General features: G+C 50.7%; 3 protein-coding genes across 3 annotated transcripts; 1 reads left to right on the forward strand and 2 right to left on the reverse strand.

Moving 5' to 3' along the window:
* Positions 1-9,330: 9,330 nt before the first annotated feature.
* On the reverse strand, positions 9,331-30,211 carry CHMP4B (charged multivesicular body protein 4B). The gene is made up of 5 exons (XM_010397168.3): positions 29,886-30,211; positions 14,361-14,538; positions 13,539-13,653; positions 12,881-13,007; positions 9,331-10,150 (listed from the first exon to the last, which is right to left on the reverse strand). The coding sequence occupies exons 1-5, from the start codon at positions 30,079-30,081 to the stop codon at positions 10,083-10,085; spliced, it is 684 nt and encodes a 227-aa protein (XP_010395470.3). The 5' UTR covers positions 30,082-30,211; the 3' UTR covers positions 9,331-10,082.
* A 4,596-nt stretch (positions 30,212-34,807) lies between these two features.
* On the reverse strand, positions 34,808-54,103 carry ZNF341 (zinc finger protein 341). The gene is given in 17 exon segments (XM_039563677.1): positions 34,808-35,896; positions 37,105-37,175; positions 37,974-38,085; positions 38,899-39,031; positions 39,702-39,798; positions 41,048-41,256; positions 42,178-42,371; positions 43,272-43,462; positions 44,479-44,563; positions 45,088-45,283; positions 46,388-46,521; positions 46,524-46,547; positions 46,550-46,619; positions 47,534-47,686; positions 48,759-48,946; positions 50,019-50,129; positions 54,000-54,103. Coding segments are annotated over 17 exon segments (2,511 nt in total). The 5' UTR covers positions 54,031-54,103; the 3' UTR covers positions 34,808-35,384.
* A 375-nt stretch (positions 54,104-54,478) lies between these two features.
* PXMP4 (peroxisomal membrane protein 4) lies at positions 54,479-60,468 on the forward strand. The gene is made up of 4 exons (XM_039563427.1): positions 54,479-54,642; positions 54,976-55,038; positions 55,600-55,798; positions 56,708-60,468. The coding sequence occupies exons 1-4, from the start codon at positions 54,512-54,514 to the stop codon at positions 56,969-56,971; spliced, it is 657 nt and encodes a 218-aa protein (XP_039419361.1). The 5' UTR covers positions 54,479-54,511; the 3' UTR covers positions 56,972-60,468.
* The last annotated feature ends 480 nt before the right edge of the window (positions 60,469-60,948 follow it).

Below are 60,948 nucleotides of genomic sequence, written 5' to 3' on the forward strand. Positions count from 1 at the left end.
GATGCCAGGTCCTGGTTCCATTCCCTCCTTCAGTTGTTGCTGGTCTGGACACCCCAGGACTCCACCAGCAGTGTCCCAGGCTTTCCACAGGTGCCACCAAGCCGCCGGGAGCTCAGCTGAGTGACAGTGCCACGGGGAGTTGGCTTTTGGCCAGAAGGAAGGAGATGCTTCTCATTTTGTGTCCTTGCAGCACAGACAGCCCAGAGAAGGCTGCGATTGCAAGGCTCAGCTTAATGCAGCTGGGTAAGAGTCCTATCAAAAACAGCAGCTAATTAGTTAAGTAATACCCAGGGTTATTAATGCTGCAGTTCTGCCATCACCCATGTATTTATAATAATAGTGTTCCCACTGTAATAGCATTAATCATAATGGATTTACTAAGAAATTAAGGGGGAAGGGATATTATCTCCCTCAGGAACAGCACTTGATAGCAGCCCTGCTTAGTGTGTGGATTTGGATTGGTTTAATTCTCAGTGTCTCGCTCGTTAATTTGCTCTTCCAACGGCCCCTCACAATCACCTCTCTGGGAGTGCAACCACACGAGGATGGAGGCAGGACAAGCACAGCCAGGTGAGGGGGGGTTCAGGCAGAGCAGCCCCAGGGAATCCTGGCAGAGGGTCAGCACAGCCACCAGGGTTTCTCATGGGGTGGGAGGGCATGGTCCTCTCCTGCCTTGGTGGGCAGTGTCCACTTCTGGCCATCATCCTCTTCTCCAGCCAGTTGGCTTATTCTCAGCTCCATGCTTAAAAGACTCTTTTAGTTTTACCTGGGGAGCAAGGAATATTCAGCATCTCTTCCCAACATTTATAACAAGCACTGAAAGGTTTTATTGAAACTTGTTTTCCCATAAACCTTTCTCCTCATCAGGCTTCTGGTTCAGGACACTTGGACTGACGGTAGCTTGTCCGAGCCAGGGAATGCAGTGAGACACCCACAAGGTCCACCACCTTCACCATGATCAGTGCATCAAGCTTTCACCAGCAGCTCCTGTCTGATAAAAATGAAAGCTTGATGTATCTCCTAAAAGTTAGATGTTCTGAATAAAATTAAATCCTGATGAAAATTAAAGCTTGATAAAAATTAAAGCCTGAAGTCCAAAGTGTTCCAATGATTTTTACCAGGAGTTCAGCTTTCCTTGATTAGTTTATGGCTGTGCATAAAGACAGAGAGGTTTTAACACAACTTGCATTAAACCCCTCTGATGCCTTGCTCGGGAGAGCAGAGATGCCCTGGAAGCCGTTCACCTGCCAGCAGGAAAACAAGCTGGAGAAAAAATGCTTCCAAACCTCAGAAACCACCGGAGCCCTCAGGGATGGTGTCCCCAGCATGGGCAGCTGGCTGTCCCCAGTGCTGGCCTCCAAGGAAATATGGGGATTCCACAGCTGGGAAGTACTTGGACTTATTGTCCCTGTCCTTTGAATCACCTAAAAGACCTGAGGACACCTGGTTCATTTTTTAACCCCAAATTCTTGATACACAAATAAACACATTTTCCCCTTTTCTTTGCCCATTTAATATTTTTTCTTTTCCTTTACTAGTTAAGGAGAGGGCTGGGCTGAGGTTCCTGCATGCCGAGGGACACTCCCATGCCCAGCCCGCAGCCACAGAGGCCGCAGTGAGGCCTCCCCGGGGCCTTCTCTCTCCCGGCTGAGCAACCCCAGCTGTCTCAGCCTTTCCTCAGAGCAGAGGGGCTCCAGCCCTCGCAGCATCTCCGGGGCCTCCTCTGCACTCCCTGCAGCAGCTCCAGGTGCTTCCTGTGCTCAGGACCCCAGAGCTGGGGACAGGGATGAGCCCTGGAGGGGCTGCAGCTTCACGGGCAACAGCAGGGAATTTTGTGTTATCCCCGGGGAGGAGCTAAACGCGCTCTGGTGCAGAGGGATAAAATCAAAGGAATGAAGCCTGCGCCGGGCAGACTCCTGCTGCCAGCGGCCGTTCCTTGTGGAGTCTGCAGGGATCCATCAGGAGCAGATCCCGGGGGTCCCCTTGCCCCGGCCCCCAGCCCGGAGCGGCTGCGAGGGGCGGCAGGGCCGGGCCGTGGGTCCATGCCCAGCTCAGCTCGGAGCTCCCCGTGCTCCCCCAAGCACAGGCTCCAAAGCAAACCCTGCCCGTGGGGACACAGCGTCCGTGCCCCGCCGGCTCCCTGCAGCTGAGGCCGGGCCTGCAGCACCCTGAGGTGCCCGCGGAGCCAGGACTGTCCCCAGGGCTTCCTGGAGCCCGAGCCAAGGCAGAGGCCCTGAGCTGAGGCCGGCCCTGGCCCCTCGGGGTGCCCGGGAGCAGGGGGTGCCCGCAGTCCCTCGGTAGCGCCGGGGACACCCAGGGAGGAGCCGCGGGTGAGGCTCTGTAGGACCGCGCAGGCTCGGCCCTGCTCCCTCAGGGGCTCCCATGGGACAGGGCCTGCTGGGATTTGCCCCTGCAATTAAAATACCAAGCGTGTGCAGAGCAACTGCAGGGAGCCAGTTCATCCCCACAATGTCACCAAGCCCCAGAGCCCCAGCAAGGACAGCCCCCAGCTCCTCGCTGGCCGCACAGAAGTGACGGGGACCCTGTCAGTGCACGTCCAGGAGAAGCTGCAGATCTCCCTCTGTCTTTATCCCGATGCTCCCATCACTCTCCCTGAGCTGGAATTGCGGTTTGACAGATGGGTAAAACAAAAGCACCCCAAACTTTCCAAGCAATAACATGAGCCGTGGTGCTGAGGAAGAGCTGATTTAGGACCTCCTGGCCTTGCTGAGGGATGGTTTGGCAGGGGAGAATAACGTCAGGTGAGGGATGGAAGAGGTGGGTGAGGGAAGATTTGTCACATTCTCTTATAGCAAACATGCTATGCCCTGGAGGATTTTGCAGTGGGATCAGGACACTGGAGTCCCTTGGCACAGGGGGATGCCCCCAGAGCCACCCAGCCCTGACAGCCATGGTCTGCAGGTGGGAAGAGCATCCCTGGTCCCCAAAAGGCCTCCCAGCAAACCACACACACACACAGCCCCTCTGCCCTCTGTGCTGTTGCTCTTCCAATTTAACTTTGTGCTCGTGTCCCTTGGCTCCTGGCCAGGGGATATGGATGGTAGCAAGCTCCCTGCAAACAAAAGGAACTTCTCAAGGACTGTACTGGTGGGATTATATGAGATTTGTCAATATTTGCTCCTGCTCAGGACTGAGGTGAAACTGAACTGAATGAGGCTGAAAAATAATGTCAGTTATTGGATTGGGAAGTGCTGTGACAGCCCATGGAGGTGGCTACTGAGGCATCACCAGCTGTTCAACTAAAAATGCTGGGTTTTTTTCCCTTTTCCTCCCTCTTCTTTGTATTTTAACTTTGTGTTTTAACTTATGTGCCAGGCAGAGCTGCTCCATGTTGCAATAAATAAGGGTGTTTTGTGTTTTATCTCCATGTCATTACTGGTCAGGTGGAGCAGAGACCAAACCCTCCCTGGCACGGGTGAGGACAGGAGCCAGGAGAGGCTGTGCCTGATCCCAGGGACTCTGGCACCTGGAATCACGGAATCCCTTAGGCTGGAAAAGACCCCCAAGATCATCGAATCCAACCATTAACCCGGCACTGCCAAACCCAGCACTAAGCAAAAAGCTCAGGCCGTGATCCGTGTGAGCTGTCCCAACACTCAGCATCTTCCAGGATCTGGCGCACCCTGGTCTGGGATACCCCAACCCCGCTGAGAGGAAGGCAGCTCCCAGTGTCACCTCCAGCCCTCCCTGCCGGGACAGGGACGTGCTGGGCAGGTCCCCTCCTGCCGGGGCTGAGGCACTTTTTGGGGGCTGCGATGCCAGCATCTGTCGCCTTCCTCCTCCCACACCGGCGCTGGTTCAACACCCTGAGCGGCGCAGGGAGGGAAACCCATCCCGGCATTGCCCTCTGCTGGCAAATCCCTCTCGGATAAGCCTTTACTCGGCTGCGTTCTCCCAAAATATCCTGCGGAGCAGCTGCGCTGTCTCTGGATGCTCATCTAGGCACCCACAGCATCTCCAAATCCCGGTGGCACCGGCGGCCTCGGCCGGAGGGATTGGGCGAGGAGGACCTTCCTTGAGATTTGGTGCAGGCTCTGGGTGCCCAGGAAAGCAGCTGAGTGCCTGGAAACAGGGGCTGGACCCGGGCTTTCCCTTGGGGGAAGAGGGGGCTGAAAGTTAAAGTGGTGACAAATGTTTTTCATTAAAAGCCAGCAGCCAGTGACCCCATCACAGCAGGGAAATATTGGTCTGGAATTTACAGGAGTTTAACGGGGTTCAGGAGAGAGGCACAGAAAGTGTTTTGTTGGGAGATGGTTTTCCAGAGAAGGGGGATGCTGGGTGATGAGCCACTGCTACTTTTGGGTGTGGGACGATCTTGTCACAGTGCCCTCGGCAGCGTCACCTGTGCCCCATCACCTTCTGCCCCCCGGGTGAAGGTCGGGGGCTGGCAGAGCACCCCGGGGCAAGTGGCTTTGTGCGCAGGAGATGGGGTTAGTGGCCCCCGAATCTCAGGGGAAGAGCCAGGAAGGGTGGGCAGGAGCCGCTGCCATGCTGCCAGCTGTGCCAGCTGTGCCGGCACCCCCACAGCAGGGAGACATCCCGGTGTCCCACGTCTGTCTGTCCAGAAAGGCAGTTTTGCCTCCAAGTGTTCGAGTGGGAAATTGCAGGGACCGTCCCGTGCTCCGGCATGGCTTGGAAAGGTGTTCGTGTGTCCCTGCAGCGGCTGAGCCGGCTCGGAGAGGGGGAAGACTGGGGAGGAATTGCTCCCTGTGAGGGTGGGCGGGCCCTGGCACAGGGTGCTCAGAGAAGCCGTGGCTGCCCCTGGATCCCTGGCAGCGCCCAAGGCCAGGCTGGACGGGACTTGGAGCAGCCTGGGGTAGTGGAAGGTGTCCCTGCCCATGGCAGGGGGTGGATGGGATGGGCTTTAAGGCCCCTTCCAACCCTGAGGATTCTGCAAGCACAGCAGAGATGATGGGCCAAGGCAGGACAAGCTTTTAGGCTGTGTCTCTGCAAGGCAGCCCAGCCTAAACCCCACTGGTGCCTGGGACATTTGGGATCCTGAAGCCACGGCACTGCCGACTCAGCACCCTAGAAAGCTCTAGAAGCCTCAGTTCTACCTAATCCCCAAAGCCATTTGGAGAACTCGCTGTGGATGGGGAAGATCTGCCCAAGCCCTGCACACATCATGTGCCTGTTCCCTGCTGAGCAAATCCCTCTGCAGAACCTCCTCCCATCACCCACGGGGAGCCGGTTATGGAGGAGGATGGAATTCAAGTGCAGGTGAACAGTTCAGCAAAGGGCAGGAGCACCCCAAGGACAGCAGGAGGGTGACATGAGCCAGCCCCAGCCAGGTCCATCCCTCCTTCACTCCCAAGGGACAGCCAGCGAGAGAAGCTCTCGGCCACAGCTCTGAGGTGACACATAGGAGAAGGTCACCAGGCTCCCACAGCGCAGACAAGGACAGGGAAACCTCTGATGATGATGCCCTAAAATGTGGCCTCAAAATCCTGAGCTGAGCAGACTGGGAGATGCCCAGCAGAGCTAAAGGCCTGGAGGCAGAGGAGGGAAGGACGGATGGGGCTGGGCTGCTGAGAGCCACAAGATTTGGAAAGCATCACTTTGATTTAATGGACCTTGATGTTTGAAAATGAAGTTGAGAGCTCTTTTCTTTGCCACAGGGTTGAGCAGCGAGCAGGATTTAGAAGGGCAAGAGCTTTCCAGATGAGCAGTGCAATTTTGTCATAAGAACCAAAATAATGATAAAAATAACAAGCAGGGGAGAGGGGGAGTGTTGGGCTCACATACAAGTGTTAACTCTCAGCAGGGCCCTAATAAAGGGATTCACCTGTTCTATCAATTAGTGGTGTTACACCTCTGGAGTGGGAATAAACTCATCCTTACAGGTTAATTCCATAAACACGCTGCGTTCAGGGCCTTCAATGCACTTTTAATGAAAGGAATGAGATTTAAACACACTTCTGCAAAGGGATTACAGAGTGGCCTCTGGTGTTGGCATCTGTGGGGCTGGAGCCACATTGCCATAATAACCCAACAGGCTGGGACACGCTGGGGGCACCCCCAGAGTGGGCAGTGCATCCCAGGGGAGCTGTGGAGGGATGGAACCACCCTGGGAGGACCCACAGCCAGGCAGCCCTGGTGCAGCCAAAGGGGTCCCCAGCCCTCCCTGCTGTTTGGATGCCCTGAGCTGTCAAACACTCACCTGGCACCAGCCACCCAGAGCGACAGCGGTGTCCCCAGGAGCCCGGGATGTGGCACTGGGGTTGTGCCTGGGGATGGAGGAGCTGCAGCATCACGGGAGTGCCCACTGGGATTCTGTGGTGGGGTTTAGCAGAGGGGCCAGGTCCGAGGTACGGAGAGGAGGAAGAGAGAAGCATGAGCAGCTTAGCCCAGGCTGTGACCTCCAGGCCACCAGTTCTGTCCCTCAAGCTCCCTCCAGAGCAAGCAAGGCTGGGGCTCCCAGCTGCAGCCTGGGGCACAGCACAGCCCACAGCACCCACACCAGCACCGTGGCACCCATCAGCCCTGCAGGACAGCCCAGCACTGAGACACCTGCAGGACTCCAGAGCCTGAGGGTCCAGTTAGGGCTGGGAAAACTGGGGGCAGGTGCAGCCAGACAGTGACTTGGGTGAGACAAGGTGGGGGCAGAGCCAGGGAGCTGCGATGTGCTGCTGTGAGAGCTGCAGCAGGGCTGGTTTGGCAGTGAAACAAGGTCAGCTGGTCCCAGAGCATGACCAGGTCCCCAAGAGTGAGGTGTCACACGAAGGGGGGATGTGGCACAGGGGGAAGGCACCTGATTTATGGCACTGACAGCCATGACCTCTCGCTCCTAAGGAAGTGTCATGTCCTGTGTGGCGCCGGGGGACACTTCCCTGCAGGCAGAGCACACAAGGACCTGATGGCATTTTTTGGAGAAGTTGTGCTTTCCTTCGAATGCTTCAAGTACCAAATGGTAGATGACAGATTTTAGTGAGGACATTCCCCTCAGTGCATCCTGAGAGGCCCCCTGGCATGCCCCTGTACCCACCTGGTTCCATGTGAGGCCAAAAGCTCTCCAGAGAGCTCTCAGCACCAAGCACCTCCTCAGAACCCACTACTAACCCAAACATGCAGTTAACAACTCACCAGTGAAGCAACTGGAGAGCAATTTGCCTCCCCAGTGGCTGATGGAGCCCCCCATTCCCTGCATCTTTAACATTGCCCTGAAGTTAAATGTCTGTGTCTTAGAACAGTCCCAGAAGAGCATCTCTTGGAGAGAAGAGCAGGAAAGGCACCCAGGAGAGCCATTTATACACCTGGAAAGGTAAAGATCCAGCTGGAGATAATCTGAGAGAGAGCAGCACTGGGCAGAGCTGTGGATTTCCATCATTCGTCGAGGGAACAGTCCCCCAGCACAACATGAGGGCTCTCCAGCCCCAGGAGTGATGTCTGCTCAGGTTTGTTTATCCTCAGTTTATCCACCTCACCTCAGCCTCTCTGGCCCAGCTTGTCCAAGTGCTCTGTGAGTGTTCACCCTGTTCCAAAGGTACAAACACAGATCCTCGGTGTCAGTGGACTTTGAGCCTTGAGCAGCCACCAAGGAGGGATCTCCTTCCTGATTCCCCTGACTCCAACGTGCAGCACAAATACAAAATGCTTCCCTGCCCCTCCCAGCGTTGTGCTTCCCTTGGATCCGAGTACAAATACCATGTCCTGGCTCCTCCACCTGCACAACAGCCGCTCCCTCTGTGCTCAAAGTATTCCAAGGGGGAAGCAGGGATGAGGCCCTTCAGCCCAGTCTGTGTTTTTATACAATCCCAGAATGGGTTGGGTTGGGAGGGATCTTGAAGCCCATCCAGTGCCACCCCTGCCATGGGCAGGGACACCTTCCACTGTCCCAGGCTGCTCCAAGCTCCATCCAGCCTGGCCTTGGGCACTTCCAGAGATCCAGGAGCAGCCACAACTTTTCACCCTGCTTTAAATGAATCACTCTCACACACACACATACAACACAGACAATGCTTTCCACCTTTCTCAGAGGAAAGAAACAAGGATTATCCATAAACTGAAAACACCTGGATCCCAGATTTTGCCTCCTTTAACAGCTCCACGAGAAAACACCATCACAGCTGCAACTTGAGTTGTCTGATGAGGGCAAGTTAAATGAGAAGAGTTTCCCAGCAGGAACTGGAGTGGCTTTCCCAGGGAAGGGAAACCCTGGGCCCCTGAGCAGCAGCTCCTGGAACTGCTGGCAGGCACAGCTGCTTCCTCCTGCACTGCCCTGTGGTGCTCTGGACAGGGAAGTTCTGCCCTCACCACCAGTCGGAGCGAGGCAGCAAAATGTTTACTGCAAACATTTCAGCTGTTGACTGGTGTTAAGCAACAGCTAAGGAACTCAGTGATACCCAAAGCAGAAAGGTGATCAGTCCTCAGACATTGATAAACTGAAGGCTTAAGGCACCAGCCCATCCTTGATTAAGAGGATGAAGGAAGAAGAGGTTCCAAGGGCTGAGGCTGTCGTTGCTGTCTGGCTCAGTAACCAGGAAGCACAGCACACGCTCGCTGCTGTGATTCCCCTGCTGTGCAGAGCAGGCTCTGTGCTCAGGTACAGGAGTGAACAGCAAGGCCCAGCTATCCCAGGGACCAGCTGCACTGCCAGGTGCTGCCTCTGCCGCTCCCGCTTGCTGAGCTCCCACATCAGGAGCCTGAACAGCATTAACGGTTCTGATAGGATTGGGTCTTCCCCTCCCAGCTCCACCTGAATGCTCCTGTTGGGACCCTTCACTGCATTTGAGATGCTCCCCTGTAATTCCTGGAATAAAATACAGCTGCTTTAATAACATCTGTTAGCACAGTGCACAGCAGAGATCATTGCCATGATGAAAAAGAAAGCCAGGGCCCCAGCTCTGTCCCTAAACCTGTTGTATCAAACTTAATTCAGCTGATTTCTCCTTAGTGTGGGGGATTTTACACAGAACAGAATCCCAGGATCACTGAGGTTGGAAAAGACCTCCAAGGTCCAGCCTGTGACTGATGTCCACCTTGTCACCAGCCCAGAGCACTGAGTGCCATGTCCAGTTGTTCCTTGAATATCTCCAGGGATGGGGATTCCAACACTTTGCTGAGCAGCCCCTGACAATGCCTGACAACGGCTTCAGTGAAGAAATTCCTCCTGATGTCCAACCTGAACCTCCCCTGGCACAGCTTGAGGTTCTTTCCTCTTGTCCTGTGCCTTGTTCCCTGGGAGCAGAGCTCAACCAAAGCTCAGCAGGCTTTAAAGCGGATGTCCCTCATGTAGAAAGAAGCCAAACTACAGCTAAACCACAGCCAGATCACTTTAAACAGGATAGAATTGACAGCAGCAGCCACAGGTGAAAATTAATCGAGATATTTAATACAGTGCAATCCATAGTAGTTTCTTAATTAAAATAATTGTGTGCATGTATCTGAATGGGTTATCAATTATCACAAAAAAGCAATAAACATTGTAGTGCTATGTAGAAAAATGTACAACTGAACTTGAAACCATCCCTACTTTCAAGAGAGTGTGGATCAACTGCAATCATTCTCACCAATTAAAATGGGCACAGTGACTACGTCGTTGCGGTGACAGACACAGGGCTGGCCACACAGCAGTCAAGGGATATAAATAGAACTGGCAAAGAACTAAAAACCTAAAGCATTCTTGCACCTAAAACACAATAAAGAAGCCGACGGTGGCTTACGACTTTTCCTGGATTTTAAATGCCTTACAAGACTCCTAGACACACTTAAACTGACTTAAAATTACAGAGTGTTTTTTTCAGCTTATTTCAATTCAATATATGGCCCAAATTGAAGATGAAGATCCAGCAGTGGCAGGAGCACAGTCCAAAAGCTGAGTGTTGGATTTTGCACATACCTTTTCTACAGAAATTCAACCGTATTGACAGCAGGCAATTCTCCCTGCTCCCCCTTCTCTCCTCTGGGCAGACCATGCTATGCAGAAAACAGCAATGCAGTTCCCACTGCTCTGGGTTAAAATTAAAGATAAAGACATTTTGCTTATGCTTTCTCCCCAACAAAACACATTTGCACCCAGAATAGGTAACCAAAGTCTTTTTTCCAGCCAGGTGCTGCTGTGGTTACATGGTTCCTGCCCAAGCTTCCAGCTCTTTCATGTCATCATCCTCTTCTTCCTCTTTCTTCTTGGCTGCAAAAGCACAAAAGAGAACAAGTGAGTGGGAATCTTGACAGAAGGCAGTGGCCTCTGTGCCACTGACCAACCAGTAAATGAAGCACCTAAGGCCAGCTGTGGACAGAAAATAAACAAAACCTTTTTGACCTGAAGTAAAAGGTGCTTTGCTGAAAGAGCAAAACTTCCTGATGTTCCCACTTTGAGGGGAAAAAGACAACAGCTCACATAGTTGAGGAAGGCAGTGGGCATGGAAGTTAAGGTGGGATATTTTTCCATAATTTCCAAGCCTCTAAGCCCCTCTGAGAGGGATGCAGCTTCTTACAGAAACTCATCTGATGTCTCCAGTGTTAATCTCTTCCCCATCAAAAGTAAATTCCTTATTCCATCACTGAGTACTGCAAATGCAAGAAATGAGGTGTTTGGGTCAGGCAGGTACAGAATTTGGAGGGGCTGAAGAGCCCTGGGAACATCCCACTCTCCTTCTGCTGTGCTCCCTGGCAGCTGGGTGGATGTGGATGGCAGGGAGCAGCCTGGACGCTGCCTTCTCCTCATTCCTGGTTGTTCCAGGGCAGAAAATTCTGCTCTTTGTCATAACATGACAAGTCCAGTTTCCATGAACTCAACAAAAAAATGTTTGAACCCACAAATAGCTGCAATAATTTTGGAAAATGCCAAAAAAAAAAAAAAAAAAAAGAGTCAAACAATTCCTGGTCCAAGTGGTTTGTGTCATTCCAAATGAAACGTTTACGTGAGGAGAACTGAGTCAGCTCCAAGCTCCAGACCCCACATTTGTACAAGGCCAGAACGTGGTTTTCTATATTAAGCTCCTCCAGCCTCCATTAATCAAAAACAGCTCCTGCCTGAATTTCTCCTGACACCACCAGCAACAAAATTCCTCATTCAGACTGATTAAAGCCAAAATCCAGACAGATCCTGAGAACCGGAAAAGCAGGAAAGCTCATGGTCATTTTCCCTTCAATGGATGGAAAAGGAGCTAACAGAGTCAGCTCTACCTCAAAAGACACATTATTATTCCCAAAAGGACAATTACACATGAACCTGAACCATCAGGGACAGCATTCCCTTTGGAAATCTGACCCATGGTAATCACGAGCAAACTTTTAATCCCAGTTTTAAGTCAATTTTAAGTGAAAAACAATTTAGGTTAAAAAAATAAACCCACACAAAATCCCCACCCAACGTCACTCCAGAATCCCAGTTTTTCCCAAGTGCCAGCCTTGGAGGCAGCTTTATTGAAGCAAAAAGTAGCCTGCCACTTAAATACATTAATGGAATTAATGGAATTCTCATTTCCATCCAAAAGCAGCTTAGCATAAATCCTGTGAAACACTGAGCTTTATGCTCATAGTTTTTACTATCAAAATTGTGCACAAGTTTTTATGACTTCAGGAAGTTTCTGTAAGTTTTATGCTGTGTAGCTCCTTCAATCTGTCCACAATTACACCACCTCTTACTTGTGTGCAGTCACAAAATGCAGAGAGTAGATTTGGGTCCAAGACATTGTGTTTGAAATCTATTTAGACAACAAACCTCATTAAATCAGCCAGGGAATAAAAAGGCAATGCACTGGTTCATTTAATCTATTTTTCCTGAATCAGATAAAGGCTCAGACTTCACGTATTCTGACAGAGCTTTCTCCCCTCTCCCCAACTCTGGTCAGCAGTTCTGCCTCACAGAACACAACTAGCAACACACAAAGTCAGTGGTGTCAGAATAAAAGCAGTGTAACACACAAGGAGCAGTGGCACAAAGCAGAACCTCGGTGGCCGGCAGTGCCTGCTGCTTCCCACGTCCATCCAAGCCAGGAAAGGCAGCAGGATAATTATAGATACACTGACCACTTGGGATTATTTTCATCCACTGTTTTTTTGGTCTTGTTTTCTCTAAGTAAAAGGACATGGACTAGAGCTGCAAAGTTGACAGCTTATTCATCGTTTTCAGGCAGATTCAGCAAAATGGGCTGGTAAAGCTTCATACCCTCCCATCAGTGCTGCCAGGAGTGTCCCAACTCAGCTGAATTCCATGGGGAATGTTCATACAAGAGGGATCAGTTCAGATTTAAGAGCAGCTTTGAACCATCTGTGTAAATACAAACATTTCTTGTCCATCCTCCATGTAAAATCCTCAAGCTAGCTGTAATTCCCTGGATATGTGTGCTCTAGGACTGGGATGACCTTCGCTTTGGGTACTGCAGAGGAGGCCACAGACTTCCCAAAGAGGGGACCCCAAGGAAGATCCTCCCAAAGGCCAGAAAAGCAGGGATCAAATTAAAACCCAAAGCAGCAGCAAGGATCCATGGGGGAATCTGAACCTGCCTGGCACTGGATGACCCCAGAGGTCTTTTCCAGCTTTAAGAATTTTATGAGATAATTTACTCTGTCCTCCCTTTTACAGCCTCAGGGTGTCTGTCAAGATTTCTTCCTTGTTGGCCCAGCAGCATCTGGAAAAAGGCTCCCTTCTCCCACACCTCCACTGCACCCTGAGCATCAACCAGGCTGCAGAGAACCTGGATGAGCTGGAGCAGCAAACAACTGCTCCTGTGACGGGGAATGATTTTTGTGCTTCTTGTGAAAGGCAGGTGCCCCTCACAGAGAAATGGTGCTGGGTGTGATTTGGGATCCAGGAAGCAATTCCTGCAGCCAGATCTCCCAGATCCGAGGAGCTGGCAGATAAATAAGCACACTTTAAATGATCCAGGATGTTTCAGTAAAGGTTGATCCATACCTGGCTTGGAGGGTATTGATATTGAGGGCACATTTGGTAGTGGTACTGTCTCCGGACCACTGATTTCCAGCAAGTTTTTGTCTAGTTCTTCTTGTTCTAGTTCCTCTAGTTCTGCCATGAGTTCATCCTAGGTTTTCAAGGAGAAAAAAGAAAAAAGAAGGAACTTTAAGTCATATTTATTAACAAGCAGATTTAGCTGATCATATTATTATGGAAAATAGCACAAATGAACAGGATCAGAGCAAAGGGAGGAGATGAGGAGTCTGATTCTGATGTGATTCCTGTACTTGATCTCTTGGAGGGTGAGGAGGGTGGGGAAAGCAGAGGACACAAGGAGAGATCCAAGTCCAAATATTCTCAGGTCAGGCCATCCAGACCATTCTGAGCATAAAGTCCAGGTCACAGCCACCAACAGTTCCAGGAGAGATTTCACACCCCAGTACTGCACCCAGGCACACACAGCATGCAGAGCTCCAGAGAAACATCTCCTAGGAGTCACAGTTCCTGGAGGGATTCAAAAGCCATGCAGATGTGGTGCTCAGGGTTAGTGATGGGGCTGGCAGTGCTGGCTTAGTGGTTGGATTCCCTGATCCCAAGGCTTCCCAAGCCAAAGGATTCCACGACTCACTGACAAAAACACAAGCAAACAAAGCCATACCTCATCAAATTCCTCCCCAAATCCTACTGGCTTGGAGATGGCTGTAGAGATCTCATCTGCCAGCTCTTGCTGTTCTGCGATGTCCTGCATTAATTCATCTACTTTATCAATGTCCCTAGAAAAGAAAGGAAAGAATTCGGTACCAGCAGGCACGTTCCCAATCCACGCTGTATTTCCTGGGTTCTGTAGAAATGCCACACCATGGTGATATTTCCAAAGCCCTTTCCCAAAACACACTTTGCATGCAAGTCTGGATTTTATCCCCCTGCTCTCAACACAATTGTAGATGTATTTTTAACTTTTCCCTGCAAGCTTAGCTCCCAGCAGTTATACGGACACCAAGGAGAGGTTTTGTTCTGCACCACTGATATTAATAATAATCTGCTCTCTTCCCTGATTCAGCATTATTACATCCACAATATTTGCTTCTGGAGCAAGCACAACATTCCCATAATGCAGTTTTACCTTTAATTATTGCTACATACACCAACTCCACTGCACAGAAAAAAGTTTTAAGTCTCCCCTTGAGGCTTAAAATTCTTGCTGCTACGAGATGGATCTGTAACTGCTGCAGGCTCCCATTTTCTTTAGACCACACTGGTGCTACCCAGCTTTTGGATAAACACAGAAAATAAAACAGTAGTAAACTGAGGAAGCATCAATATTTGTGAATTTTGTTCAATTTTAGTTCAAGTTCGAGCCTTTCAAAAGAAGGTTTTGCTACTCCCGCTCCACCTTTGGTTTGAAACACCTGGCATTCAGCAGACCTAACAAACACCAAACTACAGATCCCATGGAAAGATGCAGGAGGGAATAACTTACATGTTGTCATGAGCAGCTTTCATAGCCTTAGCGGCAAAACCCATGTTCTTAAGCACTTCAGTGTTGGTGTTGGCATTCTCCAGGGCTTCCCTCTGGAATTCAATTGTTGATAACGTGCCATCGATCTGTGCCAGCTGCTTCTCGTACCTCTTCTTGCGCTTCAGGGCCTGCAGGGCAGCTGCGCAGCAAAGGAAAGGGTAGGACTGATGAGATTTATGCCCAAAACAGCCGTTCACCAATTTGCACCAAGTGCCACTCAGCCCAGAGAAGTATTTAGCATGTTCTAGTGTTTGTTGCCCATTCTTCCCAGATCAACTATGTTGCCCCACCCTTGCATTTGCCTCCTTCAACATCCAAGCTCACCCACTTAAAAACACCCTCGTTCACCCTCATCCCATCAAGGAAGGCAGCATTGCTGGTGCAGCTCCTGCCAGATGAGGTCTTTGTGCTGCTGCAGGTCGCCCCTCCTGCTGAATGCCTGGGAGAAGCAACTTGTTCAAATCCCACGAGAAATGTTCCCTCAGCTTTGCACTTAATGCTGGGAAATACACATTCTAGAAATGACTGTATTTATGTATATTTTGTATTACTCCTCCTAGAAGGTGCTGTCCACACAACAGCCTGAGCTGAGAGAAGCCCTCACTGAAGGTGGTTTGAGCAATTTGCTGCTTGTGAGCACTTGTAGAACTCAGGCATTCTGCAGGAGGAGCCCACCCAGGACAGCTCCCACCTGTGGGATGAGTGTGGGAGGACTGGTCCAACCTGCTCTACCCCTCCCCACCCACACAGGGGAGCACCCAGCAGCTGACAACAGCCCACAGCCAGCTCTTCCCAAGACACCTGGACAGAAATCATGGGCATGGCCATTCCTGAAACACTGACAGGGAACACCAACTACATTTACACGTAGCTGTATGAGACGTGCTCGATGCCACATCCCTGGAAGTGTCCAAGGCCAGGACAGGGTTTGGAGCAACAAACACCAAGTGTCACATGGAGTAAGATGCGAGTACAGCTTCCCTTTGTGGCACTGCCACTTCCCCTCCTGCTCTGGACTGACCTGTCCTCTCCATGACAGCCCTGGCCATATCATACCCCGTGTACTTTAAAACCTCACCTCGGCCCCAAGCTGCTGCTCCAACAGCCTCACCCTCAGCTCCTGAACCCAGCCACACACAGACTTCATTTCTTCAGTGCTCTGATCTCTGGGAGTCTCACAGCAGAAACCACTTCATGTGACACAGGATCAGCTCTGCTAAAAACCAGTCTTGGCCCACCCAAAAGCCCAGTCACGCACACCAGGAACGGCGGCAAATAAAAGCTTTAAATCTTTAAATCTCTAAGAGATGTTATTTCCAAGCAGAATTTTTTGAGGAGAGCAGAAAACAAGGAGTAGGAACTCCTGACAAGAGACAGGTTCCCTTATCTCCCCTTCTAGAGGGCTGATAACTCAGTGATGTGATCAATATGTTTCTGCAGCACACATGGAATCACTGCTCTCCTAAAAGCTGATCAAGCCCACAGGCACCCCGGGTGTTTTGGCAGGTGCCATCCTGAGATGTTGTCAGTCCTGCAAGATGAAGTCCTGCTACCTGAAAGTCCTAAACAGAGCTTCAGCTCTGCAACTGGTTATAAATATGCTATATTTGGCTAATTTCAAATTAACTAACGTGTTAGAGAATAAAAAAGCACTTTTTTTATGGGAAGGCCCAGCTAAGGATGCCAAGCACACAGAGTAGCTCAGGATGATTTAACAGAAGCCAGCAAAAACACCTCAACTATTCCAACAGAAGCCCAGGACCCAAACAAGCCTCTGCACTGACTTTCACTCCAGTTGCCAGTAAATCTCCCTGGTTTTGGGGCCAGTCCAACATCCACTTGTTTGACAGGAGTGAGAACAGAGGGTTTTCAAAGGACAGTGTTTGCTCTGCAGAATGAGGCACGACACAAATATCCCAAACATTCCAGCTTTATGCCAGATGATAAAGTGATGAGCAACACATTACTGGGATATTTCAGCTGGTTCATTCTGCACTAATGGGTTAATTAGGATATACGAAGTTTTCTTACTCAGAAAGATAAAAACTGTTAATAGAGTGTTTATAGAGTGACAGATGCTGGGGAAATGCCCAACAACAAGGGGACACCCTTTATTTAGAATTTTGTGCCTCGTGGAGATTTACTGGCAAAACCAGAGATTTTATAGCATTATAAAACATTATATAAAGCCAAGTCAAGTGCTACAATTTATGTACAGCTCCCCACTACAGCTTTCTCTGAGAACAATTACAGTTTGTCTACATTTCATGCTCATGTACTTTAAAACAAGCTGCTCAGACACCAAACATTGCAAGAATCATCGTGAACGATCAGAAGTTCTCATCAGGATTGTTAGGTAACCCTGTCCCTCCCATTCCCACCCACACCACTTCTGTACCAGAACTGCACTGCCCTTAAACTTCACATGGATTTGGGGTATTTTCTGCAAACATTTCCTACCCCTTAAGACCAAGGAAGATACTTATTTTCCTCTCTCCTTCCTAAAGCCAAAGCAAGGACAAAGATCAGGAACCTATTGAAATCTTATGAACTGCCAGAGTAACACATTTTTATTAAGTTTTTATTAAAGTCAAAGCTATAAAAACTTAATCTGAAGGGAATTATCTCGGCTCTTTTCCTCCAAAAAAAAAAAAAATCTTTTTCCAGAATTTTAAAATAAATAAGAACCAGAGACAGTGGGGTACAGATGTCCTGTGGCATTGTGCACATGCAAGAATCGAGTGTGTCTGAGATCAGAGCAGCACAGGGCCTCTCTCTGCCCTGCTCAAAGGCTGCTATCACATCAAACAGCCATGGAAGAGGCTCTCCTCAGCACCCACACCCTGAATTTTGCCTTTACTGCTTCCAAGACAGTAATCACATTAATTACAATGCAATTCATACCCAGCTTTAATTGCTGCGGAACTGCTTCAGCAGGACCTGTGACCATACGCCGAGTTTAAAGCATTTATCCTCTGGCCAGCCAGAGCCCACCCATGCCCTAGAACGTGTTGCTAGAGAGATCCCCAGCACATTTTTCTAGAAACAGCTGATCTCAGCTTTCCAGCAGTGGGACAAACTCCTTATCTCAGAGCCAAAAGCCACGCACGATTTCCAGGTGGCTGGGTCAGCCTCTCACAGCAGCTGCTGCACAGGGCCTGATATCCAGAGGTTCAACTGCAGAAGGGGCTGAATTTACTCTGGAATATCCCTATTATAAAAAAAACCCCAGCAGTACCAGTTCACATCACCAGCTGCTTCAAGAGGGGATTTAACATTTCATACAACCCTCAACGACAGCAAAAATAGTTGATCATTCCACGGGCAGTTTTCACAATACAACAGCAAGAACCTGCCAATAAAGGGTGTTTTAGACAACTTTTACAACCCCCACCGTCTCCTTAACAGGCCCAGTGGGTGTTTTAATTCGTAAGTCCAATGTGCAGCATGAATTGCAAGCACTTAAAAGACCCTCTAAAGAAACAAACAGCAGATAACAAACCTTAGCTGCATTTTATTTGAATTGTAATAAAGCTTTCAGAGAATACACATGACTGAGGGAAAAGCAGTTATATATACTTATTATTATTGTTGTTGTTACTATTATATTAAAGGTAATACATTTAAAACTACCTGGGTGACTCCTGACCTCCATGAGAAGACAGTGAGTAGGCTCAAAATGCCCTCCTCCATGTGACATTTTGATACATTAATTGTCTTTATTATCAGCTATGAGGGGGATGTTGGAGGCAATTTTTGTTCATGAAGATTGCCCCACAGAGCTCTGACCAGTTAAATGGCTATCAATGGTTTATTACCTCTTTTCCATTGGCAAAGCAATGTCAAATTTCTCTCTGTTAATGAGCACCAGACTGTGATCTCTGCAGTTCCTTTTTACAGAGAAATTCTCACAAAGAAAACACCAGATTCCAGGGAGGGATAAAACTGCAGCTGAGTCCAGTGAGATCTGGGCTGGCTGCTTCAGTTTCCTGAATGTAAAACATGCCTAAAACTACATTCAAAGGACATTTTTCACACGTTTTAACACATAAAAAGCTATTCCTTCTTCTGTATTTTGTTTTGGTTTGGGGTTTTGGGGGGGGATGATTTGTCATTGGTTGTTGGTTGGGTTTTTTATTTCCAGTCTTTGAACTGCAAAATTCTATTTTAATTTTCTATTTATTTGAATTTCTGGGGTAACCCTTACTGCTAGAAATTCCAGCAGAAGTTCTACACTTTCTGTTTGACCATGGTGATTCCCAAGAATCCCAGGGTTTCACTGGGATACCACCACAGCACAACCCAGCCCTCCAACAGAAGTGAGAAGCAGGAACTCATGTGACGGTTTCCAGTCGCTACTCCTGACTAATGAACACCCAGAAATGGAAAGAGCAGAGTCATTCAGCCAGCCTCTCCTCCTCAGTCAGCAGATCAGTCAGACAAACATGACTGCTCACTCAGATAATTTCACTTTGTCCTCCAGAAATGCCATCTGTAGAATTTGATGTATTTTGAATTATTTTAACCTGTGTATAGGCAAATTATTATTATTAAATGAGCTGTTGTAAGTCTAATATTTTTTTTTTTTGCAATATTTACAGCAGTTTGTTAGTCAAATGAGATGAATGTTCACTGTGATAAGCAGCTGGCAGGATAATAAAAATACAATTTTACTACCTGGTACTGCATTCAGAGAGGAAAAATTGACTATGAATGTCAGTGGTTTTTGTTAAAAATCAACAGCCCTGCTGCAAATAAATATTCCTTACACACTGGTAGGACAGGCAGTGTTCCTGGGATATTTATGCACACGGCAATTCTGTGGAATTAATGCTTTTAAATATCATTAGTAGGAAAGTTTAGATCAGCAGATAAAAACCTGGAAGAACAAGGCTTTGCTCTCTGCATAATTGGAACTTCAAGTTTTGCTGGCAAAAACACATTTCAGCTTGAGAGGACCAAAGAGCACTGGGAATAAACTCAGAGGTTTCACTGAATTCAGAAATACACCTGACCAAGGTCAAAGTGTTGGTGATGCCAGAGGATTTGTCCCCACATAGTGCTGGTGTCTCCTGCCTCTGCAAAATCCTCCCAAAACTCACAGACACCTCAAACAGAGAGGCTTCTCCTCCAGAGGAAGACTCTGGAGTTAATAGCTTCTGATTACTCCAGCTGAGGGGAAAAGTAACTTACTCTCACATCTAATTCTTGCTTTCTCTCTGGCAGAAATGGCAGCAGCAGAGATGCCAGTGCACAGGGCCAGCAGCAATATTAATATGGCATGAGAAAGCTCCAGAGCAGCCTCAGAAAATAACGTGCACCAAATGTCAGCCACGCCAAAATAATAAAGAGTGCAAGAGCTGCAGAGGAGCTTCCCAAGCTGGGGTGCCTTGGCCCCTCGAGCTGCAAGCCCAGGCACTAAATAGGATTGAGATAATCAACTTAATAGTGGAAGAGCATTTTGCACGTTACCCTGTGCATCCAGCTATCATCTGCTCCACGGACAGAAGCGTCATTATTTTTTGCTGCTTCTGAAAATACCATTCCATCTTCCTGGCACTTGCCTCAGCAGCAAATTTAATCAGGAACAACATCCTCGCTGTCCTTGGAACGGGATGAACAAGGGGCATTGGGAGGTGGAAGGAGTAATTGCCTGCCTTGCCTGCAGTGGGGAGCTTTATCTTAGGCAGCAACTCCTCATCTCTCATTCTACTGAGAGCCAGAAAACTGCCCTCAAGATCTCCAAAAAAAACCCTAAGAAGGGAATTTAAAGCAATTGACAAATTATCCCCCAATGCTACGAGCAGATAAAAAGGTGGATATAAACCCCACTACAGACTGACCAAACTTTGAGTTTTGCCTTGAGTAAGAATCTTTCTGCAGAGGTTTGATAGCTCCAGGAACTGTTAAACCAGGATTGTCCGTGCTGGTTCAATACAAAGGCATCCCGGCCACACCAAGGAATGCTCATCCCAGGCCAGGTGAGCCTCAGAACACAAAAAGTCAGGTGTGATTTTAAGCATCATGATCGCCAAGTGGTTGGGACACAGAGGTACCAAAGCTTGGTTATAAATAAATCCTCACTGATTCCAACACTGATCCTGTGCACAGCAGCAGGAGTTCCTCTCCCGTGAGGATCACCTCCGGAGAGCTCTGCTGTCTCAGGGATGTTTTCAGGTCTAAAAGTCACTTCATGTCTGAAGTCATGATCACACATTTCTCCCCATACCAGGGCCTCTCTCCAGTGCCTGCAGCAGCCTCCTGTGCCTTTCTTTTGGGAAATGTGCACTTCTAGCAGGGAATTGTGGGCAGAGTTCAGGCTTGGTCCTCCCCTTGTCTTTCTATGCCTGTTTATTCACTCTCTAATACAGTTTCCAAACCCTACCCTCCAAGGAAGGCAACTATTCCCAGCTCAGAGATTGTGACTGACTAAAACTACTTCAATAAAGCACCCAAACCCAGGCCAAGAATGCAAGAAGGTTTCTGCCTAATCTTTTAAAATACAAGATTACAACTGCCTCTTGAGCACAGCACTGCCAGCACATTCAGTCTATTGTGCAAGAGAGGAAACAAAACAATAAATGCTCCTGCTCTAAAAATCTATGAATGTACAAAAGAGAAAAAACAAGAGATAAAGAAAAAAGCATCTGTAGAGCAGCAGTCAGGGCTGTGAGACAGCAACATGCAAACACAGGAGGAACCATCACCTTCACACCACCCCTGGCTCTGCTCAGAGCATCAGCCTCTGCACCAGGGATTGCAGATGTTGTCCCACATCACAGCTCAGAGGGGGTTCCTTCAGCCTTGGAAGGTGATTCCTCTGTCCCTTGAATGTCAAGGCAACACTGCTCTGGTCAATAACCCTCTGTAAAATAATCTCCAGGCAACTCTGGGACAGTTTTGTTGAAAAAAAGGGAAAAAAAATGTCATCTACAGTGAGCCTTGAAGTTCAAATGAGAAAACCAGAAAAGAAATCCCAGTTACAGAGACAGCTTTGTTCCACCCAGGAGCTGGAATGAGTCTAAGAAATGCTGGTTCAGCCAAAACCATCCAGGCCTGAAGCTTCAAACCATTACTTGAAATCTGATCCACCCTCTGGAAGCAGAGCTTGCACTGCACTTCCCAGTTTTCACTGCCTCACTCCTTGGGCTCCTGCATGCCTTTGGATGACAGCAGGGGACTGCAAGGCATCAGCAAAGCTGATCGACCCAAAACACATTTCTTCTTTCCAAATTAAATTAGGTATTTTCCAAGGCTGCCTGAGTAAATTATCCTCTCTTACCCCTTCCAACTGCCACTAACTTTGCTGGTTAAAAATCTGCACCTTCTTTGATGCACACATAAAATTCTGATGTGAAATGAGATAATTATTCAATAGTCAATCAAAGTTTAAACTTTTAGGATGAGAATTGCATGCTCCCTAAGGTGTCCCTGAGATTCTCACAGTCTGCAAATACTCTTCCTGGGTTTTCTTCTTCATTTTGTGGTTGCTGAAGGTAGTTTGTTAAATAGAATTCCAGTGAAAACTCAGAATCTTCCTTTGAATCTCTGCCAGAAATGCATCAGGTTCGGCTTTGCAGGAATAGAAGTAGCTCTTAAGTATCTCAAAATGCTGTTTTCTCATAGGAAAAAAAACAACCAACCAACCCAGTTCCCTAAGCTGAACAGTGTTTTTGTAATTAATTCTCAAAACTCAGAAGATCCTACCCTGAAGTGGCACATTTCAAGACCATTTCTTCCTGGGGAATTAAAAGAGTGGCTGCCTGGGAATCCAGCAGGCATTTTCCAGCCTTGAACCATTATTATTAGAGCATTGCCAAGTCCAAGAATTTCACTGACATTGTCATAATATTTAGCATTCTCTTAACAGCCTAACTTCCCCAGATGAGATATTTTGGGATGTGAAAAATTACTTTTTTCGTGAATGCTGAGATTCCAACACTGACGACTACGGGGAAAAGCTGAGAACACAAACCTTTAGAAAGCCAAAAGTTATAAGGCAAGTAAGACAAACCATATTTATTTTTAAGAAGTTTGTACTTCTTGACTCAACCTCCAAACACTCCAGTGGCAATGCTGCAGTACTTCTCTCGAGGTGAACTGCAGTTTTTAATGGCAATCCCATGCTCTGAGGCCAGGATCAGCTCCAGAGCCAGCAATAAACTCTGTTCCTGCTGATGGGGCTGCCAGGGAAGCACTCACAAAAAAGCCTTTCTGCCTCTCACTGTCCTCCCAGGACAGGGCACGTGCAGAGCCCACCATGGAGAGCCTGCCAAGGCATTTTAAGGAGGTACCACCCTCACTGGAGATGCAGTGACTGGGCACAGTTCCCAGGCAGCCCACTATGAAGTTTGCTTTGTATTACCTTGTTTTATTTCATAACCAATCAAAATCACCTCCAAATTTTTGAATACCACTGATGTTCCTGCCACTCTGGCATTTCTCTTTTCAGTTCAACCCCTGAGCAACCCCTGTGCACTCACCTGAAGTAAACACAGAGTCCCTAAATCTGGATGAAATCCTGCCAAGCCACGAGGAGCATACACAATGTGGATGTTTGGTAACACTTACACTCCACCACAGGAGTGAAACAGCCCTGGCTTGCTGCACACGTGGATCACCATGCACATCTCATTATCACACAGAATTACAGAATAAACTAGGTTGGAAAAGACCTTTGAGATCATTGAGTCCAGTAAACGCAAGAGAGATGGGGATACTGGTTATCCGGAAAACTCCAAACTGCCATCAGTCCAGAGCTGCAAGACAACAGCTGCCCACATAATTATCCTATAATTGTGTTAGCTCCTGGAAACTGGCTATTGACAAGGCTTCATCTCAGCAGTGAACCCAGGGGAAGCCACAGCAGAGCTTTTCCAACTGGGCTTCCAACTGGAAGGACATCATGGACAGAACTGTCACTGCCTTTGCCACAGCCTAGCACTGAGCTTCACCCAGGGGAAACTTCTGCTCTTCTGTGTCCCACCAGTGCTGGGTCACTGTGGCCACTCCACTGCCCTTGGTAGTGGCCACGAGGAAGGTTCCCATGGAATTACAGTGGTTTGGGTTGAGAGGGACCTTAAAGATCAGCCAGTGCCATGGGCAGGGACACCTTCCACTATCCAAGGCTGCTCCAAGCCCCATCCTGGCCTTGGACACTGCCAGGGATCCAGGGGCAGCCACAGCTTCTCTGGGCACCCTGTGCCAGGGCCTCCCCACCCTCCCAGGGAAAAATTTTTTCCCAATATCCCACTCCGTCACAGTGAAGCCATTCCCCCTTACTCTGTCATCCTGACCCTTGTCCCAAGTCCCTCTCCAGCTCTCCTGGAGCCCCTTTAGGCACTGGAAGGGGCTCTAAGGTCTCCTCAGAGCCCTCACATCTCCAGGTGAACACCCTCAGCTCTCCCAGCCTGGCTCCAGAGCAGAGGGGCTCCAGTCCTTCCTTCAGGAACTGTATCCCTGCTCCTGCTCAAAGACTCACAGGGATGACTCAGAGCAGAACAAATCTCCTTATCACCAACTCTGCTGTGGCCTTGGGCTGTCTCAGGGTAAGGCAAAAGTCTGTCAACATCGATGCCTGCCCTACTTAGGATTCTCCAACTGCATCCTGTTTGTTTCAGGTACTTTGTGCCAGGAGGTCCAGTTTGCTGGACACCTGGCAGCAAACTTGATGGAAAGTCAGGGATGAGAGCTGCTCCAGCTTTTAGTTTTGCAAAAATCAACCATTTTTAAGCGGTGTGAGTAAATGACAAGATTTTACTTTAAACCCCACTCACACCCACACTTTGCTGGCTGCGAAAGTCAGGGCACATCCTGCTGCTCACACCACAGCCCAAAGTCTCTGGGACAAGCATCACATACTGCCCCAAAAACAAGAAAGGGCAATGCAGTTTTGGGTTTTTGGGAGCAAGAAGGGTTGACAGAGGGACCTGAATGATACAAGTGCAAAGGCCAGCAATGTCCCAGTCCAGATAAACACTCCACAACTCTGCACAAGTCTAAGTAAAAAGAGGGTTAAACCAAACTGACAATTTGCATCACCTGAAAATTATAATTTTTAAACTAGCCTAAGAGCCCTGGAGCAGGATTCAGTAATTAGGCCTGGAGTTTAATGAGATACTAGACTCCAACATCTAATACATTTTGAGAGAAAAAGTGATAAACACGAAGTCAGTGGCTGCAAACTTGCCAAGCTTCCCTCCTGACAGAGAACAGGAACAGAGGAAGGATATATTGCATCAAATACAGTTACCAAAGCTGGCAATATCTGGCAGAACCACAGGGGTTTGGGTTTTGTTTATGTCACTTTTAAAAGCAGTTTTTAAAAAGGTGTTTGTGAATCCTGCCAGTGCTCCCAAACCATTTTATACCAGAGAGTCTTGTCTCCGAAAGGCTCTGCTGATCATAGGTAGGGTAGAATCCAAAGGAGAAGTTTCCTCTAGTTTTTTAAGATCTAATTTAAAAGAGCAATTATCACTTCTCCCAAAGCAGGTGGTGAATGCCCATCAACCTCAGGGGAAGATGAAGGACTTGAGCCTGCACTGCCATCAACATTCCTACACTGAAGCCCTGGGTTATGGATAAGCACCTGGAACTCAAACATCAATTTTGCATTACACTGTGACTTAAAACACAGAGAAGGCAGGCTGAGGGCCTAAAGATGGGCTGGAAATGCTGCAGGATTCCTGCTTCCCCTCCAAAGGCATCTGACGATTCATGGAAACAAAAGCAGGGTCTCATGATTGGATTCTGGGAGCAGAATCACTTCTCTTGCCGAGAGCCAAGCAGGATCTTTAAACCACGCTCACAAGCAATGTCTGAGGCCCCGCACACACAGTCACAGGCCCTTTGAGGCCATGCCCATGCCCAGAGCTGAGGCTGCGGCTTTCCCCTCCCTCAGTGCCAGATCCTTGCCACACTTGGAAGCACTCAGCGTCCTAAACAAAACCATCACAGCCATCCTGCAGGCACTGCTGCCGTGATTTAATTAATGATCCCTGCGTCCCTTGCTGGGAGAGCCCACGTCACCCTCAGATGCTATCACAGTTAGGGCCTCTGAGCAGGGACTGCTGCCAGGAGAGGCAGAACTGCCCTCCCTCCTCCTTCCCGTCACATTCCTGCCTCCCTCCCCCAGCCAGCTCCAGTATTTGTGTGGTTAAGTGTGGAAAACAACTTTTCCTTCCTTTTTTTTTTTTAGGAGTTGGGTTTTGTCTGGCTCAGCAAACTAATCCAAGTCATGCCCTGCCCACACAAACACCAAGAGCAGCACAGAGGAACAGGCAGGACCAGGCAGGGCTGCTCCTGGAGCAGCCTCACTCAGCCAGTCCCAGCTGGACATTCCAAGCAGGTTCACTGACAGGGGCAGTTCTGACACCAGAATCCTCCAGCTGCAGGGAAATCAGATCAACAGACTGATGGGACAGCTTAAAAAAGGTAAAGGGATGTAACCAGATAATTTCCATTACACACCATCACCAGAGGCAGCACTGAGAGCCCCAAGTGGGCTTAAAGTCAGGACTTCAGCCTATGCCCAACCTCCTGGTTTGTTTAGTTTTAGTGCCGGGTGGAGAAGAGGAGTGTTCTCTTTCCAGGAAAAGCCTGAATTATACAGCAGGAATCCAGGAGTGGGTTTGCATCTATTTTGTGTTCTCAGTGCTGGAAAAAAAAACCCCAACACTGTATTTATGTACAGTGAAAATAGAAACTTTGACATCAGAAAAGAAAAACCACTTGCTAACAGAAACCAGAGTGGAGGGAAAATCCATGAAATGTCCACTCTCCTGCTAAAGTCTGATTATATTTTGGACAATATTGGCTTTTCACCCATCTATTAACACCGTGGTGTTAATTAATAGAAAGGTCAGATCAGTGGCAGGCAGGCTCATAACTGCATCTGCTCACCCTGGATCTGAGCTCAAGCGAGCTGCTTTTAACACTGGCACTCTAAAGCAGCACTGAGTTTCTCTCCCTGCTGTAATCTTCATACTGAGACATCACTTGAGCTTTGGGTTCCAGGAGAAACAGACCCTGGCATTGTTATACCCAAGGTAGTCAGAGCTCAAGGAATTAACCCCTTGGTCCTCTGTGTGCCTGTGCTATTCCTCTGGCAGCTCAGCTTTGCGTGATCAGGCACAGCCACAGAAAAGCACAAACACCAGAGCAGCAGCGATTAGGATCAGCTTAAACTGCTCTGAAGCTGAACACTGAACCCTAGAGCTCCAGAACCCTTGGAATAGATGGAGCAGCTTAGTTTGTACCACGAGGTTTGAGCGCTGAGAAAACATCCCAGATGAAACAACGCCACGGACAAACTGGAGCGGAATAAAAGGAGGCAGCAGCAGCACGGGGCTCCCAGACAGGCTCACAGCTGCACTCTGCTTATGTTAGAGCAAAGTTTATTTTCAGGGCAGATGTAAAATGCAGTGAGACACTGGCTGATCAGTGCTCAAATCAGTCGGTACTGCTGCTGCTCCTGTAAATTCACTGAGAGGAATAAATCCACTACTCGTGAGGTAGAGCAAAAGTGCGGGAGAGCCTCTCAGAGGGGTGGGGTTTTCAAAAGATTGAACATTTCCATGAGAACACAAAACGAAGCACAAGCATAACCCAAGTTCCTCCCAGAAGAGGGAAGAGTAACTCGCCTGTTTTCAAAAAACCCTCCTACTGATGATTAATCTTGATAGCTTTTCATCCCATGGACAAAACATGGCAAGCACATTAAAGCCGTCACTGCTGGTCTCCCCAGCACACTCAGAACTTTTCATGCAAGTTGAAAGCCTCCCGTGCCAAGAAACAACACAGACTGAGGAAATTTCTACTACAAAGCTCCTTATTATAACCTCAGAATTTCCTGAGTTGTCTGGTTACACAGCCTGGATACCCTAAATGCAGATCACGAAAATACACATCTAAAATGAGTTGATAAATTAACAAACCCCTGCATATGCCTGGGGCAGGCATGGGAACCAGAAGCCTCTAAGTTTCTTAGATTTAAGCTTTCCTTAGACTCCAGAAGTGCTGCAGGAATGAGTGAATGAGCCTTTGGAAAGCAGCTCACTTGGCACCTGAACAATCACTCAGTGTGCTGGGGAGCAGAGAATGTTTCCTCAAGTGTGCCAGACACCCGTCTTCCCTCTGGGACAACAAAAACGCCATTCCAAGTTTTCCCAAGGTGGCTTTAAGCTTCCAGGTAAGTTCCCTGCCCCACTGTATCATCTTCTTTTGGCTGTCCCGCAGCAGCTTCCAGGAGCATCAGTAGCACTGCCCAGCTGAGATCACAAATGTGCACCATCCACAGGAGATCCTCAAGGAACAGGGACACGCAGCATCTCCAGAGGGAAGTGATTACATCTTGGAGAACTAAGCCTAGGGATTCTTCATATTTAATTTTTTAAAGGTTGATCCAACACTTAAACAAAATAATCTCTAGCTAATTATCTTTTGTTCAGGTTTACTTGAAAGCATTCCAACTATATCAAAGTATTTCCGTTAAAATGACAGACTTTCACATCTAAAACCAATACATTTTTATTTTCAGTTAAAATATGGATTTAAGTGACCTTGCATCAAAATCGCATAGATTATGGATTATAAACCAGCCTGAAGTCAGACAGGGAAAAATCCAGTAACTGCCTATAAAAAAATGCAATTTGTAGGAGCTCAGCTGATGACTGACAACTTGAACTCAGGAAAACTGAGTGTGTCCTGAAGGGAATTCACTTCCCAGCAAGGCACAGACAATCAGCTGCCTTAACTCACAGCCCAGTAAGAACAGTTGGCCTCTCAGCCCCAGAAATGGAAAAAGAGAAATCCATCCCTACCCTCCTCCTATTCACAGCTCCTTAATTACTCCTCAGGATCCTGTGCTGCTGCAAGCCCTCAATTAGTCTGACCCAGAATCCTGCCGGTGAATGGGCAGGTTTTTCTCCTTCCTCCACCTCCAAGGAAATTTAATCCCTCCCCTACCCGAGGTTCTGAAGGGCAGCAGAGAGGGAGGGAGGAAGGGAGGGATGGATGGCATTACAGTGGAGCGAGACAAAGACCTGAACAGAAAGTTTAGAAGTTTGAGAGGCTCGGTGTAACCCAGAAGATGAAGAAACTGCAGAGACATATTTTAGTTCTCCTCTCGAGCTCATTACCAAACTAGGCCAAAAACCACAGCACAGACTCACTTACTAGAACTGTTGCAATGTATTTGATTTAGAACTGACTTGGTTAAGCACGAAGTCAGGCTCTGCTGAGGTCCTCTGACACATCCTTGAGCCCTTGTACACTGGCTCCATCCACGTCACACAGGGAAGTTCTAGAGTGTGGAAGGAGGCTTAAAGTGCTGACTGAAGTAGTGACATGAAACTCCTAAGGGTAATTACTGCCAATTAACCCTTGCTAGACGTGTGCTTGCAGCTCCCTGTGCTACAGGCAAAGCCACTCCTGCTCCTGCACAGAGAGGGCGACATCCGCACAGAAATCAGGATGTGCTTTCCTGAAAACTTTTGGTGACCATGCTAAAACACACAAGAAGTTTGTTTCCAGAGCACTGGAATACATAACCTGACAAGTGCTTTATCTCCAGACACACAGACACATCAAGCACTGCCTGGAAAACACAGCCAGACCTGCCCAGGGAAGCCAAGTTCCACCTGGGAAACACCAATTCCATTCATAAGCTTTAGGAGTGTGTGTGGAAGAGCCTCTTGGAGGGGACTGAGGAGTGGGAATAAACCCCAGAACAAATACTGTTTCTAAAAGAATGAATATTTCCTTGAGAACACAAAACGAAGCATAAGTACAACCCAAGCTCTTCCCAGAAGAGGGAATATTAACTTGCCTGTTTTCAAGAAACCCTTTTCATGCTGGCCAATTTTCTCCCTGGAAGTTCTTCATCCCACGGACAACAAACACCACACACATCAAAGCTGTAACTCCTGCTCTCCCCGACACGCTCAGAACTTTTGGTAAGAGCTAACAAAAATAAACATATCTAACTAAACCCTTACATTAAGCAGGGTTCTGGTAAAGAGTTTTGTTGGTTGGAATTAAAAACCACCACCAGAGCAAATCAAGGCCTGATTCCACGGTGCTGCCCTGCTTTTCCAGCTGCACCCAGTGCCGGGATATTTTCTTGACCTCTCCCCAAAGTGAGATGGGCAGGGGACGGGAAGGGAACACCACGGAGAGGAGCCGAGCGCTATCGCGACATCGGAATCACGAGGCAGTGACGCGACACCCACACGGGGCTCTCCCCACGAGGGAAGGGGAAGTGTCCCTCCCTTCCAGAGTGAGGAAACACGGCTGGGGCGTAAATCCCGCCGGGAAGGGCGCTGAGGCATAAAATAATGGCAATAGGTACAACTGAAAGGCACCAAAGTATAAACTAAAGGCTCCGGGTGTAAAATAAAGCCGCACAGACGAGTCCGCGCCGCCCAGGGCGCTCCCGACCTGTTGCCCGGGTTCGGGGCGGCGCGGCCCGGCCCCCGCCCCGCTCACCGCGCTTGTTTTTGGTGCCGTGCTTGCGGGCGGCCGCCAGCTCCTGCTCGATCTTCTTTTCCAGGAACTCCTGCTTCTTGCTGAGCATCTCCTCCGTGTCGCGGAGCCGCTGGATCGCCTCCTGCGGGGACGGGCCCTTCCCGCCGCCCTTCCCGCCGGCGCCCGTCCCGAACAGCTTCCCCAAGAGCCCCGACATGGCTGCGCGGGGCCGGGGCCGGGCCGAGGCCGTGCAGCTGCGGTGCCTGCTCCCTCGCTCCGCTCCCCGCACACACCGACCCGAGGCCCGAGGCCGCCGCCGCCGCCACCCGACTCCGCCCGCCCGCCTCGCCCCGCCGCCCCGCTCCGCCTACAACTCCCGTCGTGCCTTGCGCCGCCGCGCCGCGCGCGCCGGAGGGCTCCGTGCGCGGGGGCTGCTGGGAGATGGAGGCACGGCCGCAGGGAGGCGCGGGGCACGCCGGGAAGGAGGTGTCTCCCGAGCGGAACCCGGCAGTGGCGCTGGGGCGCGCTGACGTCACGGGGCCCGGCCGACGTCACGGAGCGGTTTGACGTCACGGGGCGGGTGTCGGGCAGGGAAGGAGGGGCTGGGGCTGGGGCTGGGGCTGGGGGGACAGGGCCGGGAAAGGTCCGGGAGGAGCGGCTGCTGCCTGGGCCCTACCCCAGGATGCTCCCCGGACTCCCGCACACCGTGCGAGAGGAGGAAGGTGGGGCTGACACCGTGGCTCAGGCGGGCAGGGGTCGGGCAGGGGGCCCGGGGGTGAAGGGTCACAGAGTCATTAAGGTTGGAAAAGACCGCCAGGGTCATTGAGGGGTTAACCTGTGACTGATCCCCATCGTGTCACTCAACCCAGAGCAGTGAGTGCCCCGTCGTCCTTCCTTGGACACTCCAGGGATGGGGACCCTGGGCAGCCCCTGCGAAGGCCTGACCATCCTTTCTGGGGAGAAATTTTCCCAAATACCCACCCTGAGCCTCCCCTGGCCCAGCCTGAGGCCGTTCCCTCTCCTCCCGTCCCTGTTCCCTGGCAGCAGAGCCCGACCCCCCCGGCTGCCCCCTCCTGTCAGGGACTTGTGCAGAGCCACAAGGTCCCCCCTGAGCCTCCTTTGCTCCAGGCTGAGCCCCTTTCCAGCTCCCTCAGCCTCTCCTGGGGCTCCTTTCCCAGCTCTGTTCCCTTCTCTGGACACACCTGAAGTGGCCAAGAAGTGACCACGGGAGCCTGCCCAGGACCAGAGCTGGGCACGGAGCCTGGAGCGGGCTGGGTGTGAATCCCAGCCAGTCGCCTCCTCCTCCAGCACCCATCCCCGCTGCTGGGGTGACCCCCCTTTATGTACCCCTCAAGCCTGCTCCAGGCTCCTGTTGAGATAACGTGTTGGAGAATTTATTCTTTTAACCTTCCCTTTCTAACTTGCCAACTGTACAAAAGTGAGTTTTTAAACCCATGGTTGTTTAATTGGTGGTGACTCGCTGTGAACTCATTTCCTGGACTTTTGAGTCACATGCTCAGAGCTGTGGGGGCAGCATGGACATAATTCCATGCTGTGATCCATAATTTCACAGTACCTACGTACAAAATTCCATGAGGAAATGGAGTCTGTACCTCAGCCTGGTGCCAGCCTTTCCTGGATACTTTGGACTTCTGTTTCTTTGTGCTTGGCCTCAACCACCTGTAAAAGGGATAAACCCCCATCTCTAGTCACAGCAGGGTTGTGACAACATTAATGAACAACACACTTGGACAATAATAATGTTTGTCACTGGAAATCACCCAAGAAAATTAATCACTGCTTTGGAGCAGAGCTGGGATATCACACACCACATGGAAAAGAGGAAAAATGACCCAAATAAATGCTTGTTGGATAACAGAGCATTTTTGTGCCTTGAGTAAGAGGGAAAAGCACTGCTCTGGGAAACACAAAGAACATCCCACGTAGCAGGTGGGAGTTCAGCAACAGAGCCCTGTAATGGCTCCTGCCTTGTTCCATCTCCCTAACATGCAGATAGGTGGGAAAGGCAAATACACAGGAAAAATCCACTGAGGCTGATGGAAACACTGCCAGGGCCGGAAAGCTCCCAGCTGACAGCACAGGGGGCTGAGGAGAACAGGAGGAACGAGAGCTTTTACCTGCCCTTCCTCCCACACAAGTGTCTGCTGTCACCAAGCACCACAGAGCTTTGTTCTGATCCAGTTCTCCCAGGGCATGGCTCTGGCTCTGGGCTTCTCCTGGGAACTTCAGAAAATGCCAAGATGCTCCCGGAGGTGGGTTTGTAAAGAACACAGCTGTGCCCAGGACACAGGATGGAACCGGTCCTGGGAGAAAATCAGTGCCCTGGGCACCTTCAATCTACCCCGGCCAGTGGGCAGGGCTCTGCTGCGGTAACAGAAACAACAAATTTGGGCAGAAATCTTCCCTGCAGGAAATGGAAGAGTTTGAAGACATCTGAGTTTGCAGGAGCTGAAGCAGCTGGACAAGAGCGGGGCAGGGAGGACGATCACTCAAGGTTTCCTCTAAGAGAAGAGTCATTTTGCTCAAGATAAAACTTGTTTTGGTTCAACACCACCCCATATGCAAACACCTATCAAGCATCCAGGGTGGCACCTCTGAGCCCTCCTGTCCCAGTTATGTTCAGGAAAGTCCTCAGCCTTGTATCCCTCAACAGTCACACACAAGGCAGCTGTGTGGCTCTGCTCCCACTCCCTGAATTACACCCAGTGTAGCCAGTGGAAGCTGGGTTCCAGCATCCTGCTGAGCTGGGGGAAAGCAGGATTTGGGAAGGGCAGGCCATGTCTCCAGACGGTGCTTCTGAGCTGAAGGAGCTGCACCCACACATCATCAACCCCAAAATAGACCCGACTGCAGAGACCACATAATGACACATACAGTGTGGTACAGAGGGGAGAAAAAGAGGAAAAGTATATTTAGCCAACTATTTCCTGATTCTGTTCCCCTCCTGGGAGAGCAGAGTAAAATAAACACTGTGGGTAAATAAACTCTGCCCTTCAAAGCAGACAAGAGCTTGCACAGAAGCACAGACACACCTAAGGAGGAAGGACCACCTGGATGTCCCCGGCCCAGTCAGCTCATCCCAAGCACATCTGCTCAGGGCAGGATGCTCTGTCCAAATTGGTACTGAGATCTCAGGACATCTCTGCAGCCTCCTTCCTTATACTGAGTTAGAATCATGGAATCAGAGAGTGGCTTGGGTTGGAAGGGACAACAAAAATCATCTTGTTCCACCCCTCTGCCATGGGCAGAGACACCTTCCACTAGCCCAGCTTGCTCCAAACCCCATCCAACCTGGCCTTGGGCACTGCCAGGGATCCAGGGGCAGCCACAGCTTCTCTGGGCACCCTGTGCCAGGGCCTCAGCACTGTCACAGGGAAGGATTTCTTCCTAATATCACATTTAAATTTTCCATCACCTTGAGGCCATTCCCCCTTGTCCTGTCACTCCAGGCCCTTGTGAAAAGTCCCTCTCCAGCCTTCTCGTAAGCCCCTTTAAGTACTGGAAGTTGCCATGTTCCAACATGTCCCTGTCACCTCTCTTCCCATCCCTGTGCACCTCTGGAGCCTGGCTCCAGCTTCTCTATCCCCTCCTATGAGGCAGGGGCAAGACCTCTCCTTAACCTTGTGTAAACTCTCAACAACCCCTTCTCCCAGCCTCCCCTGGAAGCCCTGAGCTCCCATTTCCTCCCACCTACCAACAGCTGGAGGTGAAGAAACATCACAAAAAATCTGAAATGAACAAGTTAGTTAGCAAGTGAGTGAGCAAAGTGAACTGGTGGCAGGACCCATCCTGACTGGAATTGCGGGACTGTGTCCCAGGAGTGACAGTGTAACCCATCATTAGATGGCACAGTCTGGGAGCACAGGGTACAGCCCTCTGCAAGCTGCTATACTTAAGATTTTAAGGAAGGAGACAAGAACACAGTGAGCTCAAACAACGGGCTGGATCAGACCAGTCAGACCAGTAATACTGGGCTGACTGCTGCAGTGGCCAGGAACAGCCACAGAGTCCCAGACACAGCCAGGATTTCCATACCCAGGAGTGACTGAACCCTGAAGCACCTCTGGATAAACAGGTTGGGAATGCAGCACTTTGCATCCACAGACACCTTTAGCAGCTCACAAACTCACAGGGAAGTCACAAACTCACCAGGGAAAGCTCAGCTTGGCTTGCCCTACACTTGGAGAAGGGGAAAGCATGGGACAGCAGAGCATGAGGACACATCCCAGGAAGGCCTGGAGGCAGCAGGGATGTGCAGGTCTGGGTGCAGATCCTTCCCCAAAAGCCAGTGGATCCTGTGGCAGTGGAAAACCAGAGGCTGAGGGCAGTACAGGAAGGAAGGAGCCTGGCAGGGCACTGGAGCAGGCAGCAGCACTCCAGCCTGCTCCCTGACCTATCCAGCTCCAGAGCTGCCCAGGCACCTCCCTCACCAACACTGCACCATTTCAGTTCCTGGGTTTGGTGCTCCTCTGCTGGCTTTGGGATTTCTTCTTGGGAAATCAGAGAAGCCAAGAGGACAACAAATGTCCCAGTCACACCAGCCTTCCTTGCTGCTGAACCACACCAACTCCCCACTGGAACTACTGACAAGAACTGAACTGAGGGGATGTAGAGGCTGGGAAGCAGCTGCCAGAGCTTCTCTGCAGCACCTGGCCCAGAGCTGACACTGCAACATTGCCTCCTGCATGCATCACAGCTTTCCTGTGTGACCCTGGACAGGTCACCTCACCCAGCCCTCAGTGCCCTCACTGAACACAGGGGTCACATTTAACTGTTCACAGGGATTGACTCATTGATGTCTAAGGCACTCAGAGATCCCTGAATCTGGGGAAAAACCATGAACAAACACTGTGGAGAGAACAGCACCCAGAGAGAAGAGCCAACACACACACACACACGTTCCCACACACTGACTCCACACGTGAGGTCCAGGGTGTTTATAATGTTGTAGTACAGACACGGTGATCTTTCTACTGAGAGAGACAGAGAGAAGATACCAGACATAAGTCAATCAGGGTATTTCTGAACAGTGTTCCCAAAGGATATCAGGATGAACTTGCTTCCACTAGGAAGGATGTTTGCTCTCAGAAGGGCCACCCAAATACTGGGCAATACAGCTTTTAGGCCAGAAAAACCACAGATGGGACAGGCTGTGATTTGCAAAGCCACCTGATTTCAGCAGCTCTGTTTGTTGCAAGTTTGCATGGTCCTTCTTCTTACCCTGATTCAGGGATCTTTGTCTTTCTTGCCCTAAGCTGACCCGTGGTGCAGAGGGACAAGAAATAATGGAGCCACTCTCTTCATGTCTTGTAGGCATCAGTGACTTCCAAGCAGTCCTCTGCCCAAGGATGGGAAGAACCAGTGGAGATGGAAGCCATTCTCTCCCATATCCATCTACCTCCCCAGAAGAGCTTTGGTCTTTTCCACAGGGATGAATTTGAGCACCAAATCAGACAGTGCCAGCAGCAGCCCCCAGCCACACAGTGGCTCTGGGCATTGTCACTCCGAGGTCTGGATGTACACAGGGACAGCCAGCATGGTGCACGGCCCGTCCGAGGCCGTCTGCAGCTCTGCCAGGGCCAGGTTGGAGGCCATGCTGTTGGGCTGCCCAGGGACCAGCTCCGAGTCAGCAGCTCCCGACCCGCCAACCACGATGGACAGGACGGCGTCCGACTCCTGGAAGGGCTCTTTGTTGGGGCCCCCCTCGGGGGGGCTCTCCCCGGCAGCGCCGTCCTTGAGCTCGGGCAGCCCCAGCGTGCCGGGCAGGGCCAGCCCGGCCTTGCGCCCGCGTGCCACCCGCTTCTTCTGGGCCTTCCTGAGCTGCAGCTCCTTGTCCTTGGGCGAGCCCAGGCGGCACTTGTGGTCCCTCATGTACTTGTGGCGCGTGAAGCCCTTGCTGCACGTGGGGCAGCGGTATTTGTAGTTGCCGGTGTGCGAGCGCTGGTGCTCCACCATGTGGGCACGGCGGCTGAAGGACTTGTTACAGTACTGGCACTTGTGGATCTTCATCCCTGCACAGAGAGTTTAGTTAGAGACCCAGCCATCCCACCAGGGAGAGCAGGACAGCTTCACCTCCTCCTCCAAGGAGATGCTCCCGGATAAAAGGGAAGAGACATTGTGCCTCACACAGCAAAGCGTGGGTGGCTACAGCTTGAATGTCTGTGTTTAACCATTGATTTCACCCTTTGTTGAGTCATACAATGTCCGGAGCTGGAAGGAACTCACAAGGATCATCCAGCCCAGCTCCAGGCCCTGCACAGACACCCCAACAACCCCACCCTGGGCATCCCTGGCAGCGCTGTCCAAACGCTCCTGGAGCTCTGGCAGCCTCGGGGCCGTGCCCATTCCCTGGGGAGCCTGGGCAGTGCCCAGCACCCTCTGGGGGAAGAACCTTTCTTTCCCTGATACCCAGCCTGACTCTCCCCTGGCAGAGCTCCAGTTGTTCCCTGGGTGCTGTCCCTGGTCACAGAGAGCAGAGATCAGTGCCTGTCCCTCCACTGCCCCTCAAGAGAAAGCTGCAGACTGGAAATAAATATTCTTGCCTCAAGAAAGAGCATTAAAATATCACCAGAAATACATGTCAAGTAATTGTGATGAAAATGCAAAACAATCTTGAAGTATTGGTTTTTTCCAAGTGTATTTAGTAAATAAAGAGATTTTCACTTTTTTTTCCGCTACAAAATATGGGAATGTACACTTGGAAACAACCCATGACTACACTATCAGCCCATCCCATCTGATCCCACTCTGCAGGGCTTTGGGCACAAGGAAAGACTTCCAGTTCTACCCCAAGAGATAAAAGTCTGATTGTTCCCTAGGGCATGGGAATAAATTATTAGTCTTTATCGGGATTGGGAGCATAATTTTTGGAACACAGAAAGAAGGGAATCAAATCCCATGAGATCTCCTTTTGCATGTGGGATGGGACTGGGGAGGAGTGAACACTCTGGATATTCAGTTGATAGCAAATAGACCAAATAATCCAGCTCAGCTTCTGAGTGTCACCAGCAGGCCTGCCTACAGATTATATTGTCTTAGAAAACAGCCCAAAGCTTAGACATGATCCTAAACAGACCCTCACTTAAACAGGCCTGCAGCAAAACAGAGAGAAAAAAATCTAAAGCTAGTAAATGATTCTTATTTCTCAGGCTTAGTCCTTCTGTCACATGCTCCTGCAGCACCACAGGGAATCCCAGTCACTGCATTCCCAACCACTCACCTGAATGGGACAGAATGTGAGCCTTCAGCTTGTCAGGCCTGTTGAATTCTTTACTGCAGCCTGTGTGGCTTCTGGAACAACAACAAATGCTGGTGAGATGTGGGAATCAGCTGAGGAGCAATGTATGAACAGATCCCAGCTCCTAAAGAGATCCATGACCCTTCTCCTCAGCAGCACCCAGATGTCCATCTCGGTGCAGCCTCAGCAGGAGTTCCACTCTTTCGGCCTTTCTGGGGAGGGGCAAGGAATAAACAGGCTGCCACAGGGACATGTGGCTTCTCCTGTATTGCACATGGTCTGTGCCTCACTATAAATCCTCCCAAAAGCAGCAAGTTCAAGATCCCAGCTGGAGACAGAAATATCTTGGAAGAAGGTACAAGGTGGCTGGAGCAGGGAGAACAGCCAGTCAGTCTTGGCTATCTCAGAAGGTCCATGGCTGAGCCACGGATTTGGGGTGCACCTTCCTAAACTCTGGCTTGTACATGTTGCCAAGTGCTGTGTTGTCCTGTGTTGCCAAGTGCTTTTGGAGACATGGCAGTAAGTGAGAGTCCATCATCCAGGCAACCTCTGTGGTCAAATAATGCTCCTTCTATTTCTAGTGCTCCCCCAAGCCTCCCATGAAGGCGGGAGTTATTTTACAGGGCTAATGAACCAATGAAATTATGTGGCCTTACAGGAAGACAGTAACAAAGAATTGGGACTCTTGGGTTCCCAGTTCAACAGCACACAGCATTCCAACCTCCCCAGGCAGCAGTGGCTTGGTAGGTGCCACAGTGTCCCCTAGGATAGCTGCAGGAGACATTCCTTCCATCCCAAGCCCCATCCCAAGCCCGTTCAGACACGTTGTCATGTGCAGACACACTACATACGAGAAGGGACATTTGTATTTCTTGAAGGGCTCGTGGATGAGCATGTGGCGCTTGAGCTTGTCCTTGCGATTGAACGCCGAGTCACACACTGAGCACTTGAAGGGCTTCTCACCTGGGGAGGAGAGAGACCAGGGGTCAGGGACAGTCCAGCCACACAGGCTGCTCTAGCCATGGACAGGGCACCAGGCCAGCTGTGCCACACTATAAACTTGCCTAAACTTCACTGCCCAATGGACAAATCACACAGAATCACACCAAATTAACTAGGTTGGAAAAGACCTTTGAGAACTTGACCTATGACCTAACACCACCTTGTCACCAGACCATGGCACTGAGTACCATGAAAAGACATCCAGTCTTTACTCAAACACCTCCAGGGATGGTGGCTCCACCACTTCCCTGAGCAGCCCATTCTAATGCCAAATCACCCCTTCTGTGAAGGACTTCTTCCTAATGTCCAGCCTGAAATTCCCCATGTGCAGCTTAAGGCTGTGTGCTCTTGTCCTGTCGCCGGTTCCCTGGGAGAAGAGACCGACCCCCACCTGGCTGCATCCTCATTATCAGGGAGTTGTAGAGAGTGTAAGGTCTCCCCTGAGCCTCCTTTTCTCCAGGCCAAACAACCCCAACTCCCTCAGCCGCTTCTCAATAAAACATTAAATGGATGGGTACAACCCATGCTGCACACTGCTCCTGCTCTCCAGGACCAAACTCCTTAGTTCTGCCACCACAGCAAGTGGGGAAGCCACCTGTGTCCCCCATTTCTAACTAGTGCAGTGCTGGGCACGAGGCTGAACCAAACCCATTGATCTGAAACCAAGTTACTACAAATGACTCGGCGCCAACTCTGTCACTCCCGCTACCAGGGCACAGGGTAGCCAGGGCTGTGGCACAGAGGTGACGAGCACTGGGAGCAGGGGAGCCGTACCCGAGTGGATGTGGGCGTGCAGCTTGAGGTAGTGCTCCCGCCGGAAGAACTTCTTGCAGATCTGGCACTTGAACTTGCTGCCCCCGCCGTGTGTGGGGATGTGGCGGCGCAGGTACCGCTCACAGGGGAACACCTGGAACACACAAAAACACGGCTCAGAGCCGGCACCACGCACCGGACATCGTGGAGCTGGCATAGGAGGTGTAGCCTGGATAGAAAACATAAGAATCATGGAATGGTTTGGGTTGGAAGGGACCTTAAAGATCATCCAGTCCCAACACCCCTGCTGTGGGCAGGGACACCTTCCACTATCCCAGGCTGCTCCAAGCCCTGTCCAATCTGGCCTTGGACACTTCCAGGGATGGGGCAGCCACAGCTTCTCTGGAAAACCTGAGCAAGAAGCTCAGTCATTGCTTTCCCAGGAAGGATGCACTGTGAAAACCATCAGGATGTATAAAGAAAGTACAGATACAGCTTTAAAAACAAACCAACAAGAACTCAAAACAAAAAAAAAAAGCCAAAACTTTCTTAAGAAACACATAAGCTGAAACCTTGCTGTCAAGTATGTAACACCACAGAGCTGAGGACCAGCTCCCCAGAAGGATGCCCAGTATCCCACCAAAGCCAGCAGTAGGATGGGTTGGGCAAGGAACCCCAGGAGTTCCTACATTCCCCACAGAGTTAACTTCACTTTCTGCTTCCTCATAATCTGTTATCCAAGGCTCCTATTCATGGAGCCAAGGGTTCCCCTCAGAGCCCTTGCCAGGTGTCCAGGCCCGGCTCAGGCCATGGTCAGCACTCACCTTCTGGCAGTGAGGGCAGGGGAAGTTGTGCGTTGCTGTCTGCAGATGGTGCTCCAGGGCTTCGGGGGTGGAGTATTTATTGACACACTTCACACACCTGGTGCAGAGAGAAAGGACACAGCCTGTGAGCAAGGCTCCTGCAGCAAACCCCACACTACAAGCAGACCTACCCAGCCCAGCTACCTTCCAGGGTGATCTTTGACAGGGTTGATACAGAGAATAACCACTCAGGTGCTCTAAAACCTCAGCAACCCACATGCCAGCTCACACTCACACTTAGCATCCTTCAGAGAGGGAAATGCTGGAAAACTGGGTGGAGAAGCCTTTAAATATGAGTGCACTTCCCACAGGCTGCCATGGGAGCACCCAGACCTGAGCACATATTCCACATTGCTTCCTCATGCACACAAGCCCTAGGTAAGGACTTCACCTTACTTCAAACACCTCCTTCCACCTTCATTGCTTGAAGACACCAGGTCCCAATGAAGGAGCTGAGAGTGGGGGCAAAGCATGGCAGGAGTGACACATGCTGGCAGCATTTCTGCCAGAGGGCTCTGCCAAAGCTGACTGACAGTGGGCACTGGGGACAGACCATCAGCAGTGAGGACAGAGGCACTCACACCCTGTTCCTGCTGTGAAACCCCCTTCTCCTTAGGTCGGACTAAAACCTCAAGCACAAGCCAGGCTCTGATCTCAGGGATCCCCACCAAGAAGCTGCAGAACAAAGCTCTGTAGAGCAAGGATAACTAAAAACCATGGTCTAGGCAAGAATTAGCAGGTATTTATTCCATGAAGCTCCTAAGTGACTCCAGTATCTCCTGGGTTTTCGACTCTTCCTGAACATCTCTATGGGCATTTCAAAAGCTCTGTGGAGCTCCTTGTGGAACGCCTCACACTTTCCCTCCACACTAGTAGAAAAGCTTTCCAAGGAACAGACCCTTTTGCAGCAAAGGGATAGGAAATTTTTTTCTGGGCACAGCTTTTACAACCCACAATCCCTTTGCTGTGGGTGAAGAATGAGAGAAAACAGGCTGGAAAGGGCTTCCCTGGGTCTCTGACCCAGCCCAGGGCAGGTCAGCCGTGCCCACTGGTGATAAGAGGAATTGCACTGATGGGATCTTCCCACATACCCGATCCCAGCTTTTCACTGTCATTCAAAGAGACTCCCTGCATTCAAAGTACTTGACCCTTGCAGTCTGGTGGAGGGGCCCCCCCATGGGCCACCTGGATGTCCAAAAGCACCACGGCCACTGGACACAGGGCCCTCTGTCCCCTCTAAGGTCCCACCAAGCATGCTCTGCACCCACTCACTCCTACAAGCCTTGTGAGCAGCGATTGTACTGTACTTGTACACGGCCATGTCCTTCTTGGGGCTGTGCTGGGGCAGCAGGCTGTGCGAGTACTGGTGCACGCCCAGCTCGTACAGTGAGGGGAAGTCCTTGCTGCAGAGGTGGCAGCGGTAACTCAGCTCCTCCTGGTGGCTCTTGATGTGCTCAAGGAAGGACTCCAGCTTCTGGAAGGTCTGGGCGCAGGTCTTCACCACGCATTTGTACACCTGGGAGAAGGGAGAGCAACTGGAGAGGCTCACCATGGAAACAACCAGGGAAAATCCTCTGCCAACAGGCAGAATTGCCTTCCTTTCTGGAAAGAAACAGAGACTGTAACCACTTGAGTGGATGGGACCACAACACCCCACAAGTGATTGTCCCATGACCTGAGAGCTGCCACCTACACCGAAAACTTCAGATTTCATAGAATCATAAAGGTTGGAAAAGACCCCCAAGATCATCAAGTCCAATCGCTGAGCAAACACCACCTTGTCAACTAAAGCACAGCACCAAGTGCCATGTGTAGTCATTTACTGAACACTTCCAGGGAGGATGACTGCACCATTTCCCTGGACAGCCCACCCCAATGCCTGACAACCCTCTCAGGGAAGAAATTCCTCCTCATGTCCAACCTGAACCTCCCCTGGCACAGCTTGAGGCTGTTTCCTCTTGTCCTGTCCCTTGTGGGAACAGAGCCTGACTCCCCCCTGGCTGCCCCCTCCTTTCAGGGAGTTGTGGAGAATCAGAAGGTCCCCTCTGAGCCTCCTTTTCTCCAGGCTGAGTCCCCCCCAGCTCCTCCTCTGCCGTACTCTCTAGACCCTTCCCCAGCTCCGTTGCCCTCCTGTGGACATGCTCCAGCACCTCCATGTCTTTCTGGAAGCGAAGAGCCCAGAACTGGACACACTTCACTTCTTTGCATCCTCTCCAGCCACCCAAACCTGCTTGGCTGAATTCTCACTCAGCAGGGTAGAGACAGAGGAGTTTTTCAAAGCCACCTAGACCACACAGCTACAACCCCAAGAGCTGAGCTGCATGTGAAGAACTGGCAGCTCTACAGAGCAAAAGGCTCAGGATAGACCCTGGTAACTGGTGCATTATATGAAGCCAATCCCAATCTTGCTGCCCACACAGGCACCCTCTGTCCCTACCTGCTCATTCTTGTGCTGTGTCATGTGTGATTTGAGCTGGAAGTAGGTGTTGAACTTGCTGGGGCAGAACTGGCACTGGTAAGAGCTGTCAATCAGGACAACCTGCTTGGCTTCCAGCTTGCCCTCCTCGTTCTCCTCCAAGGGGCTCAGGTCCTGGGGCGGGGGCACCGCATGGCTGGAGGGCTGGGGCAAACCTGGAGAGAGGGAAAGTCACAGCCTGCCATGAGACAGCTCTGAAAGCTGCTCTGCAAGCACCATGCTGCCAAGGACACACCAGGCCAGGCTCTTCCTTTCAAAGACAGACTCTTCAGATCAAATGAATCTCACGAACAGGGTCATTTTAAATTTGTTGACAGATTATTAAGGGCTCTGACTACTCCATCTTCCCCTTCCTAGCCCATTCTCTTTTTCCTGTGCTCTTTGGAGCAGTCAGAGAACAGGCTTCCACCAGTGAACCAGAGCCAGATTTACTCCCACCACTGGCAGAAGACAGGAGATAAGCTCAGCCAGTAGCTCACAGTCCATAATGCCTACAAAGAGCAGCTCCAGTTGTCCCTTGTCCTAGACATGACATTGTCACTGCATTCCCTCCCCTACCAGGACTGGGGCCAACAGCAGAAAGAGGATCCAGACACCAGCAAGGAGCTCTTCTGTGCCTCAAGTATTTACAGGTGGCCACTGTGGCCAGATCCAGCCTGGGCATGACCTGCACAGTGCAAAGCCAGAGCACTGGGCTATTCTAAAGCAGCAGCTGTCTGTCCTCTAGGCCAGAGCTGTCAGGTGTGGCTCGTGCACTGCCAAAGCTGCACTGCCAGGGAGTGAGAAGGGGAAGACCCCTTACCCTGTTTATGCACATACTGGCACAGAGTTTGGAGCCACTTTCTCCACCAGCACCTGAACCCACCATGGGGGTATGAAAGGATGCAGCTTCCAGCTGGAGCTGAGCAAATGCCACTTAGTGTGAGCTGCTAAACACCACCAAGGAATGCAAACAGCACACACAGCTCCCCTCCCTCCCTGTGTGGGGGTGCAGAGACCTGCAGCCTCCTCACACCACTGCTCTGCCCCACACACACCATCCCCAGGCAGCAAACCTGTGTTCTCCTCGTCCTCAGGCTGGTTGGGGTTCAAGGCCATGACCTGCACAGTGATGGAGTTGCGGGAGATGGTGCAGCCCAGCCCTGGAGGCCACACTTTATGAGTCTGCATGTGCTTCTTCACGTTGGACTTCTGGGCAAAGGCTCGGCCACACACGATGCACTGGAAGGGCTTCTCACCTGTGTGACTGAAGGAGGAGGCAGCAGGTCAGCATCTGGTGGAGAGAGGAGGCAGCCCCCAGGCAGGGCCCATGGGGGGTGGCTGCCAAAGGACAGTGCTGGGCACTTGGTTTAGCAGATCACACCTGGGCCTGCCAAACAAGGGCTTTGAGACCTGAGTCACCAGAGGAGGTGGATTGTGAGAGGCCTGGGGAAACAAGGCTGGTGCACAGACAAAACACCTGGGGTCTGGGAATGACGGGGCATCAAAGGAAGAAGCAGCAGAGGAAAACAGCTCTGCAGCAACATCAGGGCATTCAGTGTCAGGTCTCTGCACAGATCTTGGGGACCTCATCACTTTCTCAAGGGTATAAGCATTTCTTCCCTGTCACCCTTCTCTCTCCAGCACACACCTCTTCTAGCTTGCAAACCCCTGATCTGCCTGAATTTGCTCTCCTCTGTCCATAGTAAGGTCTTTCTACTCTGCCCTTCTGCTTCAAGAGAAAGTGAAGAGTCCAGGCTGGGAAGGGGTGCAAAAACCACCACTTGTTTCTTCCCATCTGTTCTGAGTCCAGCTGACTCCACTGGGGGAAAAAACTCTACAGATTTCAGCTTCCTCCTGCCAGGGAAATCTCTCTGATTAGAGCCCCCTGTATAGACACTGAGCTTGGCTTACACCTTGCTAACAGCAGCAAACAGGAAGGCTGCAGCTTGCTAGGGAGGGAGAGGAAAGAGAAACGCAGAGGCAAGCAGTGGGAATGCTGCTACTCCAATGATCAGGTGACAAGAGGTTTGGCTGTCAAGGTATCATCAGCAAGGAAAATGAGCCTCCAGTCCCAGCACATAATCAGCATGATTACATCCATGATACAGTGTTCGCTCCAGTCACTGGGGAAAAGGTATCCTGGGGTGAAAGGGATGAAGAATCCCTCCCATTGCAGCACAGATTCTGGGACATAAACTGGACTGCACAGACTCCCTCAACAGAGCTGTACCCCGCCTCCAGCGCAGCCACTCTGCTGTGTCCAGGGTAGGGCACTGTTACCTCCTGATGTGCTGCTGCAGGTCGAAGTTCTTGGTAAAGGCCTTGTCACAGTATGTGCATTTCAGCTTGGGGGACTTGGGTTTGCCTAAAGGGAAGAGCACACACAAGAATGAGATCACATGGCACAGCCCTGTCCCCACTGCTTCACAGGGCCCTCACCCCAAGACAAGACTGTTCAGGACCAAGAATAAAGAGCTTATGGAAAGATAAGATCTGCCTGGTCAGACTGAGGAGTGGTTATGGGCACAAACATTCATTTAACAAAGCCTGAGCCAACTCTACAAATCCTGAGCAGTGTACTCTGGTGGGGCAGGGCATCCCCCTCAGGCAACAACCACTGCCTTCCAGGGACCTTTCCAGCTACAAAGCACTAACCTTAAAGGCACTTTGGGCATTGGGAAAAGGTACAGCATGAGTGAGAGGAAGGGCCTCAGCTCTGGTTCTGCTGTGAACTCACCAGGTTACCCGTCAGCTTCATGCAGGGCATTGTGTTCCCCCTCCAGAGCTGCACAGCCAGTGCCAGCCCTCAGGGCCTGGGGAGCCTGGGGCTTGGCCACCCAGCTGGGACAAGCACAGTGACCCACAGGGCAGGAGCTGTAAGGGACTCACCTTCCTGCAGCCCACCCTCGTTCTTGCAGCGGCGAGTTTTGGCAGCGGCAGGGGAATCAAAGCCAACCACAGAGCCTCCTCCTGCACTGCTCAGGGGCGTGGGAGCACTGGTGCTCTTGGCCTTGAACCCCTGCTTCCCAGGGCTGTACACAGAGGGAGAGGGGTACACAGGGCTTTCCACACACTGGCTCGGTACCTGTGAGAGGGCAATTCATCAGTGGAACAGGTTTGCTACAGAGTTATACCATGCCCTAACCTCCATCTCCACCCACACTAGGCTGTAGATGGGTTTTCTGCCTTCTGCCAAACTGGATCAAATTTCTGGTTCACCAGTCCAACAATGTGTCTCTAACCAAAACTAACACCCTGCACAGTGTGAAACTCTCCTGCTGAACATCAAAAAGCATCCAGAAGCTATTACAGCAGGAACAGGACAGCAAAGAAACACTCTGAGGGAGCTGTCTTGTCCCTCATCTATGTCTCATGCCTGGAAGAGTTTCTTATCCCTCTGGAGCCGGTTACCAGAAGGATCACTGCTGACCCTGTGGCAGGTCCTGCTGCCTGCCCTGGCAGGACTGCAGAAGGCAAGGAAGGCACAAGGAAACTCCAGGTGCCAAATCATGGCTGTTTATGTCAGCATCAAAATTAGGAAAGGGCACTTAGAGACAGTGATCAGTCTGAGGTGATAGTTTGAGGGCGTTTCTGCTGCCCACCCTGATAAATTAACACAGACCACTACTTATCCAACATCCCCATCCATTTCTGACCACTGGAACTTCCAGTAAATCCACCTTGCCATTCTTCAGCAAAAGCCACCATGTTAAGCTCATTGAGATTTAGACTGAATTTTTCTCTCCACATAAGCCTGAACTGTGCAGTGTGGTGCTCTGTGCTTCTACAGAAGGTGAGCCCCTCACCTCAACTCCCTCTCACTCCCAACATATGCAGGTATCCCTCAGCCAAAAACAAATGTTCAGATCTCCTAAACCTGTGCCAGTCCTCTGTCCCTCTTAGCTGTTTCTCCTGTTCTCAGAATCCCCATCATCTTACTGATCTCCTTCTGTTTGCTACTTTCTCCCAGAGAAAATAATTGTTGCCAAATAACCTAACCCATCTTCCCACACTATAATTCTATGTCCCTCAAGGCCAGATTGGATGGGGCTTGGAGCAATCTGGTCCAGTGGAAGGTGTCCCTCCCTAAGGCAGGGCATTGAAACTGGATGAGCTTTAAGGTCCCTTCCAACCCAATCCATTCTGTGATTCTCTGAGGACACATCCCTAGGAGCAGCCCCGGCCTTACCTCCATGGGCGGATAGGGCTGCATGCCCAGGGTCTGGATCTCCACGGTGCTGGATGCTGCCATGGGAGCAGGAGCACTGTACACTTCCACCACCCCGCTGCCGGTGCCAGGCTGCCCAGGAGCCCCCATGCTTGGGGGGGAGGCGGAGGCTGAGGAGGGGCGGTGGCGGGGGCGGCGGTGGAGGGGGGGGCTGGGACAGGTAGCCAGCCCCAGCGTGCATACTCATGCTGCTCTGCAACCAGAGAGACACACAACACGTTGGAAATGCAGCAGCCAGGAGCTGGAGGGGCTGCTCCCTCACACACATTCCAAATCCCAATCTGCCTGCAGGAACAGCGGTGATGTCTCTGCACAACACAGCACATCCAGCTGGCAGGTTGGACCAGACTGTGCTGGAGGCTTGGCATGACCCACAGGTACACACTGCCTCCTCCAAAACACAAGCTCTCAAGCCCCACTGCTTTTATTGCTTTGTTTTTAAAGCTTTTAATCCTTCTGGTTACAAGGAATATTTTCAGAGCATGGAGAGTGTGTACAGGCCAGCCAGCGTGGAGGGAGCCCAAACAACCCTCCCAGGAGAAGAACCCATGGAGTAAGCTGACAAGGGCCCTGGAAGCCAATCACTATATGGGGGCTCGACAAAAAGCTGCAGAGACCACATGACAAAGATCTCAGCATCCAGCAAGTTTGCGAGCAACACCAAGCTGTGGGGTGCAGTCAACACACTGGAGGGAAGGAATGGGGCATCCTGAGGCATCTGGACAGCCTTGAGAGGTGTGCCTGTGTGAACCTCAGGGAGTTCAACAAGACCAAGTGCAAAGTGCTGAACCTGGGTGAGGGCAATCCCAAGCACAAGTACAGGCTGGGCTATGAATGGGTTGAGGGCAGCCCTGAAGGGAAAGACTTGGGAGGGCTGGCAGATGAGAAGCCCAACATGACCCAGCTGTGGGCACTTGCAGCCCTGAAAGCCAACCATGTTCTGGGAGGCACCTCAGCAGTGTGGGCAGTATCTCTGGAAGTGTTCAAGGCCAGGCTGGACAGAGTTTGGAGCAACCTGGTCTAGTGGAAGGTGTCACTCCCATGGCCATGGGGCTGGAATTGGGTGAGCTCTACCCATGACTCCCTGGATCCACACGTGCCCCTTACCTGCACTGGGGGCTGCACAGATGGCATGGGCTGGTCCAAGGAGGTGAACGCAGACATGGCTGACATCAGCACCTCGTCACTGACCAAGATGTTCCCCTGCACCAGGGTCTGAATCAAAGGTGATGGGGGAACTGTGATGTATGTAGAGATTTGCTGAAAGAAAAGATACACTGTTTACCAGCAACAGGACAAAACAATACCCAAAAACCAATGACACTGCTTTTTACAGAACCTCAGGGTCTCTGCTTTCACAGCCTCCGGTCAGCAGTGAGCACAGCAATTATCTGCAGCTTCCTGCTGAGTCTGTGGGAGTTTCTAGCTCCACAAATGTTCTTCAGAAAGGCAGAAAAAAATGTCACAGTGGCTCAGAAAGTGGCCATTGGCTGCAATTCAAATCAGGGGTTATTAAACAAGATCTGCAGGACAAACTGGTCATGGACAAGTTCAGGCCTTTCCTGGGTGCTTGCCCCAGCAAGGGAAGGTGGAAAATTCAGGGAGAATGCTCTGGCTGCAGACAGTAAATGTCAGGCTCATCTCTTCAGACCGGACTCAGGTTATAGCAGGGCAGGAAGACTGCTGAATTTTTTGGCTGGAAACAACCTGTGTTTTCAGTCCTGGGAAGAAGCACCATCCACTGGAACTACATTAATTGGAAAAAAGAAGCTGGTTTGAAAGTACTTTTGGAAGCCTCAACTGCAGGCACATTACATGTCATACACCAGGGACTCACACTGGAGAATTCTCTAGGGAATGATGAGAATTACTCCAGAGGGGATATTCCCCCAATGTTCATCACACCACGTTACATGGGCTTATTTTCAGGAATGAGAGAAGGGATGCAGGGATGAAGCTGCTCCTCTTCTACCCATGAGCCAGACCACAGCCCAGGGGACAGCAAGAGCCATGCCCTCCTGAGCAATATGAAAGTGCACCCAGGCTTGTGGCCAGTGACACTGGGGCTGGCTGCAGCACAGACACAACATGAAATCCCTTCTGTCCTGTCCTGGAAAAAGGCTGTCAGACAGACATTCCTGCTGGAGGACACCTCACTGCAGAGACCCCACTTTAACCACGGGGTGAAAAGCCAACAAAGGAACAACAGCTGAGCCTCCTAGAAAAGAGCTCAGTCATGAGGCACCACTGGATCTAAAAGCCTCACCCCGATTCCCCCCCAGCCCCAAATCCCAGCAGCAGAGCAGCAGAGCCTGTGCCTCCAGCACGGTACCTGCCGGCCAGCACTGGGAGCCTGCTGCACCGAGGTGATGGATGGGGTGTACACGCTGTTGGCAGCCAGAGACACCGAGGAGAGGGATGGAGCACTGCCCTGGCACTGCTCTCTCTTGTGGGTCATGAAGGCAGGCAGGGAGTTGAACTGCTTCTTACACTTCCCACACAGGAACACGTCTTCATCATCTGCAGTGAAGAAGAGCAGAGCTTCAGGCCTTCTCCTGCATTCCCCAGTGCTCCACTCAGCAGACACAATGTAGGGTGTAACAGGCACCTTTGGATCTCAGCACCTCAAGGACATCACCATCAGGAGAGATCAGCTGCAAGGGCCAAGCTGTCCGCCCTCTCCAAGCCCAAGTTCTCCCTAAAGACAACTGATGGGATTGAGCCCATCTTAGCCCTGCTCCCATACACAAATCCCACTGTTTCCCTGGGACACACTAATCCCACTGTCTGTCTTCTCATCCCAAAGACAGGAACAACCAACCTTTCTCCTGTAGCACTCTCTGCTTTTAGTCAAAGCAGCTCCTTCCAAAGCATCAGCATTACGCTGGCTGAGGCACATTTTATTACTCAGGTTGCAGAAAGCACAAGAAGTACCTTGGGTAAGGGCACAAAGTCACTGTCAGCTTGTGTCCTAAAGCCACCCCTCCACAACACTGCTGATTTTTGGCACCTCTGCTTGATGTTAGAAGCAGAAAGAAGACAACCCAGTTACATGTCCCAGCTGAAATCTGCAGCGTTAGCAAACCACGCACCATTTGCACTCCATTCAGGCAGACTCACAAGGCTATTCCTCCTGTCTGAGTCAGCCTGAAGTTGACCATTTCTGGGGACACAGACTGTAACTCCTTGGGGGATAACTCCACATCCAGCCAGCAAGTTCTAGTCCAGCACAGTGAGGGACCACATGCATGTAAATGACCAGTTCCCATATTCACTCATACAGAGGTGCTCCCGGACTGGAGCACTTGAGCATCTCCAGAGGAGGAGTGGATATTAAATAAAAGAAGTGAACAGTAACAAGGGCTAGAGGTGGGGGCAGTGGCTTCTCCCTCCCTTTGTGCCTTTATTGGAAGCTCATGGTCAAGTCTGTTGTCATGACCGCCTCCAAAAACATGACTGCTCGCTTGGGCACTTGTCCCTTCCTTCCTCCTGCTCTGTCTGGTCTTGCTGAGGGCACACAACACTCGTAGCAGCACCTTACACACTCAGCCCGCCTGCCCCTCTCCTCTCTCCCAGTGCCACCAGGACTCACCCATGGGCTGGATGGTGGTGGAGGAGTTGACATTTGGAGCAGACGGATCCGTCACACCTCCTTGCCCATCCAGTAAGGACTGCACAGCCAGCACTGTCTGATTATCCATTCCTGAAAGGAGACACAAGCATGGATGGTAAACTGAACACAGCCAAACAGGGAGTGTTTGGGCACTGGGAGCTCTCTCCTGAGCCACTCTCCAGCTGCTGCTCTGTCCTCCCAGAGCCACTCTCATCCTCTCACCCTCTACTCGACAGCATCAACTACCACACAACAGCAACACTCCCACCTGTCTTCATAATTCCTTTGGTGCAAAAAGGGAAGGGAAGAAGGGCAAGGAAAACCAAAAGAGATTTCAGGTACTTGCTGCAGAGAGGAAGGATGCTTATAACACAGGTATGAAAAGAGCTGAGAATGTCACAGGGAATGTGGGGATGTCACAGGGCAGAAGCCTGGGTGGATGCAGCACAGACACTGAGCTTGGAGCAGACAAAATCCTTGTGTGCAGCAGCTCTCCCAGCAGCAGTGTCACAAATGCCTCCCTGTTTTCAGGGCCAGCATTCCCAGATCTGATCAGACACAGGGCACACACACCCAGTCAGATTTGTTGTTAGAATCAGCTTGCTTGCTTTGGCACAAACATTTTTCACTATAGCTAAAATGTTGGAGACTGGGACTGCACATCTAGGGAGACAACCTGGCCAGCAGCACATGACTGTCGATTAAGCAGGACACACTCTTTCTTTTTAGAAAGCGAATGTAAAGACACAAAGGACAATCTGATTTTGGAAGAAAAATACCAGAATGGGGTGATTTTTATGTATCACTCCTTCCTACCACTCTTTTATGACACAGAATCCACAAAGGAAGCAAATGGCATGGCCAGGTTGTGTGTTACACCTTGTGGACTAAGGGAGAGAAGAAAGGTGGGGGGGGTCTTAGGTGGTTTTTCACTTCCAGATCTTTGCAAGATGAAACTGCAAAGCTCTGAACTCAGAATTATGTGCCACAGGAAAGGAAAATCAATCTGTCTGATCACTTCAAAGCAGTGAGGCGAGGACTGTGCTGAGATGAGGAGAGGTTGCCCAGCAGCAGGAAGGACAGTGAAGCACCACAGCAGATCACAGCTCAGCAGGAGCATCCACTACCCCAAGTTCCTCTCATAAAATTTTTCCTGAATAACTGGAATGTTACCTTTTTGATGGGGAATACCCATATAATCTACAGCCTTTTAAAGATACCCTAAATACTCATTTCTGCTGCATTTCCAGTGTGAAGAACGTCACATTAAGACTCTGTGAACACCTTTTTCATCCTTTCACTGAAAAGAGGTTGCAAACCCTGCCCGTGTCCCTGTGAGAGAGCAGAGCACCATCCTCCAAGGGCACAGGCAGCTGCCTGGAAGGCAGCAGATCCCACTGCTACATCACACACTCCCATCAAATTTCCACCATGCCTATGGGAAGCCTTTCACAGATCACAGAGGCACAGCAAAGCTGCAGGTCCAGTTCTGCAAGCCTTGGCTTGCAGGGAGAGCTGGAGCCAGCCCTGCAGCTCAGCCCCGCCGGCAGAACGCCACTGGAACACTCCTGGGAGGATCACCTCACTCCAGCCAAAGCCCTGCTTTAAAACACACCTCCTCCTGCACAAGTAACCTCTGGCCAACTGCAAAGGTAGCACTGCAGGCTTCTGACAGCACAGCCAAAGCAGAGAGTGACATGGAGCAGCCCTTCTCCAGTAAAAATAAGCTAAAAGGAAAAGAAGGATCAAAAATTCAGGTGAAGTATAGTATGGGGATAGCAAAGATTGCACAAACAGTGCCACTCTTGATGTGCCTGACAACTGGGTTTCCTTCTGGCACAGTCAGATCTTCCAAGGAAAAAAGCCAAACAGTTGCCTTGATCCCACTAGGAGGAAGAAGCCTGAGGAGAGGCCAAGACCTGAACGCAATGATGCAGCAACATTGTCAATGTTGCACTCAGCCTCTTGATGGAGAAAAATCGCCCAGGACAACAGAATTTATCTGGCAATTCAGAGTCCCTGCACTTCACTGAGTAACTGCACAACACCACACTTCCCCAGAGGGAAACCCCTGAGGTCATGGTTAGTGACCAGTGAAGACAAGCTGGCAGTTACTCGGTTACATGGATGCCACTCACAGAAATCCACAGACTCCAGGAGAAAGCTCTGGATCGATCCTGCCCTGCCTACAGCCAGCACCAGTCTGCAGGATGCTCTTCACAGTCATGGAACTTAAAAAACCCAGCTAGCTCCCTCTCTCCTGGCAGCAGCAGGAGCTGAGGTGCCCAGAGCCTGACAAAACCAAGATGATTTGGGGAAGCCAAGATAAAAGCAGAGGACTACTGATCCGTGCTTTCTTTTTTTTCCCCTTTCAAATTTCTCTCAGCTGGAGATGGAACAAGACTGTCCATGTCACCCAGGTGCTAATTTGCCCTTGTGATAAAGTCTTTTTTTCTGACAGGAGCACCAGGTACTTTAGTGACAGGTGAAGATGCACCTGTGCCCTGCAGCACTCTGAGACCAGGCTGCTCTAAGAATGCCAAGTCATCATCGACTTGTAATCCAATCAACAAGACAAAACAAACAAGCTCAGACACTAAAAGCTGCCAATTGCTGTGGGCTTAAAAAGAAACCCACACTTCTTTAATTACCTAAAAAGCTTTGCTGTCCTGAATGCTGCAAGGAAACTCACACAATGAGGAACTGATTGCAGAGAGGAAATAGGGACCTGATTCTACACAGGGTGCTAGCAAATGCACCAAGTAACCTGACAAAATAGAGAAAAATATTTATTCTCTGCTCCTCTCTCTGCTGCTGTGGTCACAGGTGATTTTCGAAAGCACAGGTGACAATCCCAGTGCCAGGCTTTCCAGGCAGTGGTGCCTCTCCCATGTAAAGGAAAATACATCTGTAACCCAACTTAGGAAATCAATGCCTGTGAAATAGCTTCTCTCCAAAGAGGCTGACCCCTAGCCCAGTGTCAGACTGCCACAGCTTGGCACATCCTCCTCAGATGGTACCTGGCTGTAACAGTGTCCCAACACTAAACTGAGATGTATTTCATCACCCACCCATTCACCCACACAACAGGCACTGCCCAGGCTGTGCCGAAGAGCACAGTCACCCCTCAAAATACACATGCACCCACCCAGGCGCTATCCCTGGGGCTGGCACGGAGCGTGGCACAGCAGTGGGACCGATGGTGTGATCCCTGGGGCGTGGTGAGGATGTGGGACCCCAGCATGCAGGGACACGGGAGGCACAGGAATGGTGAGAATGCCCTGGGGATCGGTGGGGCTGTTTCCTGAGCACAGAGACGGGGGTGATGGGAATGCCCCAATGTGCAGGGCACAGGGACAGGGAGAGGATGAGGTGCCCTGGAGCACCAGGAACAGGATGGGTATGGTGTGTCCAGAAGCACCAGGCACAGGCACAGGGTAGGGATGAGGTGCCTCAGAGCACCAGGCACAGGGGTGGGGAGGGAAGGGGATGCCTTGGGACATGGGGCACTGGGGCAGGGTAGGGATGCGGCGCACCGAGCACAGGGCCCGCGGTTAACGAGGGCTATACCCGGTGCACAGAGCACTGCGACGGGCGGTGCGGGGATGCCGCGGCGCACAGGCAGGAGGTGGCACAGGGCCGGGGGACCGGAGGTGCCAGAGGTGCCGCAGAGAGCCGGGGACGGCGTGGCGAGCCCCGGGCTGCGGTGGGGGCTGCCGGCGGGGACTGCAGCTGCGTCCGCCGTGCGGGCAGCGGAGAAGCAGCGCGGGAGACAGCCCGGGGCTACCGGGAGCGCCCCACGCCGCGCCGGGCCGGGCCTCACGGGGCGGCCCCGCCACGGCCCCTCGTCTCGCGCGGCGGCGGCGCTGAACAGGGGGAGCTCAGAGGAGCGGGGTCACGCACCCCGGCTGTCGCCGCGGCCCGGGCGCTCCCGGCGCGGCCCCGGTCTGGCCCCGTTACCTTCCAGCGCCTCGAAGATCGCCTGCGCCATCTTGGAGCGGCGGCGGCAGCGACGCCGCCAGGGGGCGCCCGCCGCCCGCTACGGGCCCACAGCGCGGGAGGGGTGGGGGAGGCCCCGGGGCGGGGGGGGGGGGGGGGGGGGATCGTGTTCGACTCGGGGCGCGGCGGAGCGGCACTGCGACAGCCCGCGGAGAGCGGGCGGAGAGCGGGCGGAGACTGCCCGGCGGCCGCCCCTGCCCTGGTCGGGCTTCCGGCACGGCCACGGCGGCCACGACCCCCAGCCCATGACCGGGCTGCGCCGGACCGGGCTCCCAGCGGTGCCCGCCGCCCTCACGAAGCGGGTGGGCGGGACACCTCGCTCAACTTCCATTGGCTGCAAGGCAGGTGCTCCTCACCAATGAGAGGGTGACGTGGTACCGCTTATTGGTCGAGAACAGTGATTGACAGGAGTGTGAGCCTATGAACGCGGCGGGCGGGGCACCGCCCCCGGAAGCGGCGCGCGGCGCGGGGCCATGGCCGGCGGTGCCATGGCGGGCGGTGCGGAGTCGTTCCGCGCTCTGCTCCGCGCCGCCAACGCGCTCCTGCAGAAGCGCCGCTACCATGCCGCGCTCGCCGTCATCAAGGGCTTCCGCAACGGCGCTGTGTGAGTGCCGGGCACGGGGAGACGGGTTCTCGGTCCCCCCGCTCGGTGGGGAGGCCGGGGATGCTGTGGGAGGGGTGCGCGGAGGCGATTCCGCCTCCCTCACCTGCAGTTGGGGTGGTTTGAGCTGGGTTTGGGGTCCCCTTCGGGCCTGGCTCGCTGAGGTGCGCGTGCTCTTCTCTCTCTGGCTGGGCTCCTCGCGGTTTGCTGTGCTGCTGGGCTAGCTTAAAAGCAATAGATATTTGGCTAAGTAGCCTTTTTCGGCTGTTAATAGAATAAAAACACAATAGAAATAGTATAAAACAATCTCTATGAAATATCTGTCCACCTTTGCAGTTATGGAGCCAAAATCCGTGCCCCGCACGCTCTGGTGATGACTTTCCTGTTCAAGAGTGGAAGGTATGAACCCTAATTCTGCATTTCTGTATTGCTGCTTTAAACGTTTTCATTCTAGCTGTCTGCTTTTCATGTTTCTAGAGTGTTTAAAAAGCAGAAGGATGTGTGAGCCATGGTTGAGCCTTGTTCTGATAGTGAAGCACATACAAATATATATAAATGAGGGGGTTAATCACTTAAGGAATCGTTGATGAGAACCAGAGGGCAGATTAGCAGATGCCAACAGCAATGTTCTGTTCTGTGTGGAAATATGGGAACCCAGGCTATGGCTGTGCACATTGTGCCTTTCCTTGAGTGCCAGAGGTTTGCATTTAGTAAAAAAAAAAAACAAAAACCAAAAACTTAAAGAGCTGTTTGAGTAGTGGTAAAATTAGACAGAGGCACAGTCCACAGTCTGGGTAGGGCTGTTCTGATGAGTGAGCCAGAGGTGAGGGGATTTCTCCTTCCCAAGACATTCCTGCAGTGCGCAAGCCATCAGTGTAGGTCAGGAGTGCAGTGACCAAGCTGAGTGAGTGCAGGGGTCCAGCCTTTTCGCTCTCCTAATTGTCTGTTTCTTTCCTTCAGTTTAAGGGAGAAACTGAAATCCATTGCCCAGGCTACATACGCTCATTCCCGGAACTTGGCCTATTTTGTGTTCACCTACAAGGGGCTCCTGGCAGCGCAGTCCCGGCTGCAGGGGAAAAAAATCCCATTTCATTCTTTCCTTGCAGCCTGCATTGGGGGCTGGCTGGTGTTTGGTGACAACAATCCCATCAACAGCCAGGTAAAGGCACTTGCTGAAAGTTTCTTTGGCCAGGAAAAACAACAGGTGTGTCAAGAAGTGGTTGGTGGCACCTTTTTTCTGGTGGTTCTGACCACATAGCATTGCTCTTTTATTGTATTCTTTGCACAGATTGCTGTTTCGACTGCTCTGCACTCAAATCCCAGAGGTAGTTGTGTGTCTGCCATGAACAGTGTGGGCAGTTGGAGTGCTGGAAGCCCAGGTTTGCCTCCAGAGCTGCACTGAGCTCCTGGGAAGGGCAGTCAGGTTATCCAAAGATGTGGGGTTATCCCATCTGTCACCTGAGCTGTGGTCACTGCCTGTGTGCTGTGTGCTCCTGGTCTGGAGTGTTGTGAGTGTAGAACTTGATGAGTTAGAGCTGCACTGAACTGAACTGGTTAAACTGACAACTAAACTGGTTAAACTGAGCAGAGTTGCTCAGGGGATGTTTGATTTAAAGCTGGGCATTAACACACAGTCACAAACCAATGAGTGAAGCACAGAGGTGCAGATTAATCCAAAGCGCTTGACTTAAGCCAGGCCTTCAGTGTGGTGTTAGGCTGTGTCCAGACTCCTCAGTTCACACCTGCTTGGCAGGACTGCTCTGGGACTGTTGCATCAGTGCATCTGAGGTGGCAGGAACTGGGCAAAGACAAAAGTTGTGCAGCTGCACAGATGTGTTGTGTGAAGTGCAGCCTGTTGATTGCTAAATCAGAGCAGCAGGACTCTGAGGCCATGGGGAAGACACAAACACCCGTGGTTTTGCAGCCTGCTGATACGGGAAATTACAGCCTGCTTGCTTTGAAGTGGGTGAATTGTTCCTGCCCCTCTTGGCTGGGTTGTCAGTTCTGAATCCCTGGAGCTGGCTGTGCTCAGTACTAACCCCCTGCTCTCTGGGTTTCTCCTCCTCAGATCATCATGTACCTGCTGTCCCGGATCCTGTTCGGTTTGTCTCGGCTGGCTGTGGAAAAGGGCTACATCCCACAGCCCAAGCAGGATCCCTTCCCTCTCGTGGCTGCCCTGGTGTGGGGAACAGTCCTGTGGCTCTTTGAATACCACAAGGAGACTCTGCAGCCCTCCCTGCAGTCCTCCATGACCTACCTGTACGAGGACAGTGAGGTGTGGCACGACCTGTCTGACTTCCTCATTTACAACAAAAGGACAGACAGCAAGTAGGTGCTTCACTGTCAAATGCCTTGGAATGGGATGGGACCCCCCAGCAGCTGAGGGAAAAGGTTATTCTGTTGCTCTTGACCTGTGATTTTTTTTTTAATTAACATTTATCAAGCAGAGTTGGCTGTTGTCTCCTGGCCAGAATGTTCTGCACAGTCTTTTGGCTCCTTTTTTGAGCAAGCATGCACCCCAAAGAAACTTGTTGCAGTCTTTTTTAAGAGGCCTTATTTTCCCTACAAGTGTGGCATTGGGGTTTGCTTTTTAAAAACTAAATATATTTATAAAATGACAGCCTGACACTAAGTGGAGAGTATGAAAACATCTTCTAGAGCTCATCTGAATGTTCACAAGTGGTTTTTTCTGTGCTGCTGTGCTCACCGTGGTGTGTTCGAGGAGCGAAGGGAGTGGGGAACCTGCTGAGCTTTGAAAGCAGGGCCGTCATTTCTTGATTGCTGTGGATGGCTGGAAATCCTGTTTAAACTATTACAAGGACAGTTGTGTGCTCCTTGAGAGAGTTCCTCGAGAGTTTTCCCTCAGGGAGACAATAAAATATGTGAGAATAAAACTGTTAAGATTGTCTTGCACAAGCCTGGTAAATCAGGCTTGGAAAGACCATTTTTGCTTGGCATTTTGGGCTGAATCTGTGCCTCTGCAAAGTGCACTACTGAATACTCTGTAATTCTTTTAAACTTGTTTGTAAAGCTCTTTAAAGGTACTTGAACTTAATACCAAAAACAGTTACACAACTTGGGCTCCTCCACAGCCAGGCCTTGGATCTCATGCTGGGGACTTTGTGTGTCCGAGGGAGCAACATTTAACAAGCACTTTTATTTTGGTGGAACATGGAAAGGGTTTCTCTGAGGTCCAGAATCTGCCCTTCACACCAGTGGCACGTGTTGGCTGTAACCAGATTTGAATCCGATTTTGTACCTGTGGTTTGTGCAGGCTCGTTGCTGAGCCAGGCTGAGGCCATGAATTAATTTATTAATTATCTTCCTCTCAAAAACTGAGCTGAGCCCCAGCATAGGGCAGGACACACTGGGCTGTGGCAGAATATTGACTAGATAGCTGAGAAAGCACAAAAACTGGTTTAATTAATCAATTAATGAACTCACACTCAATAATGCAAGGTACAGGGCCATATAACACTACACAGTTCACTCAATGATGTGCATTGAAATAATTCCTGGTACACTGGTTTGATGGGGTGATATTTCCAAGAGAATCATTAAGTTCCCTGTTCCCTTTTGGCTCTGTTGGGACTATTTGTTCACTTTCCCTGTATCCACCTGCTTTTTCCTGACCTGCCCATGTCATTGCATAATCCTGCTGATGCTCCCTTCATCTTCTTTTGAGCTTTCTTTACCCTCCAGGCTCTGGCAATTTCTCCTATTTAGTGGTACAGCTGGAACAGTACATTTAACTTCAGGGAGCTTCTGAGTAGAAAAAAATTCTGAATTTCTTCTTAAGTCATTTTTCCTTGTCCTCCTAAACTCCTTTATTGCTGTTGCACATAATCAGAGTGCTTCTCTGCTCTTTATTTTTCCACTTTTCTTTGTCCATGTGAATCCATGATGTACATGGTGCCCAAAAACCAAGATAGTTCTTTGTCATAATAACTCTCTATGATCCCTTTAACTTCTAATTTCATTGCTAACTTCTAATTAACTGCTATTACAGTCTGGACTGAATAATTGAATTGGAACATCCATCAATATTTAATCAGACCCCAGGAAAGCTGAAAAATTAGGAATTGGGTTTGTTTCTTCCAGTTAAATATTTTTCTCTGTATAGATAAGCATAAAGATTCAATACAGAAAAACTGCTGAAGCTACAGGTGAGATCTGATTCCTTTATAAACATCTTTATTTCCACCACTGCTGGGTATTTGAAGCATCACAATTTTTCTGTCAGAAGCCTCAATATTGTTCCAAGTAAGAGCACTGGTATTCTGCTAATATTGCTGAATTCCTACAAGCTTTGATGGGATTTCAGAAAATCCTTCCACAAGCTGACAGCTGTAGCTTGGGAATTGCTCCCTAAAACTATTAAACTCACAAATCCTTGACCATGTGTAATTACTGCAGTGAAGGATGCTGTGGGCTGGTTCTGTGAGCTGGGTGTCTGTGAGAAGGTTTTGATCTGTTTAATTTGTAGCTGGCATTTCTTTCTCTGAGAAAGCCTTGTGATTCCCTCAGAGGTGCAATAATTTTCCTTTGCTGGGGATTGTACTGCTGTGGCTGCTGGTGAAGCACTTCTGTGTCCATGAGAAAGACAAGTGCCCTTTCCTGACCTTTTCACACTGCTCTCTGTCCTCTCTAGAAAATAAATCCCAGCCAAAAACCAGTGTCTGGAATCAGCCTGGCGGCAGTGACCACGACTTACCCTTGGTTCAAAACGCCCTTTTTCTCTTGGGAATCTCTCACTTTCTAAGGAAACCCTGCCCATGCCTCCAACCATCTGCAGTTGAGCTCCAGGAGGCAGCTGCCATCCCTGGAAGCTGCAGCTCCTCCCGGGAGCACAGCCTTTGGGACTTTGCTGACGGTTGGTTTTCCCGCTGTGCTGGGCCAGGACGTTAAGCTGCAAGTCACTGCTTTCCCCAGGGAAGTAATTGGGGCAGTTCCTTAATGACATCAGCCCCCATGGCTGTTCCTGGGACCAGATAGCTGGGGATGAGCCCCTTCTGCTGCCAAGGTGTTGGAACAATGCAGGCGTGTAGTAGGGAAGTGAACTAGAAGTAATTTGTCTGAGTCAGACTTTTGGGATCTGTAAGTGACACTCCCTGCCCTCCCCCAGGGCATTGTGTGGGGAATTGAGTGCCCTGTTTGGGTTCCTTTTTTATTAGCATTAAAAGCAAAAGAAATAAAGAGACAGTTGGGAAGCCACCTGCGAATCGGCCAAGTGCTTAAGAATCACAAAGAAGGGCTATTTTCTCCCCCGAAGCCCCGACTGGTTTTGAATTTTAAGATGAACATGGGGTTGTTTGTCTACAGCAACTTTATTTTCCCTTGTTATTTCTCCCTTGACACCTGACTGATGCTGAGTGTCTAAAGAGGAGCAGAGTGTCTCAGTCTTAGCTCAGTTTGTCAAAAGAGAGGATCACTGGATAAAATTGAGGTGTTTAAAATGATGCTTCTCCCTCAGATTTTAAGCCTCTCTTAGAGGCAGTTTTAAAGGTTAATGAATCAAACTGATCAAAAGTTTTCAGCAATTCTGAGCTTTTCAAGCAGCCTGACTATCCTGGGCTATTAATCATTTATTTTATGAAGGAACAAAGCAGGCTCAGGGTTATTTACTGCCGCTGCCTGCTGCCCTGGCATACCCACTGTGCTTCCCTTCCCTTTGGAGGACAGCTTGTGTGCTGGGGCTGGCTCTGGGGATGGCTGGAGAACCCTTTCCGGGACAATTGCATTATTTAACAAAGGTGAAAATTAGACAGCTGCCTGACATTTGGGTTAGAGGAGGTTTTCTGTGCCGTGTTGGATGCTGGCAGTGAAGGAGAGGGTATTTCTGAAAGAAAAACCTGTGTTTGTCCATTTAGTGCTGCAGAGAAGGGCTCGAGGAGGCTGGGGCTGCTGGAAGGTGTGAACCTGTGTCTGTAATGGGACAGTGGGATTTGTCCTGGCCACCATCCCTGTGTCTGTGCAATAACCAGAGAAATGTCCCTGTTCAGGGCATTTTTCACAGAATCATGGGATGGTTTGGGTTGGATGGGACCTTAAAAACCATCCCACCCCTGCCATGGGCAGGGACACCTTCCACTATCCCAGGGTGCTCCAAGCACTGTCCAGCCTGGCCTTGGACACTGCCAGGGATCCAGGGGCAGCCCCAGCTTCTCTGGGCATCCTGTGCCAGGGTGGAGAGGGTGCAGAGGAGCTTTGATACTGGTGCTGTGAGACTTCCTTGCCCTGATAGAGTAGGTCAAGCTCTGCTTTAAACTGAGCTGGGTGTGGGTAGAAGGGCAGGGATGATCCCTGGCT

The sequence above is a fragment of the Corvus cornix genome, chromosome 20 (assembly GCF_000738735.6).
Source record: "Corvus cornix cornix isolate S_Up_H32 chromosome 20, ASM73873v5, whole genome shotgun sequence".
NCBI lineage: Eukaryota > Metazoa > Chordata > Aves > Passeriformes > Corvidae > Corvus > Corvus cornix.

What these genes read in the sequence shown, in the direction of transcription:
- CHMP4B (XM_010397168.3), bottom strand. Translation starts at nt 30,081, where the DNA reads ATGTCGGGGCTCTTGGGGAAGCTGTTCGGGACGGGCGCCGGCGGGAAG. An exon ending in CGGCACCAAAAACAAGCGCG is followed by an intron (nt 14,539 to 29,885) that starts GTGAGCGGGGCG and finishes TTTGCTGCGCAG; the next exon opens with CTGCCCTGCAGGCCCTGAAG. An exon ending in TTGGGGAGGAATTTGATGAG is followed by an intron (nt 13,008 to 13,538) that starts GTATGGCTTTGT and finishes TTGAAAACCTAG; the next exon opens with GATGAACTCATGGCAGAACT.
- PXMP4 (XM_039563427.1), top strand. Translation starts at nt 54,512, where the DNA reads ATGGCCGGCGGTGCCATGGCGGGCGGTGCGGAGTCGTTCCGCGCTCTG. An exon ending in TTCCTGTTCAAGAGTGGAAG is followed by an intron (nt 55,039 to 55,599) that starts GTATGAACCCTA and finishes TCTTTCCTTCAG; the next exon opens with TTTAAGGGAGAAACTGAAAT. An exon ending in ACAATCCCATCAACAGCCAG is followed by an intron (nt 55,799 to 56,707) that starts GTAAAGGCACTT and finishes TCTCCTCCTCAG; the next exon opens with ATCATCATGTACCTGCTGTC.